Source organism: Vitis vinifera, chromosome 1 (assembly GCF_030704535.1).
Source record: "Vitis vinifera cultivar Pinot Noir 40024 chromosome 1, ASM3070453v1".
In the NCBI taxonomy this organism is placed as follows: Eukaryota; Viridiplantae; Streptophyta; class Magnoliopsida; order Vitales; family Vitaceae; genus Vitis; species Vitis vinifera.
Genome location: NC_081805.1, coordinates 3,513,683 through 3,585,294, shown reverse-complemented (window position 1 = coordinate 3,585,294; position 71,612 = coordinate 3,513,683). Strand labels below are relative to the sequence as shown.

General features: G+C 34.9%; 6 protein-coding genes across 14 annotated transcripts; 5 read left to right on the top strand and 1 right to left on the bottom strand.

Moving 5' to 3' along the window:
• The first annotated feature begins 17,605 nt into the window (after positions 1-17,605).
• On the top strand, positions 17,606-20,759 carry LOC100259351 (LEAF RUST 10 DISEASE-RESISTANCE LOCUS RECEPTOR-LIKE PROTEIN KINASE-like 1.1). Its single transcript, XM_019218930.2, has 4 exons — positions 17,606-18,468; positions 18,797-18,832; positions 19,168-19,419; positions 19,559-20,759. The coding sequence occupies exons 1-4, from the start codon at positions 17,655-17,657 to the stop codon at positions 20,530-20,532; spliced, it is 2,076 nt and encodes a 691-aa protein (XP_019074475.1). The 5' UTR covers positions 17,606-17,654; the 3' UTR covers positions 20,533-20,759.
• A 7,994-nt stretch (positions 20,760-28,753) lies between these two features.
• On the top strand, positions 28,754-31,891 carry LOC132252549 (uncharacterized LOC116803646). The gene is made up of 5 exons (XM_059738457.1): positions 28,754-28,866; positions 28,971-29,603; positions 29,928-29,963; positions 30,309-30,557; positions 30,691-31,891. Exons 2-5 carry the CDS (start codon positions 29,450-29,452, stop codon positions 31,659-31,661), a joined length of 1,410 nt encoding a protein of 469 aa, XP_059594440.1. The 5' UTR covers positions 28,754-28,866; positions 28,971-29,449; the 3' UTR covers positions 31,662-31,891.
• A 7,531-nt stretch (positions 31,892-39,422) lies between these two features.
• Positions 39,423-40,382, top strand: LOC100256104 (uncharacterized). The gene has a single exon (XM_002283728.4). It carries the CDS (start codon positions 39,714-39,716, stop codon positions 40,146-40,148), a length of 435 nt encoding a protein of 144 aa, XP_002283764.1. The 5' UTR covers positions 39,423-39,713; the 3' UTR covers positions 40,149-40,382.
• A 1,382-nt stretch (positions 40,383-41,764) lies between these two features.
• Positions 41,765-49,041, bottom strand: LOC100264527 (nicotinamide adenine dinucleotide transporter 1, chloroplastic). The gene is made up of 9 exons (XM_010645902.3): positions 48,683-49,041; positions 48,247-48,342; positions 47,146-47,252; positions 45,326-45,374; positions 45,034-45,146; positions 42,975-43,069; positions 42,567-42,655; positions 42,393-42,487; positions 41,765-42,276 (listed from the first exon to the last, which is right to left on the bottom strand). Exons 1-9 carry the CDS (start codon positions 48,759-48,761, stop codon positions 41,878-41,880), a joined length of 1,122 nt encoding a protein of 373 aa, XP_010644204.1. The 5' UTR covers positions 48,762-49,041; the 3' UTR covers positions 41,765-41,877.
• Positions 49,042-56,981: 7,940 nt separating this feature from the next.
• On the top strand, positions 56,982-62,006 carry LOC100242244 (probable protein phosphatase 2C 15). Of its 9 annotated transcripts, none has more exons than XM_019218946.2 (10): positions 56,982-57,227; positions 57,372-57,470; positions 58,286-58,754; positions 58,936-59,107; positions 59,216-59,369; positions 59,451-59,514; positions 59,641-59,748; positions 59,934-60,059; positions 60,259-60,491; positions 61,639-62,006. In XM_019218946.2, the coding sequence occupies exons 3-10, from the start codon at positions 58,548-58,550 to the stop codon at positions 61,856-61,858; spliced, it is 1,284 nt and encodes a 427-aa protein (XP_019074491.1). In that variant the 5' UTR covers positions 56,982-57,227; positions 57,372-57,470; positions 58,286-58,547; the 3' UTR covers positions 61,859-62,006. The 9 variants fall into 9 exon arrangements, with proteins under 9 accessions (XP_019074491.1, XP_010644423.1, XP_059594473.1 ...); XM_059738490.1 differs by lacking the exon at positions 56,982-57,227 and adding an exon at positions 58,021-58,062 and having other exon boundaries at positions 57,337-57,470; XM_059738471.1 differs by lacking the exon at positions 56,982-57,227 and adding an exon at positions 58,025-58,062 and having other exon boundaries at positions 57,337-57,850.
• Positions 62,007-66,549: 4,543 nt separating this feature from the next.
• LOC132252502 (rust resistance kinase Lr10-like) lies at positions 66,550-69,982 on the top strand. The gene is made up of 3 exons (XM_002279616.5): positions 66,550-67,377; positions 67,702-67,737; positions 68,689-69,982. Exons 1-3 carry the CDS (start codon positions 66,600-66,602, stop codon positions 69,786-69,788), a joined length of 1,914 nt encoding a protein of 637 aa, XP_002279652.2. The 5' UTR covers positions 66,550-66,599; the 3' UTR covers positions 69,789-69,982.
• The last annotated feature ends 1,630 nt before the right edge of the window (positions 69,983-71,612 follow it).

Here is a 71,612-nt window from a genome sequence, read left to right as displayed (position 1 = left end):
GTAGATTCTGTAGAATATTTGAAGTCTAGATGAAGCATTGCAAATCCAGTCAAATTAAACACCCAATGGAGAGAGATTTATGAATCATTGAAGGTGACTTGTAAATGTCACTCTGGGTTACTCTTCACGTGGCACGCCTTCATAGTTCCTTTTTCTCTAGGTTCCTTGTTCTCCAACAATCTCCATCCATATGTGTCTATACTACTTGTTCTATGTGAGGAACAGTATCCTCATTAGCACCTTTGTAGCGGAGTCATATGCACCGGTTGACCACAATCATGAAGCTTGCAAACCTAAGAACTGTGGGAGTGGTCCAAACATAAGCTACCCGTTTTATATCTATGATACTGAAATAGACTTCTGTGGCTACCCAAGCTTTGGAATTTTTGTGAAGAAAATAAACTTCTCTTTAGAATATCCAGAAGTGATTACTTCATTGAAACTATCTCTTATGAGATCCAATCATTTCGGTTGGTCAACGTGGAAGTGGTTAACACCCTCTGTGTTGCTCCTCAACGTTATTTTGCTTTTGATAGTTCTTCCTTCAAATTTGCCACCAAGTTTGCTGATCTTATTTTATTTTATAATTGCACCAAACGGGTACCTCTTCTTTACGCACATTCTGTAGGGAATTAAACCGAATTCCCAACCCGTGAGAAACAAAAATTAGAGAAAAAACACACGCCAAAGAAAAACAATCACACGCACAAGACAGTATTTACGTGGTTCGGCAATTTGCCTACGTCCATGGAGTTGCAGGGATATCACTATTATCAGGGAAGAATACAGAGTACAACTAGGCGGCTACAATATTCTCTATATATATATAGCACGGCAACCCTACCATACTAAAAAAAACCCTAATTACAAAAGGTGGTTCCACAATGGGCTAAACGGGCCCAACATGCCTCAATAAATCTCCCATTAAAAAGGCCATGCAATATTATTCGGGTCGGGTCGCCAAACCGGATCAAACAAAACTAGGCTCCACAAAGCCCAACAAATCTCCCACTTGGAGACTAGTCCAATCACAAACATCAAACCGCTATCCTCCAAGAAACGATCCCTCATCCCTACAACTCATCCTCCTGTCCTCAAGCTAGAAGACCAATTGAAGCTGCGCACAGCTTCAACCTCTCAATAGTGACACCCTTAGTCAACATGTCTGCAGGGTTCTTAGATCCACAAATCTTCTCAAGTATTACCAGTTTATCCTCAACAAGATAACGGATAAAGTGGTATTTTGTTTGTATATGTTTCGACTTTGAATGAAAAGCCGAATTTTTGGCAAGAAAAATTGCACTCTGACTGTCACTGTGTAGAATGCCCATCTCCTGCTTCTTACCCAATTCATCTAAGAAACCATGTAGCCAAATCATCTCCTTTCCAGCTTCAGTTGCTGCAACATACTCAGCTTCTGTAGTAGACAAAGTAACAATCTTCTGTAGATTTGAAGTCCATGATATAGCTGTACCACCTAGAGTAAAAACAAACCCAGTAGTACTCTTTCTACTATCAATATCACCAGCAAAATCAGCATCTACATAACCCTACAGTTTCAAACTTGCACTTGTGAAGCAAAGACATGTATCTAATGAACCCTTCAGATATCTTAAAATCCACTTGACTGCCTCCCAATGCTGCTTTCCAGGCCTACTCATGAATCTGCTCACAACTCCCACTGCATGTGCAATGTCTGACCTTGTACACACCATAGCATACATCAAGCTGCCAATAGCTGAGGCATAGGGCACCTTGCTCATATGGTCCCTTTCTTCTTCTGTCTTCGATGACTGTTCTTTGCTTAGTTTGAAATGACTACCCAAGGGTGTGCTCACTGGTTTAGCTTCATTCATGTTGAACCTGCTGAGAACTTTCTTCACATACTCTGACTGTGAAAGTTTCAATGTACCATTAGCCTTGTCTCTAATGATTCTCATACCAAGGATTTGCTTTGCAGCTCCCAAATCCTTCATTGCAAACTGTTTGGACAATTGCTTCTTCAGATTATTAATCTTCTCAATGTCAGACCCTGCAATAAGCATATCATCCACATACAACAGTAATATGATGTAAGAATTGTCAAAGGACTTAACATAGCAACAATGATCAGCTTCACATCTCTTGAACCCAATTCTATGCATAAAATTGTCAAACTTCTTGTACCACTGTCTAGGAGCTTGTTTAAGGCCATACAAGCTCTTTCTCAGTTTGCAGACTAGATTCTCTTGTCCCTGAACAATGAACCCTTCTGGCTGAATCATGTAAAGGTCTTCCTCCAAGTCACCATGAAGGAATGCTGTCTTCACATCTAACTGCTCAAGATGTAAGTTTTCTACAGCCACCATTCCAAGTACAAGTCTAATTGTTGACATCTTCACAACTGGAGAAAATATCTCTGTGTAGTCAATGCCCTCCTTCTGTTGGAACCCTTTAACCACTAATCTGGCCTTGTAACGTTTGCTACCATCATACTCATTCTTTATTCTGTATACCCACTTGTTGTGCAAAGCCTTCTTTCCTACTGGCAATTCAGTCAGTTCCCATGTCTGATTCCCCAGCAGGGAATCCATCTCATCCTTCATGGCTAACTCCCACTTGCTTGAATTCTCATCTTGCAAGGCTTCATTATAACACTCTGGCTCACCACCATCAGTCAACAGGAGATAATTTAAAACAGGTGAATAACGCTGTGGAGGTCTAATGTTCCTGGAAGATCTGCGAACTTCAACTACAGGTGTCCTCAAATCTACCTTTGAATTTACATTCTCCTTATCTTCTTCACCCCTTTTTTGGACAGTACTTTCAGTCAATTCATCTAAGTTGACAAACTCAGATTTCTTTTGATCTATCTCTGTAACATCTAACGTTACAGTTAACCTGTCCTTGTACATAACCTGTTCATTAAATATCACATTTCTACTTCTGATAATTTTCCTGTTTTGTTCATCCCAAAACCTATAGCCAAATTTCTCATCACCATAGCCGATGAAAAAACATATTTTTGATTTTGCATCAAGTTTACTACGAGCATCAGAATCAATATGAACATAAGAAACACAACCAAAAACTTTTAAATGTGAAAACTTCACCTCTTTACCGCTCCAAACCTCCTCAGGAAGTCTGAACTCCATGGGAACTGATGGTCATCGGTTTATCAGGTAAGCAGCAGTGCTAACAGCATCAGCCCAAAAAGTTTTTGGTAGTCCAGTATGCAACCTCATACTTCTAGCACGCTCATTGAGAGTTCTGTTCATGCGCTCAGCCACACCATTCTGCTGTGGTGTCCTAGGAATGGTCTTCTCCATCCTAATTCCCTGTGCAGCACAGTACTCACTGAATCCTCCATCTATGTACTCTCCTCCATTATCTGACCTCAAACATTTTACTTTCAAACCTGTTTCTGTCTCAACCATGGCCTTCCACTTCTTAAAAGTTACAAATACATCAGATTTATTTTTCAGAAAATAAACCCATACCTTTCTACTTGAGTCATCAATAAAGGTGATGTAGTACCTTGAACCTCCTAGGGATGCAACCGGAGAAGGCCCCCACAAATCAGTGTGTACTAGTTCCAATTTTTCAGCCTTCGGTGTCCTGCCAGTTTTCAAGAAGCTCACCTTTTTTTTGCTTTCCTAAGATGCAACTTTCACACATGTCAAAATCAATGGACTTCAATTCTGGTAGTTTTCCTTTTGACAGCAACATCTTCATCCCTTTCTCACTCATGTGACCAAGTCTGCGGTGCCATAGGCTTGTATCAGTACTTGCATCAGCAACTGCAATTGTGTCTCTTGGACATGAGGTCATATACAGAGTGCCAGTCTTCTTTCCACGAGCCAATACCCTAGCTCCCTTTGTAACCTTCCAAGTACCACCAACAAATAGTATTGCATGTCCTTCATCATCAAGTTGTCCAACAGAAATCAGATTCCTCCTCAGGTCAGGAATATGTCGAACCTTCTCCAGTAACCAAACAGACCCATTGGGCAACGATATCCGGACATCTCCCAGACCCACAACATCCAAGGTTGAACCATCAGCCAAATATACCTTACCAAAATCACCTGCAACATAATTCTGTATGATTTCTCGGTGTGGAGTGGTATGAAACGAAGCTCCTGAATCCAAAACCCAATCATCAAGTGGACTGTCTACTGCAAGAAGTAATGCATCCTGTACCTCTTCTGTTACAGCATCAGCAGAATTATCTTCATTCTTCTTCTTAGGGCTTTTGCATTGCCTTTTAAAGTGACCTGTTTTCCCACAATTCCAGCATTGTACTTGTTGGCCTGATCTAGATTTGCTTCTGTTCCGATTAGAATTTCTGGAATTTGATCTACCTTGATTTGAATTTCTGTTATTACCTCTACTTCTTGTCTCAAGGTTTAGGGCAGAACCAGATCCTGAGGTTTCACCTGCATCTCTTCGGCGAATCTCCTCAGCCAGAATTAAATCTCGTATATCATTGTACTTGAGTTTTTCCTTTCCCGTAGAATTGCTTACTGCCATCCTCATTGCCTCCCAACTGTTTGGCAAAGAAGCCAAGACAATCAGAGCACGAATCTCATCATCAAAATCAATTTCTACAGACGACAATTGATTTGTGATTGTATTAAATTCATTCAGATGTTGTGCTACTGATGCATTCTCTGCCATCTTCAAATTGAACAATTTCTTCATCAGATGCACCTTATTGTTTGCGGACGGCTTTTCATACATACCGGACAAAGCCTTCATCAGATCTGCTGTGGTCTTCTCCTTTACAACATTGTGTGCAACAGACCTAGACAGAGTTAACCTAATAACTCCTAGAACCTGTCTGTCAAGAAGCGCCCATTCCTCAGCCTTTATAATCTCAGGTTTTGTCCCCAAAAGAGGCAGATGTAATTTCCTCCCATAGAGATAATCTTCAATCTGCATCCTCCAATACGCAAAGTCTGTGCCATCAAACTTTTCTATTCCAGACGCCTTTCCTGCTTCCTCTGCCATTGCTCCCACTCAAACCTAACCCTAGGCTCTGATACCAGTTGTAGGGAATTAAACCGAATTCCCAACCCGTGAGAAACAAAAATTAGAGAAAAAACACACGCCAAAGAAAAACAATCACACGCACAAGACGGTATTTACGTGGTTCGGCAATTTGCTTACGTCCACGGAGTTGCAGGGATATCACTATTATCAGGGAAGAATACAGAGTACAACTAGGCGGCTACAATATTCTCTATATATATATAGCACGACAACCCTACCATACTAAAAAAAACCCTAATTACAAAAGGTGGTTCCACAATGGGCTAAACGGGCCCAACATGCCTCAATAAATCTCCCATTAAAAAGGTCATGCAATATTATTCGGGTCGGATCGCCAAACCGGATCAAACAAAACTAGGCTCCACAAAGCCCAACACATTCTCCAGTCACTTGTGCTTCCACTGCCACAAATTATTCTGTTGCCGTTTTGAACACTGGGTATCAGAATTGGAACTCCATAAAAATGGCTGACGAGATGGCCTGTGAGAGGTACGTGCGCACACCAGTGGATTGGGAGGGAAGGCAGTATAATCAAACGGTGGAGGCTATGGACTACATAGAGTTATTGAAGAATGGATTTAGTCTTGAATGGACTGGTATTAACTGCGTTGAGTGTCAATCAAGTGGTGGTCCTTGCTGATTTGATGAAAATAATGATGCCGTATGTTTTTGTCCTGATCGACCTCATACCACACATTGCAATGATGGCGAGGCAAAGAATGACTGATAGCCTTTTCTAACTTTTATTTTCTGTCTGGTTCTTTTACTAAGTTTTTGCAAATTATGTGCTCTACGAAATGAGGAGAACCGGAAGGTTTCTTCATTCCTTGTAGGCTGGTTTGGTTTTAGTTCTCATGTCTTATGGCTTATTTTAACCCTTTCCTTGTTCTGGGGTAATAAGCAAGCGGACCAACCTGACATTGGACCGTATGCTATCTTTTAGCTTTATTTTGATCCATAGAAAAGGGCGGTGTGAATCCCTGAAACTAAGGAAAAGCCGTAGCCAGTGTCAAACATATGAAGACTAGAATTCCTCTCACAACGCACCTACCCTTGACCAAGGAAAGGGTCCCTGATATCGAGGGACTACCAAAGTACCCATTAATCTATGACCCATCATGTCTTCTCTTTTCCCTTTACCCCGTCTCCTACTTTTGCTCCACAAGACCGATATTTTTTTATGTCCTCGTGACTTTGTTAAATACTGTCATGATTTTGAACATTAAGCGCTGTACGAAGTCAAGTCTTTCTAAGCAATGGAGAAGGTGAGTTGGAAACTCCTTTCACATGGGCTAGCAGAGACTCTTGGCCCATCCTATAGAAAGTCTCTTTCCCAAGTCTTCTTGTATCTTATTTCCAAGTCAACTGCCGTGCTAAGCAGATAAAAGAGAGAAAACATGGTTTAAAGAAGCTGCCATTAATATGCCCAGTTTTTATTTTGCTAGTTTTGTTCTCTCTTGTGATTGTGATTAGAATACGGAATCATCGATCTAGTTATATAATTAAAAATTTAGTTTTTAAATCCTTTCTTATAATTTAGATGATGTTTGGATATGTCCTTTTTTTAACTTAAAATAATAATAACAATAATTTTTATATAAAATATAGTGATATTTATCTTACAAGTAAATATCACAAGTTAAAGTACTAAGAAATTTATATTACCTTAAATTTTAAAAATAATTTTTAATAACACAAAATATTTAAGTTCATATGTTTTTTAAATATATAAATAATATGAAGTGAAGCAACAAAAAGAATATAATTACGACTTTAAAATTCTTCTATATTGTTTAGAAGAGTCTATACATATATAAAATTAGAAATTTTTTCCCTATCCAGGGTAGGATATTATAATCATCCTCTTTATAAATATGACGTTGCATTGTGTCTCATAAGATTACTGAATCAAATAACTAGGTACCCTTTTGAGCTTAAAGTGGATAATATTTATGTAAAAGGGAACAAAGTGTTACAAATAGTATTAAAATTGATTCAAAACCTCAATGTGTAAGTTTGTTTAGCTACGCAAGTGATATTCATTTGTTTGACCTCATAATTTTGTGAGATACAACAACAATGTTATGCTTGAAAGAAGATAATTATGATATCTCCCATAAATTAGAAAAAAAAAGTTCATGTCATATATACATGGAGGAAAATATCGTGTATCGAAGGGTTTCGACATGATATTTCATGAAGAAATATCGGTCCGGCGATCTTAAATTTTAAAAATAATTTTTAATAACACAAAATATTTAAGTTCATATGTTTTTTAAATATATAAATAATATGAAGTGAAGCAACAAAAAGAATATAATTACGACTTTAAAATTCTTCTATATTGTTTAGAAGAGTCTATACATATATAAAATTAGAAATTTTTTCCCTATCCAGGGTAGGATATTATAATCATCCTCTTTATAAATATGACGTTGCATTGTGTCTCATAAGATTACTGAATCAAATAACTAGGTACCCTTTTGAGCTTAAAGTGGATAATATTTATGTAAAAGGGAACAAAGTGTTACAAATAGTATTAAAATTGATTCAAAACCTCAATGTGTAAGTTTGTTTAGCTACGCAAGTGATATTCATTTGTTTGACCTCATAATTTTGTGAGATACAACAACAATGTTATGCTTGAAAGAAGATAATTATGATATCTCCCATAAATTAGAAAAAAAAAGTTCATGTCATATATACATGGAGGAAAATATCGTGTATCGAAGGGTTTCGACATGATATTTCATGAAGAAATATCGGTCCGGCGATATTTTGGTATTTCTCGTGAGAAATCGCAGATTTCTCGCGATATATCGGTGATTATCGTGTGGTCAACGCGGGTCAGACCCGCTACAGTGCCCGCCAACGCGCTACAGTGGCTCCATTTTCTTGCTGCTGAGAGGATTTGAACCCCAAACCAAAAGGTTTGGGGTTCATCCGCTTACCACCTGGGCTAAGTTGCCCTTTGATACATAATATGCAACAACTATATATATACTTAAATTCATTATATAAAGATAATATAAGAATATTTTAAATAGCAAATTAATTATAATTACTTTATAATTAAATGCAAAGTCTTTTAATTAATTACCAAAAATATAAAAATTATATAATTTTCTTCATAATGTTTTTAATATCATTAATAATTAATTAAATATTAAAAAATTATATATATATATCATTATTTATTTTATATTGTTTAATTAGTATGTTTGCAATATGGATGATTTAATGTTATTTTTACATTCAATTGTAATTAATTTTTATATTTTTATTGAATTAACTTAGGTTAATTTGATTATTTAATTATAAATTGATATGTTTATTTTAGATGATTATTTGTGATTTATTTTCACATTTAGAATTAAATTAAACTAGTTAACTTAGCTAAATTATTTAATTAATTTAATTAACATGCTAAATTATTTAATTAATTTAATTAACATGAAATAGTATATTTTGAATATGAAATATGTTTATTTAATGAATTTAATGTGTACAAATTATTGATATTTAATGAAATAAAATATTTTATGTGACTGAGAACAATTACAAAATTAACATTTCTTATAGATCGACATGATGTAATTACATCTATTATCGCAAATTATATCATATATATATATCAAATTTTTCAATAAAACAACTTTAAAATGTCAATTATACTTCTAATTATATTATTATGAGGTTTTTCTTGCATTTCCATGAGTTTTTAACAATTTTAAGTCTACTGATATTTTTTTCCAGAATATCCGCCGATATATCTCCGATATATTCGATATATCCGTAAAATCGAAGTACCGATATATCCGTGATTACCGATATTTTCTTCCATGCATATATATATATATATATATATATATATATATATATATAAATTTCTCTTAATCACGTTTGAGGCACTTTAAAATTATGGGACCTTATAAGAATAGACAATATTTACGAGATAGGGAATTGATCATTCTGCATACTTTCATGGATGGCTTTACTGGCTGAACTATATCATTCAAAGGTGTGCCTCTAAGTTATCAACCTCGATTCACCTTGACTATATAATTGTCTTTGACCTTTTAATTTATCGTCATGTATATTGCCACCTTGACTGTCTTGGATTACTTGGATATCCTTAACTCCCTCAAGAGGGAAGCAGTGACCAAGACACTAGAGAATAAATGATGGATATTTGTGGAGGTAGCATCAATAGTTGGCTAATATATCCGGTGCTACCTACAACTTTTTCATAGCTACCCGTTTTGTATCTATGACACTGAAACAGACTTCTGTGGCTACCCAGGCTTTGGAATTTTTTGTGAAGAAAATAAGCCTCTTTTTTGGACATTCAGAAGTGATTACTTCATTGAAGATATCTCTTGTGAGACCCAATCACTTCGGTTAGTCAACAAGCTGGAAGTGGTTAACACCGCCTGCGTTGCCCCTCAACATTTTTTTTTTTTTGTGTTTGATTTTTCTTCCATTCAATTTACCATCAAGTTTGCTGATCTTATTTTATTTTATAATTGCACAAAAGCAATACCTCTAATTTACGCACATTCTCCAGTAACTTGTGCTTCCACTGCCACAATTTATTCTGTTGTTGTTTTGAACACTGGGTATATGAATTGGAACTTTGAAAAAATGCTTGAAGAGATGGCTTGTGAGAGATACGTGGGTGCACCGGTGGATTGGGAGAGAAGGCAATATAGTCAAACAGTGGAGAGTATGGACTATATAGAGTTACTGAAGAATAGATTTAGTCTTGAATGGACTGGTATCTATTGACGTGAGTTGTTGAAGGAGCAATTATAGAAATAAAAATATTCTAGTTACCAAGTTAGTTTTATTTGATTGTAAATCATCCAAGATTGTAGCCTAGATTAGTGTGATTAGTTTCTTCCAAATTAACTTTATGTACAGGTTATATATAACCCTCATCTGTTGTATCTTTTATATATAGAAAAATACGATTTTTCTTCTCCTCAACATGGTATTAGAGCAGAGATTCTAGGGCCATAGAATTTCTGAAAAAAAAAAAAAAACAGAAAGAGGAAAATGGAAACACCTCCTACTGGGGTGGAAAAACACGAATGGGAGAATTCAATTCTCGCAGATCTTACGACAAGAATGACACAAGTACTAAACCACAACCAAACTCAGAACCAGATCACAAGTCATGAACCTACTACACAGATTGGAATCAAGTTAGATGGTACCAATTATGCACTATGGTCTCAAATTGTCGAGATGTATATCTCAGGTAAAGACAAGTTGGGATACATAAATGGAGATCTTCCACAGCCTCTGCAAACAGATCCTGCATTCAAAAAATGGAGAACTGAAAACGCAATGGTGAAGGGATGGCTAATCAATTCTATGGATCCAAAGTTAGTTAGTAACTTTATCAGATTCTCAATGGCTAAGGCTGTTTGGGATAATATTGTTATTACGTACTTTGATGGCACTGATACATCACAAGTATATGATCTCAAAAGAAGAGTAACCAGACTCAAACAAGAAGGAGGATCTATCAAGACATACTACAATAATCTGCAAGGCTTGTGGAGAGAAATCGACTTTCGTCGATCAAATCCTATGGAATATGATATTGATATACAAAAATATAACTCTGTTTTGCAGGAGGATAGAGTCTACACCTTCTTAGACGAACTTGATGATCGGCTTGACAAGATCCGAGCAGATGTGCTACAGATACAACCATTCCCAACAGTGGAACAAGCTTATGCACAAGTTTGAAGAGAGGATTTGAGGCAATCCGTAATGATGATGAATAAAGATACCATATCTGGTGGTGCTATGCTTTCAAGAGGAGGACATAAACCTCAACACCAATTATCTTTTCAAACGTCATCAAATGGAAATCCTAACACAACCACAAAACCAAAGTCACAAGGGGAAGGAGGAGGTTGCACACATTGTGGGAATACAAAACACACCAAAGAAACATGCTTCAAACTACATGGTTATCCAGATTGGTGGCATGAACTCAAGGCAAAGAAAAAATGTGAAGCAAGTGGAGGCGACAATCCTGGTCGTGCAGCTCTTATGAGCGTAGAGCCTCAACTATCTCTCGTACCACAACAAGAATCTTCTATCTCCACTAGTGAACAGATTGCTCAGAATGACTCAGGTAACCAAGGTTATGTTTTTTCTTGCTTGAAAACGGGGAACCATGATGGTTGGATCATTGACTCTGGGGCAATAGACCACATGACCTTTGACCTTTGTGACTTCTCTAAAGCCACCCAACCAAAACGAATATGCATTACCAATGCTAATGGAGTAACATATCTAGTAACAGGGGTTGGAACAGTGGCTCTTTCTCCTTCTTTTTCATTACCAAATACCTTACTAGTTCCATCACTTTCCAATAAATTGTTATCTATTGGACAAGTGACTGAGGAATTGAATTGTTGTGCTTTAATGTATCCTAACTTCTGTTTGTTTCAGGATATTCTCACCAAGGAGATTATTGGTCGTGGTACTAAAAGGGAAGGGTTGTATTACATGGATGATTTCAGTTATGATCGAGCAAATAATATGCATTCTACTGGAGTTAAGGAAAGACAGATTTGGTTATGGCATAATCAGTTGGGGCATCCCTTATTTCAGTATTTGAGATGTTTATTTCCAGATTTATTTATGAAGTTTAATGACTCAGATTTTAAGTGTGAAGCTTGTATTCAAGCTAAGAGTCATTGGGTACCTTATTCAATTAGTTTGAATAAATGTGACACTCCTTTTTTTATTGTTCATTCTGACATTTGGGGTCCTACTCCTATTACTATTTCTTTTGGTGTTCGCTGGTTTGTAACCTTTGTCGATGATTGTACACGAATGACTTGGCTTTATGTGATGAAAAATAAACATGAAGTGTTTGAAATATTTCGATCATTTCATAATATGATTCGAACACAATTTTTTGCTAAAATTCAAATTCTTTGATCTGATAATGGTGGGGAATATGATAATGCACAATTTCACAGATACTTTCAGGAACATGGTTTGCATCATGAGGCATCTTGTTCTCAAACACCGCAACAGAACGGTGTTGCAGAGCGCAAGAATAGACACATCTTGGAAATCACTCGAGCTCTCTTGACTGCTGCTTATGTCCTTAAACGATTTTGGCCAGATGCAGTAATGACTACTGTATACTTAATGAACCAACTGCCATCACAAGTTTTGCACTACAAAACCCCTCTTCAAGTTCTCGCACAACATATGACATTACCATCAGTTCTAATGCTTCCTCTAAGAAAGTTTGGTTGTGTTACATATGTTCATATACACAAGAATCAACGGACAAAGCTTGATCCATGTGTTGTCCGTTGTGTTTTTCTTGGCTATGTAGCTCACAAGAAAGGATACCGATGTTACGATCCAACTATAAGGCGACTCTAGACCACCATGGATGTCACCTTTATTAAATCGGAGAATTTCTTCACTTCTCAATCTTCCTGCTCCTCTCTTCAGGGGGAGATGATGAGTGAAGAGCAAAATTGGGAAAATTGACCAGGTTTCGAAGAAACTTCAAATGATATAAGGGAAGTTCAGCCAAGAGAACCAATGGCAATACTGATAGATCAAAGAGGAGAAGTTGAAAATGCCGAGCATGTCGAAGCAGAGATCGAACAACAACCAACAAAAGTAGATCAAAATGAAGAAGTTACGGAAATTGAAAGTGAACAACCCTTCCATGACTTGACAGTACCACAATTAGACCAATCTCCTGAGAATATTCCTAAGGTATAAGTTCTAAACTCTCCTCACAATATTTCTGTTGTCTATAAACTACCTTTCAGGCATAACCGCAAGTAACCACCAAACCGCTATTCACCCGATCATGGAACGAACAAGTCAAAGTACCCAATTGCCAACCATATCTCAACTCAAAAATTGTCTGAACCTCTCAAGGCATTGGTTCATAAATTATCTACAAATGGTGTTCCTGATACAGTGAGTGAAGCCATGAATAATACCAAATGGATCCAAGTGATAGAGGAATAGATGAAAGCATTACAGAAAAATGATACTTGGGCGCTTGTGCCATTGCCTGAGGGAAAGAAAACTGTGGGATGTCGATGGGTGTTCTCTATCAAACACAAAACAGATGGATCAGTTGAAAGATATAAAGTAAGGCTCATTGCGAAGGGATATACTCAGACATATGGGGTAGATTATCAAGAAACTTTATCACCTATAGTAAAATTAAATACTGTGAGAGTACTAATCTCTCTTGCTGCAAACTTGGACTGGCCGTTGCACCAATTTGATGTCAAAAATGTCTTTTTCCATGGGGATCTTGAAGATGAGGTGTACATGGACATTCCACAGGGTTTTGTTTCTTCGACACAGGGGAAGGTAGTTTGCAAGTTACAAAAGACTTTTTACAGATTGAAACAGTCTCCTAGAGCATGGTTTGGACAATTTAGCCTTGCCATGAGAAAACACGGTTTCAAGCAAAGTAATTCAGATCATACTCTCTTCTTGAAGCACCAACGAGGGAAGGTAACGACTCTAATAATCTATGTTGATGATATGATAATTATAGGAAATGACGAGGAAGAAATCTCTAAATTACAAGAACATTTAGCAACTAAATTTGAGATGAAAAATCTTGGAGGGTTGAAGTATTTTTTGGGGATTGAAGTAACTCGATCAAAATGAGGCATATTTCTATCCCAATGAAAGTACGTACTTGACTTGTTGTCTGAAACAGGAATGCTTGATTGTAGACCTGCTGATACACCAATTGTTCAAAACCATGGCTTGGGAGAATTTCCTAACCAGACCCTTACCAATAAAGAAAGGTATCAACGCCTTGTGGGAAAGCTGATATACTTATCTCATACACAGCCTGATATTGCTTATGCGGTGAGCTTGGTGAGTCAATTCATGCATTGTCCTAGCAAAGATCATATGAGTGCAGTGGTTCGTATTTTACGGTACTTGAAGTCTTCTCCAGGAAGAGGATTGATGTTCACGAAAAGCCAACATCTGCACATTGACGGCTATATGGACGCAGACTGGGCAGGGAACATTACTGACAGAAAATCTACATCGGGCTACTTCACATTTGTGGAAGGCAATCTGGTCACTTGAAGGAGTAAAAAACAGAAGGTAGTTGCTTTATTTAGTGCAGAGGTTGAGTTTAGAGGCATGACTAAAGGATTGTGTAAGCTACTTTGGTTAAAAAGATTATTAGAGGAAATTGAGTGTTCATCTCAGGATACAATGAACCTGTTTTGTGATAATAAGGCAGCCATAGCAATTGCGCACAACCCAGTTCAACATGACCGCACCAAACATGTTGAAGTGGATCGGCATTTTATCAAGCAGAAGCTCGAAGACAAGGTCATTCAGTTTCCTTTTGTGAAGTCAGAAGATCAACTAGCAGATATTCTTACAAAGGTTGTCTCTAGCAAAATATTTCACAACTCGCTTGACAAATTGGGCATTGATGATATCTATGCATCAACTTGAGGGGGAGTATTGACGTGAGTTGTTGAAGGAGCAATTACAGAAATAAAAATATTCTAGTTACCAAGTTAGTTTTATTTGATTGTAAATCATCCAAGATTGTAGCCTAGATTAGTGCGATTAGTTTCTTCCAAATTAACTTCATGTACAAAATTATATATAACCCTCATCTGTTGTATCTTTTATACATAGAAGAATACCATTTTTCTTCTCCTCAACAGTATTAACTACGTTGAGTGCCAACTAAGCGGTGGTCATTGCGGGTTTGATGAAAATAATGATGCGATATGTTTTTGCCCTGATCGACCTCATACCACACATTGCAATGATAGCGAGGCAAAGAATAACTGACTACTTTTTCTAACTTTTATTTTCTGTTTGGTTCTTTTACTAAATTTTTGCAAATTATGCACTGCTTTCTAGGAAATGAGGAGAACAAGAAGGTTTCTTCATTCTTTCCAGACTGGTTTCTTTTTAGTTTTCGTGTCTTATGCCTTATTTTAACCATTTCCTTGTTCTGGGGAAATAAGCAAGCGGACCAACCTAATGTTGGACCGTATGGTATTATTGAGCTTTATTTTGATCCATAGAACAGTGAGGTGTGAATCCCTGAAATTAAGGAAATGCTTAGCCAGAGTGTCAAACATAAGAAGACTGGTATTCCTTTCACACCAAGGATTTTTTATAGGGATAATTGTGTTTTGCACTTAGTTGGACCCAAAAATTAAGCTTTGATCCTCATAAGTACACCATTTAAACCCAAAACCTAAAAAAAATGTGAAAATTGAGAAGAAGGATATGAATTTTTTATCTTTCCAAAAATAACCTTTATTGACTGTGAAAAAAAAGAGTAGAAAAACATTAATTTAAATTTTATTCCTTTTGTAAACCTCAATAAAATTTAATTTAATTTAGTGATTTGGAAAAAAATACATCATTTTCCAAAAAAAAAAATTTATTTATTATTATTATTATTATTTAAAAATCAAACATCTTGAAAAATATATATATTTAAAATTGTGTATATAAAAAATAACTAAAAATATGTCAAAATTATTTTTTTTAAATGATATATTTTTAGAATATATTTTTTTTAAAAAAAATAGTTTTCTAAAAATAATAAATTTTTAGAATAATTATTAAAAAAAATTAAGATAAAAAAGTTTGTTAAACATTGTGATAGAAAATACTCAAAATAGTTTTAAAGGGTATATTGGTCTCTTCACAATTTATATCATTCTCATCAATTATGCAACTTTTATGGGCTAAATATTAATTTTTGGGCTCAACTTAATCCAAAACACAATTTTTCCTTTTTTATGAAAGTATGGTAGATTTAAAATTAAATTTAAAAAATGCAGTACGTTGGAAAATATTTCCAAATCTACATACTTTTTGTTATGTCAAAAAATGTATTTTGAAGAGACATTTTCCACAATTTTTATATCAATGATATAAGTTTAAAAAAAAATTAAATTTAAATTAAAGATATCTCTTGAAGATACAATTTTCACAATTATCATATCTATGGTACACTTTAAAAAAATTGAATTTAAACTAAATGTGTTTTTTCAAGAGACACATTTCACATTTCCAAAAAAATTAAATTTATATTAAAAGTATTTTTTCAAAAGACATTTTTATAATTCAATAAAATCAAATTTATATTAAAAGTGTTTCTTAAAAAGACACATTTAATATACATATTTTTATTGTGTGATGGATATGAAAATTGTGAAAGATGTCTTTTGAAAAGACATTTAGTATAAATTCAATTGTGTGAAATTCTTGAAGGTGTCTTTTCAAAATACACCTTTAATATAAATTCAATTTTTTAATGGATTGATAAAAAAAATTGTGAAAAAGTGTCTCTTGAAAAGATACCTTTAATATAAATTTAATTCACTTAGGAATTGTAAAAGATGTTAATTCAAAAGACAACTTTAATTTAAATTCACTTTTTTATAATGTATATCATTGATATAAAAATTGTGGAAAATGTCTTTTAAAGAGACACCTTTTGACGTGGTAAAAAATGTCATAAATTTGTCAATATTTTTGTAACTACCATTTTTTAAGATTTTTTTTTTTTTAAAAAAAAAAAAAACCACATGCACCTACCCTTGCCCTAGGAAAAGGTTCCCTGATATCTAGGGACAGATTTTAGATCAAAATATTAGGAATATAAAATTAATTTTTTAAAATGCAGCATATTGGAAAATATTTTCAAATCTATGACACTTTTTACTAGGTTGGAAAGTGTTTACTCGAGATACCTTTCAAAATTCTAAAAAAAAAAAAATTGAATTTATAATAATAAAAAAATATCTTTTCAAGAGACACTTTTAATATATATTGAATTTTATGAAATTGTGGAAAGTATCTAAGAATTTAAATATAAATCCAAATTTTTAGAATTATAAAAGCTGTCTAAACACCTTTAGTTTAAATTAAAATATTTTAAGTGTATATTATGAATTTAAAAATTATAAAAGTTGTTTTTTAAAGAGACATCTTTATTATATATTGAATTTTTTAAAATTATAAAAAATTTCTTCAAAAAACACTTCAATATAAATTCATTTTTTTGAAACTGTAAATGGTCACCTTTAATTTAAATTCAGTTTTTCTAAGCGGATTTGAAAATTGTAAAGCTGTCTTTACACCTTTGACGTGGTAAAGAGTACTATAAATTTTTTAATTACCATTTTTTAAGAATTTTTCTTGAAACTTGTAGAAACTAAAAAAAACCCATGTCTTCTCTTTTTCCTTTACCTAGTCTCCTACTTTTTCTCCACAGGACCAATATTTTTTTATGCCTTTACTTTGTTAAATACTGTCGTGATTTTGAACATTAAGCGCTGTATGAAGTCAAGTCATTCTAAGCAAAGGAGAAGGTGAGTTGGAAACTCCCTTTCTGGGGTGTCTATTGGTCGGCCAAAGGAAAACAATGGCCTATTTCACCTACCAGAGACTCTTGCCCATCCTGTAGAAATTCTCTTTCCCAAGTCTTCTTGTCTCTTATTTCCAAGTCAACTGCCGTGCTAAGCAGATAAAAGAGAGAAAACATTGTTTAAATAAAGGGAGAGGAGGATTACCTTGTATCTGTCGGTATGGAGGGAGAGGAGGATTACCTTGTTTCTGTCTGTATGGTGCCAATGCTTTTGTTGTTGAATTGGGGATTTCGCATGGGTTCTGTTTCTTTTCTTGTTCTATTTCTTCTCTCTCATTCTGTGCTTCTTTCCTCTGCTGAAGAAGAAAGGAAACAGCCTCCAACTTGTCCACCCTTTCACTGTGAAAAACTGGGCTGGCTTCACTTTCCCTTCAACAACGAAACAAACCCAGAATGCGGTTTTTGCACAGTAACAAGATGTACTGAAGGGCTTCCACGGATCCAACTGGAAAGGGAAGGAAGATATTTTGGGGTGAAAAACATCTCTCAGGCTGATACCATAGTAATTCAAGATAAGCGGCTTCAAGAGAACTTGCAACGCGGCATATGTGAATTCATTGATAACTTAACTCGTTTCCGTTCTCCTTCTGTTTCTTTCAAACCAGTACCCCCTCTAGCCGAACTAACCCTGTTCAAATGCCACCGTAATCTCAATATTGATCTTACTACAGATCATAATTATACCGATTGTCAAGACTACATCATCCACTATAATCATCCAAATCATACTTCCATTCCTCCACCTCTACCTCATAATCAACCAAACCATACTCCCACTCTTCCACCTCCAGCTCCACTGGACTGTTCTATTATTCAGTATCCAATAAACATGAGTTTAGGAATGGACAACCTGGTTGCCCTGTTGACTTCTGATATCACTCTTGAAGTGCATCTGTCCCGTGAATGTCGGAAGTGTCACTCTAGTGGAGGCCAATGTCGAGATGACGAGGGAAAATTCCGGTGTGCACATACAGGTGCACAACATATATAACAATCTCTTTTCTTATTCCTTTCCTCTGTTCTTTTTCATTTTTTTGCCCTTTTATTTTCCTCGTTTGCATTTAAGTACATAACCCGCTGCTAGGTATGTAGCATGAATTCCTCTCTTCTAACTGTAGGGCTCTGGTATGAGAAAATTGATGTTTGTGCAATGTAATCTATATTAGATTTGCAGAAGCAGGCTTTGACTCTTCTTTTTATGAGTGTACTCTTTAATGTTCTGGAGAATACCAATATGATGTAGATTAATACAATGTTTACTGTTTAAACTAACATTGTTGCTATTTGTTACTTGTCTTGCAGGGAATGACAAGCGACTGAAGCTAGCCCTAGGATTAGGTAATATACTTCTTTAGCAATGTTCTTGTAGATAAAAAATATTTGTTCTCTGCATGTGTTTGGACACCAACTGAATCCAATTAAGCCTTAATCTATTGCACTTTATAGCATTTAAAATGAGTTTATCTGTCAACTATAAGGAATTTTTTCTTTAATTGGGGATTTCAGTAATGATCAAATTTCAATTTCTCACCATCTTCTTTGTGGTTAAACAATACAGAAGTGATTTCCACTAAGATCTTTATACATCATCTTCCTTATGTCTGTAGTGAAAAACTCTTTTAGCATTAATGTAGTTGACATCAAGTTTGACCAGCCTTTTTTGCCCACTGCAGGTATCAGTGCCGGAAGCATTACCATCTTAATAATTTGTTTCTTTATCATCTGGCAGAGCCATAAGAGGAAGTACGCTCCAACTTTCCTCTCAAGAAACACTTGTTCAGATCCCTCTTCAAAATCAGAGTTGGAAATAACGGGGGCGTATTTTGGCATCCCCATTTTTCCCTACACTGAACTTGAAGAAGCCACTAATTATTTTGACCCTGATAGAGAAATTGGAGATGGAGGTTTTGGAACTGTATACCATGGTAAGGTGATGGACAACTGTGATTCTGTTAATACTTCACCTAATCACTAGGAAAATGCTTAGCAAAAAAAAAAAAAAACTCTTAAACGACAAATTTGTCACCCTTTTAAAGAGGCTATTCTTTGATCTTTGTCAAATAGGACAACTGCGAGATGGGCGAGAGGTTGCTGTCAAGCGCCTATACGAGAACAATCACAGGCGGGTTGAACAGTTCATGAATGAAGTTCAAATCCTCACTCGTTTGCGCCACCGGAATCTTGTCTCCCTTTACGGCTGCACCTCACGCCACAGCCGTGAACTCCTTCTGGTTTACGAATTTATTCCCAATGGCACAGTCGCTGATCATCTCCACGGGGATCGAGCAGATTCAGGCTTACTCACATGGCCTATCCGATTGAGTATTGCCATAGAAACTGCCACTGCATTATGTTATCTCCATGCTTCTGATGTTGTACACCGGGACGTGAAAACTAAGAACATTCTCCTGGACGATAGTTTCTGTGTTAAAGTCGCAGATTTCGGGCTTTCACGACTCTTCCCGACCGATGTTACCCATGTCTCAACCGCTCCACAAGGGACTCCCGGCTATGTTGATCCAGAATATCACCAATGTTACCAGCTTACAGATAAGAGCGATGTTTACAGCTTTGGGGTTGTCCTTATTGAGCTCATATCATCACTGCCTGCTGTAGACATTAATAGGCATAGGCATGAGATCAATTTGTCTAACTACGCTATAAACAAGATACAAAAATGCGCATTTCACGAGCTGATAGACCCACGTCTTGGATTTGATTCAGATCTTGCGGTTAATAGGATGACTACTCTGGTGGCAGAATTGGCCTTTCGCTGTCTGCAACCTGATAAGGAAATGAGGCCTTCCATGGATGAAGTCTTGGAGATTTTGAAGGAAATTGAGAGTGACAAGCATGAATCGGAGAACATGGACATAGCAACCGACAGTGTTGGATCGTCGATGCATGAGCCACCGCTTCCACCTTCACCAGATTGTGATGAAGTGGGGTTGTTGAAAAGTGTCCAGCTGATGCCATCACTAGATACTGTGACCGCTCAATGGCCCAGTAGGTCTACTACACCAAGCGCCAGTGCTTAACTTTTCCTTGTATTTTGCCTTTTTTTCGCAGGAGATGCTAAAAATATGTGAAACATGTAACCAGATGTAAATGAAAGGGTTAATGTTCTTTCTCATCTTCATATCTTTGTTTTGTTGTCCATGTAGCAGAGATGAATCTCAGATTCATTGTCTGCTGGATTTAAGGTCCGACGGGAATGACAAGGTTGAAGAAGGTGCCATTGATATGCCCAGTTTTGATTTTGCTAGTTTTGGTCTCTCTTGTGATTGTGATTAGAATACGGAATCATCTATCTTGTTATATAATTAAAAATTTAGTTTTTAGATCCTTTCTTATAATTTAGATGATGTTTGGATATGTCTTTTTTTTTTTTAACTTAAAATAATAATAACAATAATTTTTATATAAAATATAGTGACACTTATCTTACAAGTTAAAGTACTAAGAAATTTATATTACCTTAAATTTCAAAAATGATTTTTATGTTTTTTAAATAAATAAATAATATGAAGTGAAACAACAAAAAAAATATAACCACAACTTTAAAATTCATATATATGGTTTAGAAGAGTTTATACATATATAAAATTAGAAACTTTTTCCCCGTGTGAGTTATTAAAATCATTCCCTCTGCAAATATGACGTTCCATTGTGTCTCATAAGATTGTTGGATCAAATAGCGAGATACCCTTTTGGGTTTAGAGTGGATAATATTTATGTAAAAGGGAACAAACTATTACAAATAGTATTAAAGTTGCACTCATAACCTCAGTGTGTAAGTTTGTTTACCTATGCAATGGATATCCATTTGTTTGACCTCACAATTATGTCAAAGATGTTATGTTTGAAAGAAGGTGATTGTGATATCTCACATAAGTTAGGAAAAAAGTTCATGTCATTATATATATATTTCTCTTAATCATGTTTGACGCACTTTAAAACTATGGGACCTTAATGGGCTTAGAATAGACAATATTTACGTGAGAATGAATTGATCATTCCACATACTTTCACGGATGACTCTACTGGCTGAACTATATCATTCAAAGGCGTGCCTCTAAGTTATCAACCTCGATCCACCTTGACTATATAGTTGTCTTTGAACTTTGAATTTATCCCTAGATATATTGGCCACCTTGACTGTCTTAGATTACTTGGATATCCTTAACTTCCTCAAGAGAGAAATATTGATCAAGACACTAGAGAATAAATGATGGAAATTTGTGGAGGTAGCATCAACAGTTTGCTAATATATTCGGTGCTACCTACAACTTTTTCATAGCTACCCATTTTGTATCTATGACACCGAAACATACTTCTTTGGCTACCCAGGCTTTGGAATTTTTTGTGAAGAAAATAAGCCTCTCTTTTGGACATTCAGAAGTGATTATTTCATTAAAGATATCTCTTATGAGACCCAATCACTTTGGTTAGTCAACAAGCTGGAAATGGTTAACACCTCATGCGTTGCCCTTCAACAATTTTTTTTGTGTTTGATTTTTCTTCCATTCAATGTACCATCAAGTTTGTTGATCTTATTTTATTTTATAATTGCATAGAAGGAATACCTCTAATTTACGCACATTCTCCAATAACTTGTGTTTCCACTACCACAAATTATTCTGTTGCTGTTTTGAACACTAGGTATATGAATTGGAACTTTGAAAAAAATGCTTGAAATTATGGCTTGTGAGAGGTACGTGGGTGCACCGATGGATTGGGAGAGAAGGTAATATAATCAAATAGTGGAGAGTGTGGAAAGCTTCACTTCACGTGTCTTTCTTAAGCTCAAGACCCTTTGGTCGTCTAAGGTAAGTAGATAATCCATCTAGTATCAATCCGTCTGAACCAAGATAAGCTCTGTCTAGCACAAGAGGAAAGATAAATTTCTTTTTTCCCCAATGCCATATGGAATGTCGATCGGGGCTTCCAGATAGACAAACCAACCCAGTCGAAAATTTCAAGCATTAGACAGATGATTAATCACACTCAATGCCTGAGCGACAATTTAAATGTCATTTACACCCAAAAATCAATGTCAATCAGTCGTTACATGCAATCAGCAACATTGATAAACGTAAATGCATAGTCAGCGATATGGTCCGAGATTCTTACATGACAGCCAACAAATGACACCAATTAGCAGCTCTTGTTTGGTATGATTGCCTAGTCCACATTGAGATGATGACGTTGATTACCTTATTAAGGCTTAGCATTCTCCACGATGGCGATCATTAGTACAAGAAAGACATGAATGCACAATCAACGTTGTGAAGATGGTGCCATATGTTTTATAAAAACCCCTCGAGAAGCATGAAAAAAGGACACTCACACATAGCCATTCAAAATAGTTGAATTCACTTTTGCTAGATTGTGACTTAAGCTTTGAAGGGGCGTACCCGGACCACTTGTTCAGACATAATTTTGTGTAGGGAAGAAGTTCATCTGACTTTAGTGAAGCTAGACAGACCTGTATTCAGTTGGCACAAGACCAACATTGGCGTCATTTGTGGAAACCGACTAAAGATATCAACACCCTCAAGAAACCCATTATTAGTTATGGGTGACGAATACTATTTTGTCTGGTGTGAAAAGATGGAGAGATGCCAATGAGAAAATGAACGGCAGATGCAAACTCTACTCCTCCAAATGAAACGACTAAGAGAAGAGAACGAAGAATTGCAGACTCAAATGTCAACAGTGGGCCCCTCTCAAAGTCGGCACACTCAAAGCTGACAAACAACCTTAAGATGAATTGTTGAGGTATCTTTCCTCTGGGGCACAGATTTCTCATCTGGTAACTGCTCGAGACGATTTGAGGAGTAGCATTCGCCAACTCGTCAAACATAGTTGGACGAAAACACTAACTCCACTCGGGCATCAAGGAAAATGAGGTGTAGCAGAATGTCACATTTATCTGACGCGATGCGAGCCCAACTATGACTTCAAGCACAGGCATGAAGGAGCAACCATGTATGTTAGAAACACTAAGGGCACGTCTAGGTCAGCCAATCCTAGCAACTACATCTGAATGATCTTCTCAACTACCAAGGCAGCAGTAGGCGAAAGTATTGGCAACTCGAGCCCCACTTGACTCTATCAACTGACGGTTGGATGACATGTTTTTCACGTCTTTCGATCCCCATATCATTAACTACGAGTTGCCCAGAGGGTTCGTAGTGCCCAAGTTCACAATATATGATGGAACGAGCGACCCGTTTGACCACATCAAGCATTTCAGATAGCTCATAACCCTCGACATAGGGAATGGTGCACTGATATGTAAGGTTTTTTTGGCCAGGCTACATGGTTAAGCTCTCTCCTGGTTCCATTGCTTCTCGCAAAATTTCGTGAACACTTTTCGAGACGTCTCAGAAGCCTTTGTAGGCCACTACCTATGTTTCTCTCGCTAAAAGCAAAACATGTTGCAACCTGATAAGTAAATGAGTCCTTCATGGATGAAGTTTTGGAGATTTTGAAGGAAATTGAGAGTGACAAGCATGAATTGGAGAACATGGACACAATAGTCGATAGTGTTGGATCGTCGATGAGTAAGCCGCCATCTTCACCGGATTGTGATAAAGTGGGGTTGTTAAAAAGTGTCTAGCTGATGCCATCACTAGATGTAGTGACTGCTCAATGGGACAGTAGGTCTACTACACCAAGCACCAATGCTTAACTTTCCCTTGTATTTTGCTTATTTTTCAAAGAATATGCTAAAAATATGTGAAACATATAACCAGATGTAAATGAAAGGGTTAATGTTCTTTCTCATTTACGTATCTTTGTTTTGTTGTCCATATACCAAAGATAAACCTTAGATCCATTGTCTACTGGATTTAAGGTCTGAAGGGAATGTACAAAGTTAAAAAGTTGTCATTGATAACCTAGTTTTGATTTTGCTAGTTTTGGTCTCTCTTGTGACTATGATTAGAATACGAAATCATTGATCTTATTTAAAAAACTAGTTGTTAGATCATTTCTTATTATTTAGATGATGTTTGGATATGTTTTCTTTACTTAAAATAATAATAACAATAATTTTTATATAAAATATAGTGACATTTATCCTACAAGTTAAAAGTACAAAGGAATTTATATTACTTTAAATTTTAAAAACAATTTTTTAATAACACAAAATATTTAAGTTCATATTTTTTTAAAATATATAAATAATATGAAGTGAAACAACAAAAAGAATATAATCTCGACTTTAAAATATGTCTACATGATTTAGAAAAATTTATACATATATAATGTCAAAAAAAATTTCCTCATCCAATGTAGGATATTACAATCATCCCCTTTGTAGATATAATGTCGCGTTGTGTCCCACAAGATTGTGAGATCAAATAGCAAGATGCCCCTTTGGGTCTAGAGTAGACAATATCAATGTGAGGGAGAGCATATTGTTACAAATGATCTCAAAGTTAATTCATAATATCAGTGTAAGTGTTTGTTTAGCCCCCCAAGGGACATCTTTTTATTTGATCTCATAATCCTATGAGATACAATGAGGACGTTATGTCTATAAGAGAAGTAATTGTGATATCTTGCATTAGTTAGGAAAAAAAGTTTTTGTCATTATAATTCCTCTTAACTATGTAGACATGCTTTAAAGTTAAGAGATCTTGTTGGACTTAGAATAAACAATATTTGTATGAGAGTGAATGGATTATTACACATACTTTCATGGATGCTCTATTGATTGAACTATATCATTTAAAGGCATGCCTCTAAGTTAACAATCTCACCTTTATTGTTTTACCTCTTCCATGATGAAAAAGTTGTAGGTGGCACTAGTATTTATCACTAGATATATTGGCCACTTGTTGATGCTACCTCCACAAATATTCGCCATTTATTCTCTAGTGTCTTGATCATACCTCCACAAATGTCTATCATTTTTTCTCTAGTGTCTTGATCATTGCTTCCACCTTGAGGGAGTTTACTAGTTAAGGATATCCAAGTTATCCAACATGTTTTCTACTTTGTTTTCTACTACTCTTTCTATATCACTCAAGGTGTTGAGGGCTTTTTTGGGAACAGTCTCATGCCTAATATGAATCATACCATAGGAAAGATTTGTTTATGGGTATGAACTTTTCCTTTATATCCTTATCCTTACCCTCACCCTCTCTCCACTTAGGATTTGTGAAGCATTGAGTATGAATAATTAAAATTGTTAAAACAAATACCCTAATTTTAAAATATTATAAGATGTAGAAAATGGCTTACAACTAACACAACATTGGAAACAATTACCTTAAATCTTATGATCAATTTAATAACTAAAACAATGATTCAAAATTTTATACTAGTTGTGAAGTTCATGTGGATATTTTTAATAACCTATATACACTAAAATAAAGCTAAGCATTCTGGGACTAAAACATATTCCCATGCATAAGGAAGTATTATATGCAACCTTATCATATGATCATTCAATTAGTCTTAACGTTATTATTCAATTAAAATATTTACTAAACCATTTTTTTGTTAGGGAGATATCATAGACTTGAGTTAATTTACGGTTAAATTTTGTTAATTAAACACTGTTAATTGAAAGATTGTCTTAATCTCACTATCAAATATAAGTTGTCTTACTCGAAAAGAAAAAAATTAATATTAGAAGTTAGTAAATTTTGAACAAAAATTAATGATTGTCCTAGTAAAATGATTTGAAGAATGTGATTTAGTAACGCAATTATTGAATACCAAACCTCTCACGAAAATCTTGAAAATTATTTTGCATTTGTACTGTTATATGTTTATCATGCTCAAGTTGGCATGAGATGATGGTCGTAGGGACCCAGGGCGATGATTCTATTCGTTGGTGTAATATTTAAAAAGAAACTGTGATTTGGAATGTAAAGAGCCTGGGAGCACGATCAGAATAAAATAGGTCCTGCAATACAAGGTTCACCTGGGAGATTCCCAGGGAGACCCTTAGATGATAAAGTCAATTCCATACTTTTTCAAAGAAAATACCAATGAATCCTTTTTTCCCTATATACCTCTTACGTTTTTCTCTTCTTACTTCCACCTTTTTTATAGCTCTTTAATCTGAATGGAAAAACCTTCCCACGTTCTATTTTTCACACGATCCTCCCCAGGCTCATTTCTGAAGGGCGGTTAATTCCCACCTTGCTTCATCGTGCTTGGACATGTTTCCTGTGGGCCAAACATCTTGACCAAGTTCTTAGGATGGGCCTATTTCTTCTATGGGCCCAATTATGCAGCCCATAGAACATGGTGCTTAGCCCAAAACTCCCACAAGGAGTAAGAGCATTTTGTTGAAATCTAGAAACGCCCTCCTTAATTTTAAGTGTTAATAATTAAATTAAAAAAAAGAATCACGATATTTCCATCCCAGGGCCAAAGTCCAAATCCATCCATTAACCTAAAAGGGGGTGTATTTTCTCATAACCAGCTAGGCAGGGGAAGACCTTGACCAAAAGTCAGTTCTGCAACTCAAAGGCATGCAATGAGTTATGGAAACTTCTACTTGGACCCTTCTCCTCCACAGTCCTCCCAAGAAATTTCGAGTCATATATAAATTCCATAGTTTTTGTCATTATTGTTTGTTGTTTCGGAAGAGTACAAGTTACATAAGAGCCTAATGTTTGCAGTCCAACTAAGGAAGGGCTTTTCCGGACGAAGACATCTTGTATTTTACATATTTAGTTTGCAGTATAATACATATTGTAAATCCTCTTTGAAAAGAGAGGGTTTATGGCCGGTAGATGCTGTGGAATATTTGAAGTCTAGAAGAAGCATTGCAAATCCAGTCAAATTAAACACCCAATGTCAGTCTGGGTTCCCTTTTTCTCCAACAATGTCCATCCAAATGTGTCCACACTACTTGTTCTATGTTGGGATCAGTATCCTCGTTTGCCCCTTGGCTGCGGAGTCATATGCACTGGTTGACCACAAGTATGGACCTTGCAAGCCTAAGAACTGTGGGAGTGGCCCAAACATAAGCTACCCGTTTTATATCTATGACACTGAAATAGACTTCTGTGGTCACCCAGGCTTTGGAATTTTTTGTGAAGAAAATAAGCCTCTCTTTAGAACATCCAGAAATTACTTCATTGAAGATATCTCTTATGAGACCCAATCATTTCGGTTGGTCAACAAGGAAGTGGTTAACACCTCCTGTGTTGCCCCTTAACATTGTTTTGTGTTTGATTTTTCTTCCATTGAATTCACCACCAAGTTTGTTGATCTTATTTCCTTTTATTTTATAATTGCACAAAACGAGTACCTCTTATTTACGCACATTCTCCAGTAACTTGTGCTTCCACTGCCACAAATTATTCTGTTGCTCTTTTGAACACTGGGTATATGAATTGAAACTCTGAAAAACTGGTTGAAGAGATGGCCCGTGAGAGGTACGTCGGCGCACCGGTGGATTTGGAGGGAAGGCAGTATAATCAAACAGTGGAGACTATGGACTACATACAGTTACTGAAGAATGGATTTAGTCTTCGATGGACTGGTATTAACTGCATTGAGTGCCAATTAAGTGGTGGTCGTTGTGTGTTTGATGAAAATAATGATGCAGCAAGTCTTTGCCCAGATCGATCATACCACACATTGCAATGACGGTGAGGCAAAGAATGACTGGCTGCCTTTTCTTTTATTTTCTGTTTGGTTCTTTTACTAAATTTTTGCAAATTATGCACTCCTTTCTACGAAATGAGGAGAATAGGAAGGTTTCTTCATTCCTTCCAGGCCTGTTTGTTTTTAGTTCTCATGTCTTATGGCTTATTTTAACCCTTAATTTCCTTGTTCTGGCGAAATAAGCAAGCACACCAACCTGCCGTTGGACCGTATGCTATCTTTGAGCTTTATTTTGATCGGGTGAATCCCTGAAACTAAGGAAATGTCGTAGCCAGAGTCAAACATATGAAAACTTGTATTCCTCTCACACGCACCTACCCTTGCCCCAGGAAAGGGTTCCCTGATATCAAGGGACTAACAAAGTACCCATTAATCTATGACCTGTCGTGTTTTCTCCTTTCCGTTTACCCCGTCTTCTACTTTTGCTCCACAAGACCACTCTGTTTTTATGTCCTGATTTTGAAAATTGAGAGCTGCAGCAAGTCGAGTCTTTCTATGCAATGTAGAAGGTGAGTTGGAAACTCCCATTGTGGATTGGGTGTCTATTTGTTGGCCAATGGAAAATGATGGCCTATTTCACATGGGCTACCAAAGACTCTTGGCCCACCAGTAGAAAGTCTCTTTCCCAAGTCTTCTTGTATCTCATTTCCAAGTCAACTGCCGTGCTAAGCAGATACAGAAGAGAAAACATGGCTTAAAGGGAGAGGAAGATTACCCTGTTGCCGTCGGTTTGGTGCCATGCTTTTGTTGTTGAATTGGGGATTTCGCATGGGATCTGTTTCTTTTCTTGTTCTAGTTATTCTCTCTCATTCTGTGCTTCTTTCTTCTTCAGGAAAAGAAGGGAAACACCCTCCAAATTGTTCATTCTTCCAATGTGGAAAACTGGGCTGGCTTAAATTTCCCTTCAACAATGAAACAAATCCAGAATGCGGATTGCGTACAATAGTAAATTGCACTGAAGAGGCTCCGAAGATCCAACTGGAAAGGGGAGGAAGACATTTTGAGGTGAAAAACATCCAGGGTGATACCATAATAATTCAAGATGAGCAGCTTCAAGAGCACTTGAAACATGGCAGATGTGACTTCATCGACAACTTAACTTCTTCCCCTTCTCCTTCTGTTTTTTTCACACCAGTACCCACCCTAACCGAACTAACCCTGTTTAAATGCCACCGTAGTCACAATATTGATCTTATTACAGAGTATAATTATACCAGATGTCAAGACTACATTATCCACTATAATCATTCAAATCATATTCCTCCAACTCCACCTCCACCTGGCTGTTCAATTATTCAGTATCCAGTAAACATGAGTACTGTAGGTATCGCTAAACTGGATTCCCTGTTGACTCCTGATATCACTCTTGAAGTGAATGTGTTCTCACACTGTTGGAATTGTCTCAATAGAGGAGGCCAATGCCAAGATGATGAAAAGGGAAAATTCCAGTGTGCACATGTGAAAGGTGCACAACACATAACAATCTCTCCTCTTTTCTCTTCCCTTCCTTTATTCTTGGTTTTTTTTTTCCTTCTCTTTTTTTCTTTTGCATTTACAAAACCTGTTGCTATGTATGTAGCATGAATTCCTCTCTTCTAACTGTAGGGCTCTGGTATGAGAAAATTGTTGTTTGTGCAATGTAATCTATATTAGATTTGCAGAAGCAAGTTTTGACTCTTATTTTTATGAGTGTACTCTTTAATGTTCTGGAGAATACCAATTTGATGTAGATTAATACAATGTTTACTGTTTAAACTATTATCGTTGCTATTTGTTATTTGTCTTGCAGGGAATGACAATCGATTGAAGCTAGCCCTAGGATCAGGTAATATACTTCTTTAGCAAGATTCTTGTAAATAAAAATATTTGCTCTCTGCATGTGTTTGGACACCAACTGAATCCAATTAATCCATAATCTTGCACTTTTTAGCATTTGAAATGAGTTTATCTGTAATAGATGTAAGGAAAATTTTCTTTTATTGGGGATTTTGGTAATGATCAAATTTCAATTTCTCACCATCTTCTTTGTGGGTTAAGAATCCAAAATCGATTTCCACTAAGATCTTTAAATTCTTCTATGCATATGTTTCCATATGTCCTTGGTAGAAAACTCTCTTAGCATTAACGTAGTTGGCATTAAGTTTGACTATTGTCTTTTTTCCCACTACAGGTATCAGCGCCGGAGGCATTACCATCTTAATAATTTGTTTCATCATCCGACAGCGCCATAAAAGGAAGTATGCTTCAACTTTCCTCTCAAGGAACACTTCTTCAGATCCCTCTTCACAACCAGGATTGGAAACAACGGGGACGTATTTTGGCATCCCCATTTTCCCCTACAGTGAACTTGAAGAAGCCACTTATCATTTTGTCCCTGATAGAGAAATTGGAGATGGAGGTTTTGGAACTGTATACCATGGTAAGGTGATGGACAACTGTGATTCTGTTAATAGTTCACCTAATCACTAGGAAAATACTTAGCAAAAAAAAAACTTAAAACGACAAATTTGTCACCCTTTTGAAGAGGCTATTCTTTGATATTTGTCAAATAGGACAACTGCGAGATGGGCGAGAGGTTGCCGTCAAGCGCCTATACGAGAACAATTACAGGCGGGTTGAACAGTTCATGAATGAAGTTCAAATCCTCACTCGTTTGCGCCACCGGAATCTTGTCTCCCTTTACGGCTGCACCTCACGCCACAGCCGTGAACTCCTTCTGGTTTACGAATTTATTCCCAATGGAACAGTCGCTGATCATCTCCACGGGAATCGAGCAGATTCAGGCTTACTCACATGGCCTATCCGATTGAGTATTGCCATAGAAACTGCCAGCGCATTATGTTATCTCCATGCTTCTGATGTTGTACACCGGGACGTGAAAACTAAGAACATTCTCCTGGATAATAGTTTCTGCGTTAAAGTCGCAGATTTCGGGCTTTCACGACTCTTCCCCACTGATGTTACCCATGTCTCAACCGCTCCACAGGGAACTCCCGGCTATGTTGATCCAGAATATCACCTATGTCACCAGCTTACCGACAAGAGCGATGTTTACAGCTTCGGGGTTGTCCTTATTGAACTCATATCATCACTGCCTGCTGTAGACTTTAGTAGGCTTAAGCATGAGATCAATTTGTCTAACTACGCTATAAACAAGATACAAAAATGTGCATTTCACGAGCTGATTGACCCACATCTTGGATTCAATTCAGATCTTGCGGTTAATAGGATGACTACTCTGGTAGCAGAATTAGCCTTTCGCTGTCTGCAACCTGACAAGGAAATGAGGCCTTCCATGGATGAAGTTTTGGAGATTTTGAAGGAAATTGAGAGTAACAGGCATGAATTGGAGAACATGGACGCAGCAGCGGACAGTGTTGGATCATCGATGCGTGAGCCGCCGCCACCTTCACCAGATTGTGATGAAGTGGGGTTGTTGAAAAGCGTCCAGCTGATGCCATCACCAGATAGTACGACCGCTCAATGGGCCAGTAGGTCTACTACACCAAGCGCCAGTGCTTAGCTTTTCCCTTGTATTTTGCTTATTTTTCAAAGGAGATGCTAAAAATATGTGAAACATTTAACTCACATAACTGAAAGGGTTAATGTTCTTTCTCATCTTCGTAGCTTTGTTTTGTTGTCCATGTACCAGAGATGAATCTCAGATTCATTGTCTACTGGATTTAAGGCCTGAAGGGAGAATGTGCAAAGTAAAAGAAGCTGTCGTTGATATGCCCAGCTTTGATTTTGTAAGCTTTGGTGTCTCTTGTGATTATGATTAGAATACGAAATCTTTGATCTAGTTATATGATTAAAAGTTCCGTTATGTCTCAACAGGGAAGCATTGATTAGCTCTTAAAAGCCCTTTAATCGGGTCATGTTTTCAATCGAGAAAGGGAAAATAGATCAATTAAATCGTTCCATTAATTCAAATAAAACGTAAAAAGTCACCTCATCCGATGAGTTAATGCTCTTTTTCTCACTAAATTCTTTTCAATGATAATACTTGATTACTTTTTTTATTTGATCATTTTTCTGATTATTGATACCAAATGATTACGTGGCAGTAATCAAATCAAATTGATGTAATGCTCCATTGGTGATGTGGCAGGGGAAAGTGCATCCTAATTCCATGTTGCATAGTGTGTCTTTGAACACGTTATCCCTGTCTAGGAAAAAATGGAAAATTATGTAAGACCCAAAAAAACCTCCAAATTTTCAAACTATAAAACATTAGACAGTCTAATTTTTTACACAATGCGGACCAAAAGTTCATTGGCAACAATAACCCCCACCAACAATCTAAATATAGTGATTCTTCAGTATTTCTGTTTTTGCTCTTTAACATATACCACACCACCTCCTCCGATAACAACAGTTGAGAAGACGAACTTGGGCCATTGAGTCTGAAATTTGGCTAAGATGCATTGCCATCAATGATGTAAATGTTAAGACAATCCTTCTAAAAGTAAGATATAATATAATAATTAAAGTTAAATTTTACTATCTATCTTTATCTGTATTGATATTTATTTGAGCTTTCGAGTCTAAATCATTTGCATTATATATTATTTGGATACATTAAGAGTTGTATGAAAAATTCAAGTCATGAGTTCTTTGCAAATTGATGAGTAATTCATAGTCAGTTTCTAGACATAAATAATCTATTTAAGGTTATAGCGCATTAGGAAGAATGTCTTGTCTTAATTATTAGGATGAATTTCTCATAGTGAGTGTACTAGTATGCATTGTTATGCATTGAACAAAATTTATGTTAAATCATGACATTGGTTATTAAGGAATTATAATTCACCAAACTACTATACTGCATAAAATCTCAACATTGAGAGGATATTGAGTTAGTACTAAAGTTTTCAATAGTTTTGACTTATGAGTAAAACCCTAAGGTGGTCGTATATTCCCTATCGATTAGATCATTATTAATTAAAACAAATAGTAACATGTATTCTTAATAGAGACACTATGATATCTCATAAGATTAAAACAACGTGTCCCCTTGAGTGGTCATTAGGACTTGTGATTATAAAATTTATGATGTCACAATAATTCCTTTAGTGGAATTGGACATATGTTCCTCATAAGCTGAAATATGTTAGTTGATTACATAATAAAGGGATTTGAGACTCAAGGATTGTAGAGGTAATATTGAAAGGTTGATAGCATTTACCTCATAATTAGATTATAGACATCTGTTCATGGAGAATCTACATATAGTGGATTGTATGTTAAGGACTAGAAGAATTGATTAAATTGGATTTAATCAATTCATAGCTTGATATAATAACATAGGATACTAGAGTGCAATTAACTTTCTTTAATAGAGTGTTGAATCAACTTCAAAATTATATTTTAAGAGAGTCAATATTTTCCTACTAGTATCAATGGTCCTCATTTGAGCTCATAGTCTTTTTTGGCATAAAATTTTGAGGAAAATTAGAGATTTAATCATATGTGTACATAAAGAGTGTTTTAGTAAAATGGTACAATTGCACAAGCACTTATGATTATTTATTTTAAGGCTTTATGAAGAATTAATCATTTATATTATAAGGGCATTTTGGTTAAAATATCAAGTTGCATATGATTTTATGATTAATTAATTTTGTTTATCTAGATTCAGTTAATTAATTAATTAGAACATATTAAAGTCAATTAATTAATTAATTAAAATTCAGTGAATTAGATTAAATGACTTAAGTTTAAGTTAAACCAAAGTCACTTAAGCCCACATGAGAGTCTATATAAACTTTATAGGTTTTAGGGTTGACTCTAATTTTTCTAATTTTTTAAAGACTTGGTCTTCTAGATACCTAGCCTTCATTTCTCTCCCTAAAGAAATATGTAGACACTAGTCATCGATATAAGAAGTCATCGAGTAAAAGATCATGAGATTTTGAGACATCTTCTACAAAATAAATAAATAAATAAAAAGATTTGGGTTTAGGGACATTCAAACACTTGGTATGTTTTCTAACACATGCACCTTATAGGACCAAAGTTTTAATTTTTAATTACCTCCATTATGCCTAGGATCTTACATGCATGCACCTCAAAAGCCCTAATAGATATCAAATCCCTTAGTAGTAAGCTCTCATTTTTATGAACTTCTCAATTGGAACCTTGAATGAAACTAAAGATCCAAAGAAAACCCTAGATCACCACTCATTGAAGAAAAAGCCCTAGAACTTTGAGAGCCTCCATGATTCACCACCTGAACCTCCACCCCCCAACACTACTACCATCTTCGTTGTTGTAACTCGTCAAATTCCCTTTGTTGTCTCTACATGTGGAAGATTCTGGGTGGGAATTGGATGTAATGGTTTGTGTGAGGAGAACTCATGATGAAGTTACTTAGGTTCTGTTTTATAAGGGTTTGATGTTGTTAGGTATCATGAAGTTACTTAGATTGATGTTTTCAAAAACCATTTCTTAAAATGATCTTTGAAATTTTTCAGAACAAAATTTATTTACAAACTTAGAATATTCCCAACTTAATTTTTATATTTCTAAATATTTATTAAAAATAAAGTTATATATAACACTCTATTTTCAATCATTTTTGTATTTATTTTTTAAAACAAATAAAAATAACTAAAAAGTAATCAAAATATGTTATCAGAAAATACTTTATTTTTAGAGCAATTTTCAAAAACCCATGTTATAAGGAACAATTGACAACTAAACATGGTTTTATTTTTATTTTTATGTTTTGTTCTTAAAAACAAAAAAAAATTGTTCCATAATTCTCAAACATAATCTAATCCTTCAACCTAATTTTAGATTTTTAAAACTAAGACTATTAATAATATTAGAATGATTTGGGTAAGATAATTTTTAAATTAATTTTATTTTCTTATATGGAGAATCTCATTAATTCACTCAATGGAGTAGGTGAAAAATTTTCATATCATATATGTACATAGAATAAATCAAAATATGAGAGAAAGGTGTAAAAAAAAAAAAAAACTAATAATAAAAAAAATTTGATTCCAATAAAATTTAACAAAATTTTCATTTTCTAAAAAAAATAAGTTATCAAATATATAAAATTATTTTAATAATAAAAAATAGATTTTAAAATATAAAAATTTATTTCATACATCTAAGTCTTCCATTTTTACAATACATGTTTCTCAAAAAAAAACTTCAAATATATTATTGTATTATTTTTTAGATTTCTTTATGTTTTTACTTCTTTTTATTTATTTTTTCTATTAGAGCTAATAATAAAATAATTTTTATATTTGGTGTTCAAATTCGCAAGATAGATGAGAGAGAGAGAGCGCGCGGTTAGAGAAATGACTTGATGTCAAGATATATTTTATTTTTGTTTTCTCAATTTTCATATTTGATGTAAAGATGTATTTGGATATTATGGATGTCACATATTTTTCCACTCAATTATATATCAATTGCTAGGCTTAAGGATAATTTTGCAACCATTTATATCATTTGGGGTCATTACTAGGATTCTCAAAAATACAATTCTCCTATAACAAAAAGGATCCCCACCAACAACTCAAAAACAACAATTCTTCAATATTTTTATTTTTGCCATACACCACATTGTCCATCATCAATCATAGGGATTGAGAAGATGAAATTGAGCTCATTAAGCTTAAAATTCGACCAAGAAGCAATGTCACATATTACAGCAGTGTTTAATCCAATTAACTCTTTTATCAAAACCTTGAATAAAATTAAATATCCGCCAAAACCCTAGATCGCCACACATTGAGGAAAAACTCATAAAATTATGAGACTTTCTCACAATTCACCACCTGAAACCTCCATCGCATCCCCTAACATTGCCACCTCCACTATTGTGGCCCACTGAATTACCTCCATTACCGTCAACATGTGGAAGATCATACTAGATTGGAGAAGTGCAAAAAAGAGATTATGGGTAGAAATCATAAGTAACGATTAGTTTGAAGAGAGCTCATGAATGATGGTTTCAACATTGTGGATGGAGGTAGGACAATAATTATGGTCATATGAGGCCACTCTCTCTCATTGATGCTAGTAACATCAAGGATGGTGTCACCCACTTAAATGTTGACACACCTTTTGTCCATCGACACACCTCGTGCACTTCACCACCACAGCCATGGTCATGACCTTATTGTCTCATTTGTGGTCGTGGGATTTTTTTTTTTTTTTTTTGGATGGGAGATGAGCAGAGGCATTACATGGGTAGATGATGTCAAGAAAGGTGAGTTCCAATGATGCTACAAAGTAAGTGGCGGGGTTCTATTCATCAAATGAAAAAAATAGAAATATTTATGAAATGTTTAGGAATGTTTTAGAAAACAGTTATCAAAAAACAATTTTTAAAATCAATTTTATGAAGTTTTATAAAACAAAAGTCTATTCGAGAACTTGAAATATTCTCTAGATATTTTTCTATGTTTTCAAATATTTCTTAAAAATAACTCTTATTCATAATACTTTATTTTTATACAATTTTTTTTAAATAATATTTAGAAAATATATGAGAACAACTTTGAACAATAAAAATATGTTCTCATAAAACATTTGTGAAACCAAGGTTTAGTTAATCTCAGTTTTGATGATAACAAAACAAAGTTTAAAACTAATGATTATATTTCAAGTGTGATTAGGCAAGAAGATTTCCAAAGTAGTAATCACAAAGACAAAATCAAGTTAAAGAGAAATCAATAAAAAGAAGAAAACCTAAAAAAAAAGTGTTTTTCAAGACCTAAACTTCATAGGATCTCTTTGTAAAGTTGTTAATGCACTAGGTTTTTCCTACATTACATTTTTTATTTATGCACCAAAATCTTTTAAGAGTTATTTTGTTTTAAATCTTTTAAAATTAGATGATTTCATATTTTCAACTAAAACTTTGTGTCAAATGTTTTTCAATCTTATTTAAAAGGTTTTAAGTTGAAAATTATGGTTGTTTAGCCAAAAACAACTCAATCGGTTGAACAGGATGAGGAACTGGTTGACACATTTAGCTTAATCAGTCGAATGGTGCAAAAATCTTATCTCTTTTCCAGAATGTCTGTTCAATCTGTCAAGGTTGAACCTTAACCGGTTGAGGGGCGGCTGAGGTCCAATGGTCATCTGTCATACATTAAATGCTAGTTGAACCAAAGCTCGACCGGATGAACTCACAACAACTAATTTCGTTTTTTTTCCTCTATAAAAAGGTTCCAATCTTCATTATTTAAAGAGTTTAACATTTCTAAAAATTTCTTGAATATATTTGAGCCTTGCGACAGTGTTTTTTAGTGCATCATTGTTCTTAAACTTGTATATCATTAGTACACCATTCAATCCTGAGGTATCTCTTAAGGATTATAAATGGTGTTTTAAGCCAAAAGTCTAAGAGAGTTGATTGAAAACATAATCAATTATATTGCTTGAAGGCTTGATTTGGAAGTTTTGAATTAGTGGAACCTCAAGTTTGGGATTGAAGTTAGAGGAAAATGGATGTAGGTCGGGTTGTGTCGAACCACTATAAAAATCTTGTATTTGCATTTTCTTTCCTATTTTTTTACTTTATACGTAATTGTTTTTATATTGTTTTATTATATATTTGCATATAATTGTCTCTTGCATTTATATAATTTAAACTTTCAAAAAGATACTATCACCCTATTCACTCACTAGGGTGATTACTTTAAGTTGGATTAACCTAATTTTTCTAACAACATTCTTGTGAGTGATTTAGTTAGGTTAGAAATTTCGGGTCAAAAAAGTGTTCTCCCAACTCAGTCTACCAAATCCTCTCTCGAACTACTTACCTAATGAAGAACTTCAAGGTGTTGAAAGTGCTTGAAAGTGCTTGAAAGTGAAGGCATGTAATTGAAGTACTGGATGGATGAAATCAAATCAATTAGCTTTTTCAAATTAATGAAAATCTTTTTAAAAAGGTTTAGGAGACTTGGGTGCCTTTTTTTTTTTTTTGATAAGTATTTTTGTGCCTTGTTTCAACGTTGATCCATAACAAGTTGGATAAAGGGTTTTTCTTCCAATTTAAACCCAAAATTTTTATTTTAGGATTGGAGAATGCTAGCAACTATCACACACTTCCATAATGCTCATCTCCCATTCTAAGTGTGAGTATACTTATTTCCTAAGAAAATCTAACCCATTATGAAGTTCAAAACAATTTTTGAGTGAGTTTTAAAGTATGAACTAACTTATTTGGTTCTTCCATCCATTTCCTCTTTGTGGTTATTGGGTTTAGGTAAAATCCATTTTGTTCTTATGTGGATTTAAAAGAAATCAAGATTGAGCTTAATGTGGATTCCAAGTGTACTCTAACAAAAAAAGGGTAGTTGAAGTTGAAAAGTGCTAGTCAAATGGTATAGGAAGAATTAGTAGGCTTGAGTTGCATATGTTTGGTAAAAAGAATAATCTTCTCCTTTGATTTGAGAATAATAAAAAATGGAAAGTGTTCAATTGGAACACGAAAACGTGACTGAATTGGTCCTAGTTACTCTTCGAGACGGAGTGGAAGAGGGGAAGAGATTCTCGAACGAGGAAAATGATCCAATGACTTCAAAAGAATTGAACGAGGAGTTGTATGAGGTGAAAATCTCATGTACGATTCTATAGAGTGACAATAAGGGGAAGGAAAACCCTTTACTTAATTGTTGTTTTTCATAGCAAATATCTTTGATTGCTTGTGGACCCATGGTTTTTTATCTCTTCAAATATTTTCCATATTAAATCACGATGTCATTGCATTATTCTCTCTATCTCTTCATTAGTTATTTTTCTTTGTGTTTATCTTGGCTAAAAAAAATAACTTATTTTAAAGAATATATTAGTAGAGAATTTGAGCTCAAGTTTGATTGTGTAATCTTAAAATGATTCAATGATTTTTGGGTTGGTTTTTATTTAAAGTAAAAGACATTTAGATTTGTATTTAGAGTAGTTGAAACTCGACGAAAACTAAATAAGATAATATCATTACATTAGCATGTTAATTGTGTTATTTTACTTATTGGAAGAGTATTGATGCGCCATATTTTGCCTTTGAATCAATCTTAGGGAACCTTAAAAATACTAATTAAAATCTCCATTTTAGGTGTAATTTATAATTTAGATTCATCCAAAACCTTATTCTTAGGTTTAATGCATAGTTGAGATTCATCCACAACTCTATTTTTAAAATAAATTTTTAATATATAAAAATAGTTTTCAACTATGCTATTAGGGGTTACTCTTTTCATATTGTTGGGCGAATTATTTTTGCCATTGGGCTTTCCGATTTGTGTAGAAATTGGGCCACGGAATATTCAATGGATTCAGAATTAGACCTATTTGTATAATTTTCACTTTGAAAAAAAGGCATTCACGTTCAGCTTGAAGTTCAAGCACCCCTCGAAGTCTACAAAAAGGAGAGAAAATCGAACCAGCGAGACAGACTCTTAACAGTAGATAGATAATACAATGCAACCCAGTGCCAGAAAACCCTTTCCCTCTCAGCCAATCCATCAAAATCGCCGCCCTCGTTTATGATTCCCTGATATTCAAATTCCGATCTTGAGCTTAGTCACAAACGAATCCAATAATGGTGATGTTACAGAAATTCAAGCTCATGGCCACTCAGTGTGGCGCTCCTGCCCCAAGCCCCACCTCCAGTCCTCTCATCCAACTCCGCCGCCGCAAAACACTCCGCACGCTGCTCGGCCGCACGCCACGGCGGCGGGACTTCTCCGATCGACAAATTGCTGAAAAGAAAAAGAACAAGAAGAGCAAGGACTCGAGCAGCCGCACTCTGAAGGACCTGTTTGTGTCTTCGCCGCCGCTGGACGAAGATACCAAGAAGGTAGCGGAGAAGATGAAGAACAAAAGCGAAGCGTTTCCGTCAGCAATGAATGGAGAAGATATCAGCGGCGACGGTTTAGGAGCTGCTCCGCTTTCTCCGAGGCCGGTCTGGTTGGGGTTTCGGCATCGATTCATCAAGAGGGCGTGGCGTCCTGTTCTCGTCACTATTCCAGAGTAAATTATCGAAAACACAGAAAATAAAAAAAAAATAAATAAATAAACTTTTTGTCAATACTCGTTAATGTCTTCCTTTGAAAGAAAAATTGTGAATGATGTGCTTTCAAATGTAATATAATGATGGTGGTTAACTCGAGTCGCCGGAAAAGAAAGTCTCCGGCAATCCAGTACGGCTCTGAAATTGTTGTAGATTGGAGTGTTTGTTTATTTAATTGTTTATTTTTAATGTTTGAAATTGAAGTTGGGAAAGAATGGGGGTGATGGGTAAAGAATAGCACGTGGATGGGCGTGAACTTTAATCAGAAATCGCGGGAGGATGATGCTTTGGGTGGGTATTTTGTTGGGATGGCTGCAATTCACCGGCGCAACTTAGTGGGAAAAGTGGTAAAGTGGTGAGGGAGTTGATGCGACCATTCAATGGTTCTGGATGATTCAACACACCATTAGACCATGACCCCACTTTTCTCCAGGGACCAGAGGAGGAAGACATAAGCTACTTCTTTTCTTTTGGTTTCTGGGAAAAGTGATTTAGGGCTGATTTTCCCAGATATTTCCATTGAAAGTGGAAGAAAGAAAGAAAGAAAGCCACCCCAGAAATCAAAATAAGATAATAATGATTGCACCCCATTGGGCTTAAAGGTGTGGTATCTTCTCTGATTGAATAGCATCAAGAATTTACATGGGTTTCCTCTTCCTTCACGCCCTCAAAAGAATGAATTTTGTTGATGGCTTTTTGGGTAAGTGATTCCCCCCATAAATGATAATCTTTAAGATATGATCTAAATTTTAAATTCTAAAACCCCTCTCCCCTTATGCCCAATCCCATAAAAGTGAAGGTCAGAGTATATTCAAACCTTTGTTTTAATTTTTATTTTTTAAAAATTTATAATCTTTTTACTCATATTTTATAATTAACCTAAAATAATTGCAAAACAATAATTAATTTTATTATTATAATTAACTTCTTCATTTAAAATTATTTTTCATACATGCCGTTAAAACAATAGCCTATCTATGTATAAATATTTTACCTTTTATACAAACTTTCTCAAAATTTGTAAATTCATTATCTAAATATTAGAATTATATTTGTTTTCGATAGAAATAAATAATGATATTTTTAAAAATTAAACATTGAATTATAATGTTTAAAAAATTCATAGAAATTTTGATTTACTCTAAAATAAATATTAAATTATAAAAAATAAATAAAAATAGATAATAATTTCTAAAATGAACAATGTAAATTTTGTAAACAATAATATTAATAATAAATAAATATGTAAAATATGTTTTCTATATTAAAAAGAAAGCTAATATTTTAATAGAAATTATAAAACATTCATATTAACATTTTAATAAATCGATAAATTGTATTTTTTTTTTTAGAAAAATAAATAATAATATTTTATAAAATTATAATAGTTAATCCAACAACATTGTTTTCTTTATGGTCGTCAAGAAATGAACAATACTAAGTGTCTAGACCTCAAAAGAAAGCAAAATAAAATTGAAAATAAGCAGAGAACTTGCAGCAAAATGGATGAATGTCACAAAATAAATTGGAAAGAAAAAAAAAAAAAAAAAGCTACATAAATATACAATTCTCACGCCAAATAAAAAAATTGATCTCATTTTATTCAGCTTCACACTGGAGTGGCTTAACCTAATCAGTTTTGCAGAAAATTTCTGTAATGGGGTAAATAAGGTTGACAAGAAACACTAATCAATCAGTGGCTTGCAGGTAGCTGCTCCTTGTTTCCAATAGGAATTGGAGTTCTGTTACTAGTAGATTGAGCTTGTGACTGCCTTACACTGGAGTCATTTTGTTCTACTACGGTTCTCCCATTTTCACGCTGAGGTTTAATATGGCCATCAGAATTAGGGTTGGCTGATGAATGCTTTGCATCCGGATGTAGAAGTCGCTGTAAAAACCTATGAATCATCTCAAAACTGGTGAAAGTTATAACAGCAGATGGAGTTGTCCGCAATAGATTAGTTGCACAGCCACGATAGAAACCAGGAAGACCTTCCTTTCTGTACACTTTCTCAATGCAATCAATAACACCTGAATAGTGCTTCTCTGAATTCCGGACCTGCCCTTGCTCTTGCAGCCTTGAACGAATAACCTGGTGATGTGAAAGTCAAACATTATGGTAGAAACAACAGTATAAAAGATCCAATCTTTTGGGTGATTAGACCTTCTCCTTCATCAGTTTATTATGGTATTCCAGCACAAACGAACCTCATGGGGATAAGTCATCACGGAGGCAAGTACTTTAGAGAAGGATGAGGCAATTGCAAAATTCCCAGGACCTAGTTCATCAACTGTGGTATCACCTGAACTTCAGCAAAACAAAAAATTACACAAGATTCTTCTACCCGTGATTAAGAAGTAAGAAAAAATCAAACATATTACCCATTTTAGCTAAATAGGACTTCATCTGCTCGTATGCTGGAAATTGGATGGCAACATGAGTTATTCCAGCCAATGAAGGCAAAAGGCCACTGTTGAAAGCATCACAATGGCATTATGACACCAAAACTACTAAACAAAATATTTCTACCAAAATTCAAAAAAAATAAAAAGTATGGACCTTTTGCACGCCAACATTTCCAACAAGAATGGGCTATTCTTGGTATTTGTAAATTTATATTCAGGTTAAGTCTAAAAAGGCAGAGGAAGAAAAAAATAATAAAGAAAGAAAAGAGAATGACAAGTTGCATCAATTTGCAGTTTCATTTTTTAGGGTTTCAGATTATGGATACCAAAGGCTCAATTAATCTCCACAATTACATTTTGAACATTAAACAAAGAGACACTGACCTATACAATCCTCGAATGCCTTCCTCTTGTGCAATCCTTTTCAAAGCAGAAAATATGCCTTTGTAAGGAACCACATTTGGCCTCATTGTCTGTGTCTAAACAAGGATAAAACAAATGAATATCCAAAACAAAATCAAAATGATATGATAAAGCATTAAGATATGTTGGTTTGGTAGGGTTATTGTCACTGATTCACAATCTTTATCAAAGTATCGCATAAAAAAAGTTCTTTTGAGACATCCTTTTTATAAACCATGTCCAAGCTTTTCAGAGAATATCTAGGACAGTTTACTCTTATACCATCATGCAGCAGCAAAGCTTCAAACATCCAAACAGAAAAAAAAAATGTTTAGCAATGGTTTTGGGAACAAAAGGGGATAAATAACCAAAAATGTTATGAAAGCAATAGTACAACAGGTTCAGAATTGAGGTAAAGGTGCAATAAATGAATAATATCAACTATTCTACTGTTTCAACCCAGTTTTCCCACCCTACCCTTTCTGCTTAGGTAGCACTCTTTCTTACTAGGGTTTTGGGTTCAAAGACTGAAGGGCATGAATTTATCAGCAAAACAATAGGGCATCAAACTTCAAAATCTTGTTGCCTCCATTCCTAGTGCCCACAAAAAATGGAAAAGTAAGGATGAGGAATTAGAGAAGCAAATATCAGAGAGGGATTTTAATGAGGGAATGGTTGATTGTTACATAGTTAACAAATGCTTAGGTCTTATCACTCTGATGGTTAACATTCGCACCCCACATTAAATGATGGAAGTTTAACCTCTTTTTACCCCTAGCCTTCCAACACAAGAATTCTTGTTTGGTAAAAATACTAGATCTTCTTAAGGATCACATGAAAGTGGCCTGGAGAGATATACCTCCTATTTAATTTGATTGATTAAGCATCAACCATAGTTCATGTATTGCCCAAATTAGTCAATTCTGATAACTAGATAAGAAAGATGAACCTTAGAGATTTTTAGTGTAACTATCAGATTACTGCCTATCTAGAGAGATTTAATTTGTGCACTTTTTCTGGGGATTCCATTTTCTAGTAGCTTGTTCAGGCATTGTTCTGTGGAAGAGATTCCATCTAACAAGCAGTTGTACATTAGTTAATAGGAAATGCATTTCAAGCCAATAGATAAGATAGTTTTATGACTCAGATGATACAGACTAAATTTACAAAATGATTAGGCGGATGGAGGATAAACCAAAGGCCAAAGGATAGAAAGTAGGAAGGTGTATTTTTAAGTAAGGTGTCCCAAAAATACAAGAAATAACACAACATGCACCCCAATATGAATATCCTATTATAGAGAATTATTTACAACAAATTGGCGTTCCAGCATAATTCCGTTGAAAGGAACCTCTAACTCTCTGATTGGGTTTAACAAGGAAAATGCAAAAGACAATAAAATATAATGAAAATTATTTTATAATTAAAATATTTTCAAATTATTCATTCTCCATAAAATATTTTATAATTATTCATTAGCTTGGACTTTTTTTCCCTTACCTTTTCCCTCCTTATCGTTTTTTTTACTCATAATTAGCTCAAACTTCCCATGATCCAAACACAACTTACTTACATCTTCCAAGAGATGCCTCAAAACAACATTTTAGACCTGTTGCATGTGTCTGAAACTAATGTAACAGCAAGCATAATCTTATGTTGATAGGTTATAGTATTCCATTTTGTTTAATATTTCAATATTCTAATACAATACTAAGCTCAGGAGCATATTACTATTAAGCAATTAAGGCAACAAAATACAAAGATTAACAAAATTAATCTTATCCTGTTCAAAGAGTAGCAAGCATCATATTTATAGGATCTCCTGAGTGTGTATATCCTTCATTCCCGCTTATCTCACAAAACATTTGTTCTCTTCAATATTAAAATGCTGGAAGTTTAGTAATATGTGGTCTAACTTCTAAGTTATATTATGTGCATACCAATGGAAGGGACCACAGAGATGAGCAAAATATGAGAAACATCTTACGATGTTCTTCTATAGGTATCAGAAGGAATCAGAACACAGTGATGCATAACTTACTTGGAGTCTGGTCTTAACAACCCACAATGGATTCGTTGTAATTGCTGTGGCAGCCCCAGCTCCTGAAGCAGCTATCACATTTGCACCAATTGTAAGTTGACTGCTGCTATCCACTGCAGCATTGCAATAGAAATGTTTGAAGCAATCAAACCAACCAACCAACACAACAAACTTCACCAATCTCAATAGGTTGTAGGATATCAAAGCTTAGAAAATGAAGTAATGTGTCTGACATAAGCCCAAGAAAAACAAAACCGCATTTTTCAAGGTAGGAACATCTTAAGAAACAAACCATGGGAATGCAGTACGTCTTTTAATTTCTGATACACTGTGAAGTACACCTACATGAGAAATGAGCACTTCTGTCACTTGGAGAATATAAAGAAAATAGGATGATATTCTGCATATCTTTGTTGAAGGCAGATGAAAGAAGAAAAGTTGTGTATAAATGAGTCAAATCTATAGCCTGAATATCAACGTTGATTTTGAGGAAACAAATAGAATAAATATGTTCAAGTGGCAGATTAGGCTCACAAATTTGTAGGAAAAAAACAGATAACAGTATGCTCTAAAGGGGAAAAAGGAGCAAAACAAGGAAAAAAAACTGTAACCCACAAAAAGCATCATAAAAGTAATCTTGAATCAGTTGCAGTACATCCATGAGAACAAGTGATAGACAAAGAGGTTAGCTTCATAGTGGTCATTGAGCACCCATGAAAATGTATTTGACAACATTGTATGCAACACCCATAAGGAAGCACCAGATCCCAATGCACCAGATTATCAATGGTTAAAATCTTGTTTGAAGATGCCATCCAAACAACTAAATGAACCTTAGCAGGTATCCAGCTATTTCAGACCACACTGGAGATCAAAGGGGTAAAAACACACACACACCCCCACTAAACCCCACCACCCCAATCCCTTCCAAAGCAACATAGAATGACTATTTCCTCTCACTCATAGAGAATCACAAAGCAAACATTCACCTACTCCATCTTTCAATCCTTCAAATGTTCAATAAAACATGGATTCCAACTAGGCTATTCTCATTCCAATCTGACAGATTCCCAGCAACAGATTAGAAAAAAAGTGCCCGTAGTGTGAGTTCCAATACTGAGCGCATACCCCTAATTTAATTCAAGTTGTGTCCCAGCAAAAAAAGAAAAGAATAGAAAAAAAACACACCGGTGTACACTTGGAAAAATCTTAAAAGTGGGGAGATCAATTGAAGAAAAGAGGGGGTGGCCTTTCCCAAACTGGTGTTGCTTGTGTAAGAATGAGGAAGAGTTAGCCAACGATGTTCTGATCCACTAGCATATTGGCACTCTTTGGGGTTTTCTGCTCTCTTTGTTTGGTCTTTCTTGGGTTCTTCCTGGGTCAGTCAAAGAGGTCTTATTAGGGTGTCATGGGAGCTTGGTTGGGAAAGATCATAGAAAAGTTGGTTAGCAGCTCTCCTTTTCTTGTTTTAGACATTATGGAGGAAGCAGAATTGGAGGACTTTTGAGAATTTGGAACAGTTGGTTCAAGCTTGAAAGGAGTCTTTTATTCGTTCTCCATTCTTATGAACTAAGAAGTCTTTGGATGTAGGCTTTGTGTCTCTGTTGGGTTTCATAGATAATCTGAATCCTCGCTAAATTTTTCAAGGTGTTGCGTTTCAGCCCCATTGGGCACTCAATGTATACCTCCAGTGCCTGTGGGTTTTGCCCCCTTTTCTTAGGCGCCTTTACTAATAAATTCCTTCTTACTTATTAAATAAAGCATCTTTTCAATTTCGCTAAGTATATTTAAACTTGTTACTCCTGTCTAACCAAATTAATAGGGAAAGCAAATCATTCCTCGACACAAGAATTCTCTTTAAAAGAGAAATATATAATAAGAAACAAATGATGGAGAAGGGACAATATAGCTTTGTGAAGCAAAATCTAGAATTCATTTTAGTTCACAAAATTCCTCTTAAGAATGCCAAAATTATTCTTAAGGGAAAACTAGCAACCACATGTTTATAACAAATCAAGAAAGAATTCAAAGATGAAATGCCTCCTTCAATGACAGAAGAGGTCCCAGTTACTGATTCTTTTTTGGAAGGAACTCAAGAAAAGTAATACTCACGGCCCAATTAGGAAGTAGTGCCAATATTGTTGGCGAAAGGCCACGATACATTCCCTTCAAACCCTCTGTCCTTATTATGTTTTCTAGGCTTGTAATAATGACGCTACCTGCTTTTTGCCAAAAAATAAGAGCATTAAAAAAATGTGGCATTTTGACCCATACAGAAACGAAGAAGAACAAAAGAAAAAGTTCAATCCACGTTTCACTTTTTGAACTAAAAATCAAATGAAAATAGTGAAAAGGAAAGTGTCTAAACTATTTTCATTAAATTCCTAATTTGGAACTACTGTAATAGGGTCAGCAAAGCAACCTACAGTCATCAAGCAATGCATGTGAAAGATAAACAAAAGCAGAGAACAGTTAGAAAATGCATGCATCGAGAAGAGGAGAGTAACAAAATCCACCAGTCCTATCACATAATCCTTCAGAGTAGGCATGTGGAAAGCAGCAGTATCTAGAAGATGAATAAGCACCAAGCTAGGGCAGTAAGGAGATGTTTTACAAATTATAATTCCTATAAGATTTGTCTACCTTATGATTTACTAGAAAAAAACAGGGGGAGCAGGGGAGAGAGAGGCAACGGTTAATGAGATCAGAGATAAAATAACTCAATGAATAAATAAAGCCTAATCTACTAAAAAAAGTCATTGTACACATGACTGTACTGCAATATGTTGTTACATTAGCTTCGCCAGCCTCTAGGCTAAGAATTGCATAGCTAGTGTTGGGTCTTGACGAAGTAATTTGGTATGGGTATGTCGTGATATAACCACAATTGTCAATGTGTCTTTCATATTTGTTAATGTTTTCCCCCCTTTTTCAAGAACTGAATCCATTCAAAATCACAAAAATGCATCTCTGAATAAGCAGAACACTGCTGATTATTGGAAACCAAGCTCCCATACCCAATTCTTCCACGTTCATTGGCATAAAATTCATATACTTGGTCAAGAGTCCAATTCCAAACTTGTACAAGTAACTTCAACCAAAAGCCTTTCAGAAAAATGAATTCATGAAAGGCTTCTTAATATCCAAAGCTAAATAGAACATCCTATTACCACTCAATAACAAAATCCAGGCAAAATACAAATTACAGCTTGCCTCGGACGCCAGAATGCCGAACTTCAGGTAGGCCATGGACCTGTAATCTTGTTTTGATCACATCCAATGGGCAGACAAAAGTGGCAGCAATTGCACCTACAAGGCAAACAAATCACACTTGTGAAGTTAGATCATCAACTGCGTTCCCGTTAAGGCTTCAATTTCACATGCTAAACAAGAAAAATTTTCACTCAGTTCATCAAATGAATTAAAATCACCCCAATTTTTCACAATTCACGGAATGAAATCGATGATACAATGTACCCAAGCAAGGAAAAAGAATGGAAAATACTTTCTGAGGAACCAAAAGGAGGGTAAATTTCACATTCTCGCATAAATTTAATCAACCCCCAGCTGAACCCACAAAACATATCACAAAATAGCTCGAAATTGAAACCAAAAAAAAAAGAACACACACAACTAAAAGTGAACGCACCTGCAGCAGCACCCGAAGCGGCGTAACAGATGGTATCCCTGATGCTGTGAGCGCCAGAAGATTGATGGGGTCCGGTCATATCGAAACTCTAGAGGTGGTGCAATTGGGATCTCCAACAAGAATCGAGATCTTGGCGTATTGGGTTTGGGAAATTGGTGAAGAAGCAGCAGGTTTTCGCATGGCAGATTTATAAGCCCTTACATTTGAAGGTGGAATCGTCGAGTCCTGGAACGTGTTGGACGCTCTGCTTGAACGCTCAAATATGGTATGGAGACCATCATTCTCTTCCACACTTGTGCTCTTCCGATCTCAATATCGGAATTTTCCTTCCCTCTTTCCGATGCTTTATGTAAAATTCGCTTTTAACTTTTTAAGTTTCGATTATCACCAAATATTATTAATTAATTACAAATTTAAAATAATATTTAATTAATTGCCTTTTGGTTAAAAATAAAATTTTAGATATAAAAATTAATTTAAAAATATTAAAAAATTATTAATAATATTTCAGATTTCAAATAGATTTTTTAATTTTTACTCTTATCCCGAAAAATAATCCAAGAATGAAATTGATTTCTTATTTTTTTTATTTCAACAATTTAAATATGAAATGTGTATATATTGATTTTCAAAAAAGAATGATTATTTAAATAGAAATTATTCCCCAATTTTGATGAAACGAAGAAAATTCAAAAATGGTCCATGGATGAAACCACTCGAGGGAGGTCAGGAAATAATGTAGAATTGACCCATGACGGGATAGACGGATTCCTTCTTTACCTTTTCAAAGTCCTCCCATGGTCTCATCCTTTATGAAACCAATTGGACCATTTACTTTGAATCTTTACAAACATCATGAAAAGAAAAGGAAATGACATAGAAATTTTCTTTTATAAACAACAAAAATATATAAAAAATATTTCTGGTAGTGTAGATTGATGAATTAATATGCACATTTTGTAGGAGCCCACAAATGAACAATCACTATAGAAGACACTTTTGTTGTTTAAGGCAATAAAGTGACGGAAGGGTTATGGGCATTGTAATAAAAGATTGGTTATTTAACTTCTATATATAGGAAGGTTAACTTCTTATGCGACTTTCTATCCAATGATTATCACCAAGCACATTTAATTAATGTGCCAGAAGCTGCATGTATTTTTTAGTATGCATGGCCATTGTTTAGTATATTGTAAGCCCAAGTGAATGTGACACAAACCTTTAGGAAATATTCATATTTATGATCCTTCTCCATCACCCTTTTTTTGAATGGTCCCTCCATGACCATCCCTTTCATTCATCATCCTTCATTTGTTGCTTATTTGTTTAGGTAGTCTTATGGTATTTTGTCACAAACGTATCTAATTTTTTAATAACTATTCTACATTGTGAAGGGAAAAAGTTATGAGATGAAGATGAGGATGTAGAGATTATACAAGGTAAATAGGGATGTGAGAAAAAACATAAGATACTCGATAAAACGAGAAGACTTGTGGTTCAATGTGTGAATATAAGAAGTAAGAAAACATGAAATGTTTTGGAACTTAATAGTTATGATTGGTCAAATTTTCTCCCATCCTTAGATGTAGACATAATTGGTCAAATCACATTAAAATCTTGTGTATCGTGTGTGTGATTGTTTTATCTTTAGTTCTTCAATTAGCAATATTTGTATGAAAGCTTCATGGATACAACATTTTTTTTTCTTAAATAAAGTCTAATCTTAATTCTTTCATTCTCCTTCTAAGTTTTAAATAAAGTCTCGCGAAGCTATAATATCCTTAAAACAAATTTATCTTCTCCGTTGGTACTTTGAGAATTACAAAACATCTATCTCCCAAGATAAAATGGTTTTCAAATGGCAATAACAACACCTTGTAACCACTTCTAACGAACTAAATTTTGTTTGATTCTATTACAACGAAAGAAGGAAAGAAATGTTTGATGATTTTGACAACAAAATTAAAAAACTTAACCTCTAAAGAGAGTCTAAGTCTTTCTTTATATAAACTCTAAAAGGGAGAAAAAGAATGTTCACCTTCAATAAGCCAAAACATTTTGGCTTCTTGAGACTTTTAGGTTTCAATAATGGGTTAAATTCATTCACCCATTCAAAGTACCTACACATCTTCCAACGGAAACTCCTAAAAAATAAAGTGGAGTTTTCTATATGCTTGAATACAATAGCCGGAGGTTGTTTACTTAGTCAAATTGAGACTTCTCAAAAGTAAGCAAAAAAAAATGAGATTGTTAGGCTACGGATTGGACTAAGTAAGATGAGATTGTCAAATGCAATATTTATGGGTTATTTGGAAATTGTTATTAAAGATAATGTTTTATTTTAAAAATAGGAAATAAATTTTAATTTAATAGCATACTAATCACTTTCACAAAGTTTTAATTAGAAATAATTTATTTTAAAAATATTATATTTTTAAAACAAATTTGAACTATTTTCAAGTATTTTTTTATTAAAATATTATAAAAAATAATTAAAAATATAAATAATACTTTTTATACATATAAATAATTAAAAATGATATTTTATTAAGTTTGTGAATAAAATTTTTATTTAAAATAATTAAAAATAATTTTTGAAAACATTATGGACATAAAAATTAAAGTGAAAATTGAAAAATAACTTCTAAATAGAAGTTTCTTGTTATTTTTAGAATAAAAGGAAAATATAAAAAGTTAGAAAATATAAAAATTTAAAAAATATATAAATTAATAAAATATAATATGATCTTTTTCTTCTTTCATTTTTTTTTTTCTAATAATATTTTTTAAAATAATAATTTTTTAAAAAAACATCCCTCAATGTGAACCGGAAAGGAGGAGATTGTGAATACAAAACATTAAAAATATAAATGATGATATAAGAACATCCCAGCAAAATAGCATATTTGGGAACGATTCCGTACAAGTCTCATGGTCCAGATGACCAGCTCTCCACTCTTTTAAGGCCCCTCTCTCACTTTGGGCCTCTGTCCAACCAGTCATTTTCTGAAGAACCACCTACTGGGCTGGCTCAGCTAGTGTGGGCTTTGTGTTGAGCTTCTGGTGTGCTTGTATTTCCCCACTATCCCACCAAAGGTGAAAAGCTTTTGGCGGAGGAAAAGAATTAATTATGGGTGTTTGTTAAGGTCCAAGTATATGGGATGTTTGTCTAAATCATGAGTCGTACTTAGTGATATAAACCTTCTAGAATATTCATTCTCACTTCTCTTAAACCCTTCCAATGAAACTTGTTTGCACAATGTGGTTGATATTGGACACATTCCTCCTCGCACAAAGATGGTCGAGTGTTGAGCACTCATCGCGCCCACCCCCACCAATGACACGTGGATCTAGAGAAGCAACCCCTGGCCACTCCAACCATCATTAGCCAATGAATCCGAAGTTATCCACAAATTTCATGGACTAATGCATCCATACTGCGAATGATAGCTAGTAGCATCCCAAATATGGTATCTTGGCCCTTCAATTGAATGAGGCATGAGAAGAAGATGGGCGTGCCCACCTTAATTGTGCAAATTATCTTATTTTCAAATTCAGTTTTTCAGTAAAAGTATGGATATTTTGAAATTTTTTTTCTAAAGTACAATTTTTCAAAAAATAATTTTAGATCTATGGAAGTTTCATCCATGTTGGACTTCTATATGGACAAAAATCCGTTTTCAACCCCAAATACCCCACAATATACTATCTCAAATTTCTTTTCAAATTAAAAAGAAAAAAAGAAAAAGAAAAATAAAAAAATAAAAAAAATCTAACCATCCATCTTTGTCTTCCTTCCTTTTACTCATCCTAGTGGACCATCGCTTCAAGGCCCAGAAACTTGAAGTCGGACCACCTCTTGGCTTGGTGACCTCTACAATGACCACTACAAAAAAGACTCAATCCATCGTTATCATTGCCCTTCTCTTTCTTATCACTATTTTGTGCCACTTCTAAAAAATCAAAGAAATCTTCATTGATCGTCATTTTGTTTTCTCAATTTCAAGTTTTGCCACAATTATTTGGAAATTTGCCCATATCTATTAAAAATTTTCCACTTTGCCCAACTAAGTTGTGTTGATATTTATTTATAATACAATTTAAGAATATGTCTACATGATTAAAAGAAGTTAATACTTATATAGAGTCAAAAATTGTCTTCCCTATCTGATATGAAACATCATAAACACCCCTCATGCAAGCATAATAGACTAAATAAACTCTCGTATCAGAGTTGAGAATAAGGTCTGATGTTATTTGTAACAACTCGTACCTAACTATGTAAATATTGTTTGCTATAGGCCTAAAAGGATCTTCACGACTTAAAAACATGTATGTATTATTAAGAGGAGTCTATATTTATATAGTATCAATAACTTTCTTCCCTATCAATATTCAATGTGAGACATCATATCTTGCATTACCGTGAATTTGTGTCTTCAAAAACACCATTTACTATATTCTTTTGAAATCTTCAAGAAAACATGATTATATTATTTTGAAGACACGATTTCAATGTATTATCATGGAATTGTGGATTCAAGACAAACTTTAGTTCATTTTTTTCTTTTATCTAATATATATATATATTTATTTAAATTAATTTATTATTATTGTTTTTTCTATTTTTTATTGAAATTATATATTACTATTATTATTATGTATTTTAATAAAGTCTTCAATATTGGAATCATATTTTAAAGACATGATTTTAATAAAATATGCTAAAATTATGTCTTCAAGCCACAACTTTAACTAAGTACATTAAAATCATGTCTTCAAGTTATGACTTCAACAAAATACATTAAAATCGTGTCTACTTTACCAAAATATAATAAAAATTATTTTGTTTGTGCAACATAATATATTTTGGGGTGGGGGGGAAGCCCTTTCAAATTCAAAAGCAATCCCCGTAGGTAGCTCCTCATGCAAGTTCAAAATCAATTTACCTACTACTTTACCAAAATATAATAAAAATAATTATTTTGTTTGTACAACATAATATATTTTTGGGGGGTGGGGGGGAGCCCTTTCAAATTCAAAAGCAATCCTCGTAGGTAGCTCCTCATGCAAGTTCAAAATCAATTTACCTAGGTGGCTCCACATGAAAGAATGAGATAGTTTTCCCACCCCATGGAAGCCTTAGGCACTAAAGAAAGAGGGGAATATGTGGGGACTTGTCGCCTGGGATGTCACATGAATCCAACGAGCAAGCTAATTAGAGTCCATTTGATAATATTTTTAAAAAACATTTTTATTTTAAAAATATGTTTTTTTTTTTAAAAAGTTGTTTCTAGCATAAAAAGTTTTTTTAAAGAAAAAAATATGTTTAAGTAAAATTTTAAAATAATTTTAAGAAATTAAAAAAAAAAATCACTTATAATTCTTCTTAAAAAAGTAGTTAACAAACAATTCTCCCAATAATACCAATTCTCCATAAGATACTTTCATAGAAAACAATTTCATTAAAAGCAATAGGCATTGAAATATTATGAAAGGCATTGTTAATCTCCCAGACCTAATTTATCAACAAAATTTGGAATGACTAGTGTTTAATGCCCCCATGCTCATGGACAGCCCCAACTGATCTCTAGAGGCCACATCTACAAAAGGAATCCCCGATATCACAAAGTGGTAGGACACACAAAACTCCTCTTTCTCAGTGTTGCTCCCCCTCCCACTTAAGTATCAGAGACCTTGTGGCTGCTGGGCACAACTTTTTTCTTTTTATAGGGAGGTTTGAAGCGAGTCTTCACTATCGGTAAACGTTCTCCATCTCTTCAAATCTGAAAATGAAATTCCCTAGAACCTTAAAAGATAAGCTTGCATGGTGTATTCGTTTATAGAGATCTCATCACGATGTTATGTTAGTACGTCAGTTGTGATATATTGGCAACATCCACACAGAATTGCAATGCAAAACAAGCAAAAGATAACAAATGGGGTGCCCAAAGAAATTGACTTGTGAACTAGTCCTTGACTATGACTGCCACCAAAGGCAACTGCCATGAGAGAATTGGAGATTTGATTGGTCTAACTCACCATGTTGGGAGAATTAGGGTAGATCTAATAGGTGCAATACAAGCCACCATCATCATGAAAAAAAGAAAAAAGGAAAAAAACTGGCCATGGAAATGTAAACAGAATCCAAATATTTTGTTACATATTCACAGTCATCCACCATGCTATGCATTGATTAATCCTCTTTCAACTTGGTGGGGTGTGCAAACAGCAGTGGCTCTGAAAGGCTGAAAATTATATATGTGTGCCATACGTGGATATGGGGTTTTGTTGCAGAGTTTTCTGAGTGATGGCGAGCGTGGAACTGGAAGCCTCAAAATCAGGCACCATGCAATGCACCCATCTCACCTGTAAATCTGAGTGGGCATTGTCGAGTAGGATGGGTATCTTGAACAGAGGGCCCAGGCTGGTGAGCAGTGGGTGGGTGTCCCTTTTAAGCGGACACAAAGGGCCCAGAAAGGGCCACTCTCACAGCCTGTTTAGATTAATGGCCTCAAATGAATACCCTTGTGTTGGAAGCATGGTGGAAGGAACAAATAAGATTGATTGATTCAAGGGATCTGCTTGGCTTCGAGATTCTCAAGAAAATTTCAGGTTGGTGGAAGCTTGATTCTTATACATACAAGTTGGAATTTGTGCCACTGGGATGCAATGGAATTGTCATTATGAGACTTCAATAATATGTCTCACCACCATTCTCATAATTAGCCTTCACCATGTAGCATGGTGATGTCCCTTCCTATAAAAAATTTTCTTCCTTTCTTCCTTCTTTTCATTCAAATAAGACCGACTCCCATCTGCAATCCTTGCATACGAAATAGGTACTGTTCAGAATTCATGTTGGTGTTTCCTACAGTGTTAAACTCAAACAATTGATATACATCGAATAATAAGAATAGGAATTATGTTATTTAATAATTAGGTTGAATTAGATTTTATTTGAATCAATACTATTAATCTTTTAATTTGACATACTTATTATTCAATTGACCTATAAAATATGTTAAATAAGTTATGTTTATAATTAGATTGGCTTATATCATTATTAAATAAGTCAGAGTCATATTAAATTCGAACTATGTTGATTAATCCAAAAATTACATATTTATTAAATGATTTATATAAATCGACATAGAATTTGATCCAAATATGTTTATATTTAATTTAAACTCATGAAAATGAATCATATCAAATGTTGTCCATTCTAAAAATTATATCAAGGCTTGAGATCCAATAAAATGATTTGAATATTTACAAAGGCCATAACATGAAGTAATAACATAAAAATGAACCAAAAAAACATAAGATGTTTTGAAGAATAAGGATAGTTTGTCACAAAAAGTAATTTTTCTTGAAAAAAAAATCTAAATTTAGATCCCTTTTCAAAATATTCATCATTAGTAACTAATGGTTCTCCATCACATCAACATCCACTTGTGTGCTTGTTTTTTTTGTTATATTAAAACCACAATCATCAATTATAGTTTTTAGCATAAAGTTAAAGCTATAGTCATGAGTCATAATTTAATCATAATAATATTGGAACTATAATCACTAATTATTGTTTTAACTTTAAATCTAAAATCAAAATTATGGTTTTGACCAAAACAAGAAAAAGAAAAAAGAAACAATTATGTCAATGAATTGTATCAAAATTTGTCTATCCTAAAAATTGCATCGAGTCTTGAGATCCAATAAAATGATTTGAATATTTACAAAGACCATAACATAAAGTAACAACACAAAAATGAATTGAAAGAGCATAGATTGTTTTTGAAGAATAGGAAAAGTTTGTCACAAAAGTAATGTTCCTTGAAAAGAAAATTCTAAATTTACATCCCTTTTCAAAAAAATTATCATTAATAACTAATGGTTCTCTACCATATTAACATCCATGTGTGTATGCATGTATTATTATTATTATTATTATTATTATTTATGTTAAAACCGCAACCATCACTTATAATTTTAACATAAAGTTAAAACCATAATCAAGAGTCATGTTTTTATCATAATATTGAAACTACAATCACCCATTGTTGTCTTAACTTTAAATCCCAAATCCAAATTATGGTTTTGACAAAAAAAAAAAAAAAGGATATAAGGGAGTACTAATTTGGTGGGTATTTTGAAAAAGTATAGATTTATTTTTATTTTTCATAAAACATTATTTTTATTGCAAACCCAACTCAATTATAGAGGTTGAGTCAGCATGGAAGGATGCAGGCAACTCCCAACCACACCGATATTCCTCTCATCTGCACTTCATTATCAAACTGGTGAGCTCCAATTTAATGCTACTGCCGATATGCTTCACCCAATTTACTAGCATTTCTATAGCCACTTATTGAGGAAGAGCATTGATTTATGGGACCTCTTTACATCAATTTTTTTATATTACTAGTCTTCCACCATAAGGGTGCCCTATTTGCCATTAATAATGGACCCTAAATCAATGGCATATCTGGCTAGAGAGTCGGTGGACACCTTGACAATGGAAACACAACCAATGGTGCTGTATATGGTATAGACTATTCAAATACTTCTCTATCCTCTAAGGAACAGAATAAAATAAAATTATAAAAATTAGGAATATTATTCAACTCAATGAAGCTTTTTAATTTATGATCAACTTTTTTTGAACATGTATGTATGTGGATGTTTGAAGTCTCCAGTTCAATGGAGGGTAGCGTACTGTTGGTGAACCCAAGTAGATGCCCAAATCATTACTGCCACTGTGCCACAGAAACACTTGCAATGCCGTTGGGTAGGTGTCAGCTTTTATCTGCAATTTCCTTTTTTTTTTTCTCTTTTTTTCTTGGCTCTTCCTTTCAGGTAAGGAAAACCATCTTTAGGAGGATCTGGGGGTGTGGTAAAACAGGAACAGAAAGTGAAAACCCTAGCCATCATTCCTTTTTTCCTGTCAAAAATCTTTTCTGAGCTTGGGGGTAACCGACTTTTAACAGAAGCGGCAATATGAGTCGTGGGCAAATTGCTTTAAGTCAGCAAAGCTACTTTATTGCTCACTTTCCATCTTTCAATTGAAAAGAAAGTGAAGCTATCTTCGCTACCACTCAAAAATATTTTAAAAATCTTTATTTTGGACTGTGGGGTGGAGGTGGAGGTGGAGGTTCTGAAGCTGACCCGGTTAGTTCTTAAAAATTCTTGCTTTCTTTCTTTCTTTATTTGTTTTTTTTTTTTGGGTTGATTGAAGATTGGGCGTTTTACAGTTCATATCTTGTCATCAATCCGCGTTTCTTTTACGTGTTGTTTTCTTCTTCCCTTTCTGCTTTGCTTATCGCGGGCTGTTTTCGCAGTCAGATCTACTGGCTTGTCGCCGAAGGCATTGAGGCAATATCGTGGTAGTTTGGTTTACTTTTGTTTTTCTGTTGGGACTTGGTTTCTGAGCAAATGTAGGAAAAGGGAAAAAAAAAATATTTAGTGTGAAGTTTGTTTGTCTTTTCTTGACTTTTCTGAGGAAACGAGCAGGGGGTGGTGTTTAATTGTTGAATGATAAATTCTGCCACAGATCCTTGAACTTAACTGTGACATTGGTCTGTGTTTTGTTGATGATGAATGCAGATCAAGTCTGATAGTTTGGAGTTGATCTAGAGGATATTCGAGATTTGTGGTTGAATAGGGAGTTGTGATTATTGAACCAACGCGGTTTGTGGGTTTGTGATATTTACGAGAATTGCTGATTCGGAAGCTTAAAAAGACATTTCAGGGTTTATTGAATATGAATTTGGATTTTGATTGAGACGTGGGAATTGATGCCGCTGATATAAAGAATTTGGTGCTTTGGAGGTGTTGGGTCTGCATTGAAGAGATAGGTGTGCTGGAAATGGCGTCGGGAGAAGGGAGACGACATCGGAATCTTGTGCCTCTTGCTGCATTGATCAACAGAGAGATGAGGAGTGAAAAGATGGAGAAGCCGACTGTGAGATACGGGTGTGCTGCTCAGTCTAGGAAAGGAGAGGATTACTTCCTGATGAAGACAGATTGCCAGAGAATCCCTGGGAATTCTTCTTCAACCTTTTCTGTATTTGCGGTAATGTACTCTTTGTCACTATAATGATCTCTACCATGAATGCAACAACATAAAGAATTTTAGAATTTCCTTTCCGTGTTTGATTTTACTGAAACTTGATAAGTTGCATTTAATTTGATGCGACATGGTTGGTTTATCTTTGTTCTCTTATGGGATGGGCACTGTTCTTTCTGATTGTCAGATCTTAGATGGACACAATGGGAATGCCGCAGCCATTTTTACGAGGGAAAATTTGTTGAATCATGTATTGGGTGCTATGCCTCGTGGGCTTGGACGGGAGGAGTGGCTTCAAGCTTTGCCTCGGGCTTTAGTTGCTGGGTTTGTAAAGACGGACAAAGAATTCCAGAGCAGAGGCACGGAATTTGGAGAACTCACCTTTTCTTCTTTTTTCTTTTTATCTTTCAACCATATTTGTTATGCCTTGAAACTAATGCACTATATCCCCATCTTAATAACTTCAGGAGAAACTTCTGGAACCACTGCTACATTTGTAATAGTTGATGGATGGACTGTGACAGTTGCATCTGTTGGCGACTCTCGATGCATATTAGATACTCAGGGTGGTGCTGTCTCTACCTTAACTGTCGATCATAGGCTTGAAGAAAATGTGGAGGAGTGAGTGTCCATCTCTCAGAGCCTCTTGTTTTGTTTGGCTGTTTCTATATACTTATGAAGTGGGTTGTTCTTCAATTGCAGGAGGGAACGTGTGACAGCAAGTGGAGGTGAAGTAGGAAGACTTAGCATTGTTGGTGGTGCTGAAGTAAGTTGTTTTTAGTTCTCACATCCTTTTTTTTTTCCGGGTAACAAACGCAGTAGTCTCTTTGGTAGTTTTAAAATAAAAAGTATCATTTTATGTTGTGTGATATATATTGGTCAAATTTTGCAGATTGGTCCGCTCCGTTGTTGGCCAGGGGGTTTATGTCTTTCTAGGTCAATAGGAGATATGGATGTTGGAGAGTTCATAGTTCCAATACCATATGTTAAACAAGTAAAGGTATTTATCATTTTATTTGGCTTGTTCTACTTGCTCATGAAACGTGAATCCTTTTAGGCAGTTCTAAAGCTGATAGGCTGCCAACTCACCACTGTACCTCTTTTGACTGTGAAACACATCTTGTGAGCTGGACATTGTTAGGTTTTCATCAACTTGAATCCTAACACCCTTCATTGGTACAAAAGCTATCAAATGTAGGTGGGAGACTTATAATTGCTTCTGATGGCATTTGGGATGCTCTGTGCTCAGAAATGGCTGCAAAATCTTGCCGTGGGTTGCCTGCTGAACTTGCTGCTAGGCAAGTTGTGAAGGTGATTGAACTCATTACCAAGCTATTTCTCCTTACTAGTCCTGGATGAACTTTCCATCACCTTCTTACATGTGGCTAAGCATAGCCTCTGTTCAGTGATATAGGAATGAGATAAAGTCAAATTTTTATTTTATGGTATGTGTACTTTCCAATGGATTCTTAGAATTCTTTCTTATTTCATTTGACATTGCAATGTACAGGAAGCATTGAGGACAAGGGGCCTAAAGGATGACACTACCTGCATAGTTGTAGACATAATTCCTCCTGATAATTCAATACAGCCTTCAACTCCTCCAAAAAAGCAAAACAAGCTCAGAGCTCTATTATTCAGGAAGAGGTCACGTGATTCTGTGAATAAACTATCAAAGAAGCTATCAGCTATAGGTATAGTGGAAGAACTGTTTGAAGAAGGCTCAGCAATGCTTGCTGAGAGGTTAGTAGAGTCTTTTTTTATTTGCACATACAGATTTTGATTTCTAGAGCAATCTGAGATACTCACTACCTTGCACTGCAGGCTATCTTTCTTTTTTAATTGTTCCTTTATCTGCTAGAGCTTCTTTCTCATAGAACTTTGGCCTTTTTTTTTCTCTTTTTGCATAAGTAACTTATTCTGTCGGTTAAAGACAAGCAGAAAGAAATAAGAGAAAGTATTCCAAGGTGTGTAGGTTAAAAGGAAAGGAAAAGGATAAAGAAGAATGATAGAAGGAGAAAGAAAGATGGTGGATCTTGTATTTTCTCCTGTCTAATTATTTATTTGTAATTTATGATGTTAAGTTGCATAGATACCCTCTAATAAAGCAATATTGACTACTTTGTTTATTAACTGATTGACATTACCATTGAAGTTGGAGTATAGAATGTTGGCAATGCCAACAGGTTAAGATTAATATGGAGCAGAGGAATGCTCACTCCTTTAATTAAAATATCTGTTTATTGCTGTACAGCCTCAAATAATGCGTCCGAATGGGATTGCTTTTAAGCTTCTCTCTAGTTAAGTGAGTCAGTTTTAATGTATTTTGCTTCATTAGATTGAATCAGGTTATGTCCAATGCTTGTTGCTTCAGTGGTTGTCACACTAGAAGGTGAAGACAAATCGTGACTTGATTGTTAATGTGCCATGGATTAGTTTTTTTTTTCTTTGTACCAGATCTAGCTATAGCAGACTGTATTTTACCTTTCCAATGGGCCAGTGTCCCACCACATCATAGGTTTTCTGGAAGAAGATTTTCAGTCAGTATAGGAACCAACATGTGTTTCATATAAGCCAATATCTGATATCCAAGAGTTCATGGTCAGAGAATAGCATGAATAGTTTGAAGATTACCATTAATAAGACCATTTTCTTTAGTGAGACTGCAATATTACAGATTTTCATCTTAATTCTCACTGGAGTTTGCTCCATGATATACCTTTCTTTGCAGTTTCACAATATGGGAATTCATGTTCTTGTTTGCTCCTCTGTAAAATTTAATTATCTTATTCATTTGGTCTTTCATTTGGATATTGTTTTTCCATTCTTTTGTTTCTTGTGGTGTAAAATACTGAAGGGAAATTTCTCCCCTCCATTGCATGCTTTGCAGACTGGGAAGTGAGGAGTGCCCAGGGCAGCCTACATCTGGTCTTTTCATGTGTGCTGTTTGCCAAGTTGATCTTGCTCCAAGCGAGGGCATTTCTGTTCATGCTGGTTCCATCTTCTCCACCAGCTCAAAGCCCTGGCAGGGGCCATTTCTTTGTGCTGATTGCCGTAATAAGAAGGATGCCATGGAAGGAAAACGTCCCAGTGGAATTAAAGTTGTATAACTCTGTTATTGTTTTGCCTCATTTTTTCCCCTTCAGTCTATTCTTTTAATCCCATTTTCCTCAACTGGGGCAATTGTTTGAATCTCACTACAATGTTGTGTCAAATGTATATGTAATCTCTCCAAATAATGCAAAATTAGTTTCATTATCTGAAGAAGAGTTAGTTTTAGGAACTCCTAAATTGTGTTTTGGGATGTGTCTTCCGAGATCTGAAGCTACCCTCAACTCTGCTGGTATACAAATGGTGGTTGAAGTGAATGCTTATATCAATTTAACTTATGGCATAGATTCTTTGGTAGTACCTGCTTAAGATGCTTTACAAAACCTGGATGGTGTGTGCCTAGTTTCCAAGTGCAAAGCAAGACTCAATGCATTTAAATTACACGGGGACGTAAAAAAGGGATCCTATCAATTTGTTCCAACCTAGGATATTAAGCTTATGCAAGGGTATGCTCCATATGACTGTTTTGAAGTTCATGTAGATGAATTTAATGTTTATTAAAATTTGACACAGAAAGTACACATGAAAAACAAGTAGTCTGGTCTGCAGTAGGAGACCTAAGTTGGAGGCATTATAAAAGAGTCGTATTTGGAACGAGATCACATTTTCAGATATCCAGAAGTTCCATTCATAGTGGCAGGACCCAACCCAAGGCTATATTGGAGAGGGTGATGAATACGATATGATGTTCTAGTCCTAAACTAATATCCACGCTTGACGCTACAAGGCAACAAATGGCCTGCCAAAGGAGGAGCTCAAACTGAATCAGAGAGCAGAGAGGCAGGAGATGCTAGGTGAGAATTTCTCATCTTGACGTTTCAAACTTCCACAAAAGGCTTGTGCTTATCTATTTGTGGCTTGCAAAATACTAAAGGAGTCGAGTCTTTCCATAGGGGGAGGTGAGTCGGATACTACCCCAGTGGAGACTTTGGCCAGCAATTAGAAAAAAGATCAGTATTTCTAGAAAATCCACGTACCAGTTGAAAGAACCGAAAATAAGAGAACGGCAACAGGAGTCCCGTGCTTGTTCATCTTCTTGCCCAAATTCTTTGGAAGGGCGAATTATGAAAAAAAAAAAATGGTGAAGTGACACGTGACACAAGGCAAGGCTGTATGATCTCTGGCCCATTCAGTATGCGGGATTTTTTTTTTTTCCCCAACACCAACCAGTCAGTTTCCACTAGTCTTTGATGAAATTCTAATAAAAAGTTGGGAGAAGTCAATTCTTCTGCTTCTTGGTGTTCACTTTGAGTGGCCACTGCTTCCTTTCTCATCTTGTTTCTCTCCCATCCTGTGTTTCTTTCCCCTGCGGGAGAAGAAAGGAAATACCCTCCAAATTGTCCACCCTTCCACTGTGAAAAACTAAAAGATATTGTACAATATTTGAACTCTAGATGAAGCATTTCAAATCCAGTCAAATTAAACACTCGATGGTGAGAAAGATTTTGGAATCATTGACGGTGACTTATTTATGTCATTCTGAGTTACTCTTCACGCGGCATGCCTTCATAGGTCCTTTTTCTCTCGGCTCCTTGTTCTTCAACAATGGCCATCCAAATGGGTCTACACTACTTGTTCTATGTTGGGATCAGTATCCTCATTTGCACCTTTGTAGTGGAATTATATGCACCAGTTGTCCACAAGTGTGAAGCATGCAAGCCTAAGAACAGTTGGAGTGGCCCAAACTTAAGCTACCCGTTTGATATCTATAATACAGGAACAGGCTTCTGTGGCTACCAGGCTTTGGAATTTTTTATGAAGAAAATAAACCTCTCTTTACAACATCCAAAAGGCAGTATGATCAAACAGTGGAGAGTATGGACTACATAGAGTTACTGAAGAATGGATTTAGTCTTGAATGGACTGGTATCAACTGCATTGAGTGCCAACTAAGCATTGGTCGTGGGTCTGATGAAAATAATGATGCAGTGTGTTTTTGCCCTGATCGACCTCATACCAAACATTGCAATGACGGCGAGGCAAAGAATGACTAACTGCCTTTTCTAACTTTTATTTATTATTTGGTTCTTTTGGTAAATTTTTGAAAATTATGCACTCTACGAAATGAGAACAGGAAGGTTCCTTCATTCCTTCCAGACTGGTTTGGTTTTAGTTCTCATGTCTTATGGCTTATTTTAACCCTTTCCTTGTTATGGGTTAATAAGCAAGTCGACCAACCTGACGTTGGACCGTATACTATCTTTGAGTTTTATTTTTATCCACAGAAAAGGGAGGTGCGAATCCCTGAAACTAAGGAAAAGCCTTAGCCAGAGTGTCAAAACATATGAAGACTAGAATTCCTCTCACACGCACCTACCCTTGCCCCAGGAAAGGGTTCCTTGATATCGAGGGACTACCAAAGTACCCATTAATCTATGACCTATCATGTTTTATCTTTTCCCTTTACCCCGTCTTCTACTTTTGCTCCACAAGACCCCACTGTTTTTATGTCCTGATTTTGAGCATTAAGAACCGCAGCAAGTCAATTCTTTCTAAGCGATGAAGAAGGTGAGTTGGAAACTCCCATTGTGGATTGGGGTGTCTATTTGTTGGCCAATGGAAAATGATGGCCTATTTCACATGGGCTACTAAAGACTCTTGGCCCACCCGGAGAAAGTCTCTTTCCCAAGACTCTCGGCCCACCATGTTGCCGTCGGTATGGTGCCAGTGCTTTTGTTGTATTGGGGATTTCGCATGGGATTTGTTTCTTTTCTTGTTCTATTTATTCTCTCTCATTTCGTGCTTCTTTCTTCTGCTGAAAAAGAATGGAAACACCTTTCAAATTGTTCATTGTTCAAATGTGGAAAACTAGGTTGGCTTCGCTTTCCCTTCAACAATGAAACAAATCCAGAATGCGGATTGCGCACAGTAGTAAATTGCACTGAAGAGACTCCGCAGATCCAACTGGAAAGGGGAGGAAGACATTTTGAGGTGAAAAACATCCAGGGTGGTACCATAATAATTCAAGATGAGCAGCTTCAATAGAACTTGAAACATAGCGTATGTGACTTCATCGACAACTTAACTTCTTCCCCTTCTCCTTCTGTTTTTTTCACACCAGTACCCACCCTAACCGTTCTAACCCTGTTCAAATGCCACCGTAGTCACAATATTGATCTTATTACAGAGTATAATTATACCAGTTGTCAAGACTACACTATCCACTATAATCATTCAAATCATATTCCTCCAACTCCACCTCCACCTGGCTGTTCAATTATTCAGTATCCGGTAAACATGAGTACTGTAGGTATCGCTAACCTGTTTCCCCTGTTGATGGAATTGTCTCCGTAGATGAGGCCAATGCCAAGATGATGAAAAGGGAAAATTCCAGTGTCATGCACATGTAAAAGGAGCACAACACATTAACAATCTCTCCTCTTTTCTCTTCATTTCCTCTATTCTTGTTTTTTTTTCCCTCTTGTTTTCTTTTGCATAGACACTGAAGCTAGCCCTAGGATTAGGTGATATACTTCTTTACCAAGATTCTTGTGGATAAAAATATTTGTTTTCTGCATGTGTCTAAACACCAACATAATCTGTTGCACTTTTTAGCATTTGAAATTAGTTTATTTGTTATGCAAGTGGAAGCTTTCACGTAAACATTATTATATTAAAAACACAAAGATAAAACAATTAGACATGTACTCGAGGTTTCAACCATACCTACGTATGAAGACTAGAATTCCTCTCACAAGCACCTACCCTTGCCCCAGGAAAGGGTCCCTGATATCGAGAGGGACTACAAAAGTACCCATTAATCTATGACCTATCATGTTTTCTCTTTTCCCTTTACCCCGTCTCCTACTTTTGCTCCACAAGACCAATAATTTTTTAGGGGCAATTGTATTTTGGACCTAGTTGGGCCCAAAAATTAAGTTTTGATCCATATAAGTTCACTATTTAAATCCAAGACTTAGAGAAAGTGTGAAAATTGAGAAGAAATATATGAATTTTTTATCTTTCCAAAAATGACATTTATTGACTATGAAAAAAAGAGTAAAAAAATATTAATTTAAATTTTATTCCTTTTGCAAACTTCAATAAAATTTAATATAATTTAGTGATTTGAAAAAAAAAATTCTTTTCCAAAAAAAATAAAAATAAAATATTATTATTTAAAAATCAAACATCTTTGGAAAATATATATTTTAAAAATTATGTATATAAAAAATAACTAAAAATATGACAAATTTATTTTTTTTAAAATAATAAATTTTTATAATAATTTTTTTTTAAAGTTAGTTTTCTAAAAATAATAAAATTTCAAAATAATTATTAAAAAAAAATTTAAGATAAAAAAGTTTCTCAAACATATTGATAGAAAATAGTTTTAAATGGTATATTGGTCTCTTCATATTTTATATCATCCCCATCAATTATACAACTTTTATAAATCAAATCTTAATTTTTGAGTTCAATTGAGTCCAAAATACAATTGTCTCTCTTTTTTTTTTTTTTTTTTTTTTTTTTTTTTTTTTTTTTATGTCCTCGTGACTTTGTTAAATACTGTCAGTGATTTTGAACATTAACCGTTGTATCAAGTCAAGTCTTTCTAAGCAATGGAGAAGGAAACTCCTTTCACATGGGCTAGCAGAGACTCTTGGCCCATCCTGTAGAAAGTCTCTTTCCCAAGTATTCTTGTATCTTATTTCCAAGTCAACTGCCGTGCTAAGCAGATAAAAGAGAGAAAACATTGTTTAAATAAAGGGAGAGGAGGATTACCTTGTTTCTGTCGGTATGGTGCCAATGCTTTTGTTGTTGAATTGGGGATTTCGCATGGGTTCTGTTTCTTTTCTAGTTCTATTTCTTCTCTCTCACTCTGTGCTTCTTTCTTCTGCTGAAGAAGAAAGGAAACACCCTCCAACTTGTCCACCCTTTGACTGTGAAAAACTGGGCCGGCTTCACTTTCCCTTCAAAAATGAAACAAACTCAGAATGCGGATTGTGCACAATAGTACGATGTACTGAAGAGCTTCCACGGATCCAACTGGAAAGGGGCGGAAGATATTTTGGGTTGAAAAACATCTCTCAGGCTGATACCATAGTAATTCAAGATGAGCGGCTTCAAGAGCACTTGCAACGCGGCATATGTGAATTCATTGATAACTTAACTCGTTTCCGTTCTCCTTCTGTTTCTTTCAAACCAGTACCCCCTCTAGCCGAACTAACCCTGTTCAAATGCCACCGTAATCTCAATATTGATCTTACTACAGACCATACTTATACCGGTTGTCAAGACTACATTATCCACTATAATCATCCAAATCATACTTCCCTTCTTCCACCTCTACCTCATAATCAACCAAACCATACTCCCACTCTTCCAGCTCCACCTCCACTGGACTGTTCTATTATTCAGTATCCAATAAACATGAGTTTAGGAATGGACAACCTGGTTGCCCTGTTGACTTCTGATATCACTCTTGAAGTGCATCTGTCCCGCGAATGTCGGAAGTGTCACTTTAGTGGAGGCCAATGCCGAGATGACGAGGGAAAATTCCGGTGTGCACATACAGGTGCACAACATATATAACAATCTCTTTTCTTATTCCTTTCCTCTGTTCTTTTTCATTTTTTTTTCCTTTTTTTTTTCGTCGTTTGCATTTACATAACCTGCTGCTTGGTATGTAGCATGAATTCCTCTCTTCTAACTGTAGGGCTCTGGTATGAGAAAATTGATGTTTGTGCAATGTAATATATATTAGATTTGCGGAAGCAGGTTTTGACTCTTCTTTTTATGAGTGTACTCTTTAACGTTCTGGAGAATACGATATGATGTAGATTAATACAATGTTTACTGTTTAAACTAATATTGTTGCTATTTGTTACTTGTCTTGCAGGGAATGACAAGACACTGAAGCTAGCCCTAGGATTAGGTAATATATTTCTTTAGCAAGATTCTCGTGGATAAAAATATTTGTTCTCTGCATGTGTTTGGACACCAACTGAATCCAATTAATTCATAATCTATTGCACTTTTTAGCATTTGAAATGAGTTTATCTGTTATAAATATAAGGAAAATTTTCTTTTACTGGGGCTTTTGGTAATGATCGAATTTCAATTTCTCACCATCTTCTTTGTGGGTTAACAATACAAAATCGATTTCCACTAAGATCTTTAAACATGACCTTGTTAACATCCAATTCTTCTATGTATATGTTTCCATATGTCCTTAGTAGAAAACTCTCTTAGCATTAATGTAGTTGGCATTAAGTTTAACTATTGTCTTTTTGCCCACTATAGGTATCAATGTCGGAAGCATTACCCTCTTAATAATTTGTTTATTTATCATATGGCAGTGCTATAACTTGGTGTTCAGAAAAATAACAAGTTTTCGACCCTATGAAACTAGGGCTTTCTCAAGTGGTTTGTAAAACCTTAATATAAGACCACCTAAGAAAGAGATTTTTAAGATTCTGTTTGGTTCTAAAGAAGTGTTAAGGAAAGGAAAAAAAAAAATATTAAGGAAAATGATTTTTTTACATTTAATTTATAAAAGAATATAAAAAAAAATTAAATATAATTAAAATTATTTAAAATTTTACGTTTTTTTAAATTATTTAATCTTTATATAAAAAAGAATGAGAAGTGAAACAAGTTTAAAGAAACATGGAAAAATAATTTATTAATATTAAATTCTTATTTTCTTCTTTATTTTCATTCACTTGCATTTTCCCTCAATTTTTTCAAGAACCAAACATGTCTCATCCTATATGTGTAGCATAACGATGTTCTCTTTCTTGTGCAATAGTAATAGTTCATAATATCTTAATTAAATATCATGGTTATTTGTGTACCATGTGATATGCCTTTTCTCTTATTACAGCCATCTCAATTACTGGAATCGGAATCCCGTTAGCACTAACTTTCTACTTCAGCAAAAAATTCAGATCAATCTTCAAGGAGAAGCAAACAGGGAATCATCTAAATGTAGAGACCTTTTTAAGAAACCACGAATCCCTAGCTCCAAAGAGATATCGTTATTCAGAAGTTCAAAAAATGACAAGCTCATTCAAAGATAGAGTAGGAGAAGGAGGATATGGTGCAGTGTACAAAGGAAAGCTCCTCAACGGTGATCTAGTGGCTGTGAAGGTCTTGAGTGAAACAAAAGGCAATGGAGAAGAATTTATCAATGAGATTGCAAGCATTAGTAGGACTTCCCATGTCAACATCGTGAGTCTCCTAGGCTTCTGCTTTCAAGGTTCAAAAAGAGCTCTAATTTATGAGTTCATGCCTAATGGGTCTCTAGAGAAGTTCATATATGACAAAAATTCTTCAATGACATATGACAAATTAGGGTGGGAAACATTGTACAATATTGCCATTGGCATAGCTCGAGGCCTAGAGTACTTACACCGAGGTTGTAACACACGAATTTTACATTTGGACATAAAGCCTCATAACATTCTTTTAAATCAGGATTTTTGCCCAAAAATCTCTGATTTTGGTCTTTCAAAGCTATGTACTCGAAAAGAGAGCATCGTTTCCATGTCAGGTGCAAGAGGAACTGCCGGATATATTGCTCCTGAGGTATTCTGTAGGAATTTCGGAGATGTCTCCCCCAAGTCCGATGTTTACAGCTATGGAATGATGGTTTTAGAAATGGTTGGTGGAAGAAAGAATATTGATGATGGAATTAACCATACCAGTGAAATATATTTTCCTCATTGGATATACAAGCGCCTTGAATTAGATGAAGAACTTGGATTGCAGGGGTTTATGAATGAGGAGGAAAGAACGAGTGCAAGGAAGATGATAATAGTGAGCTTGTGGTGCATACAAACCAACCCCTCAAATCGGCCACCAATGAATGGAGTGGTAGATATGTTGGAAGGAAGCCTTGAATCATTGCAAATCCCACCAAAGCCTTTCTTGTATTCTCCTCCAAGATCAATGAGGGATTTATCGATTGCCTCTGTATCATGAAGTTGCTCATCTGTAATGTATATACATGTATGTCCTTTTTTTTTCCTGCAAGTTGATTTCAATTTATTCCAGATTTGAAGTTCTGAATGATGGATAACTAATGCTCTTTCAAGTCTAGACATTTTTACTACATGTCATTTCAAATTGTTAGTTGATGATAATCAAATTCCTCTATAAGTTAATTTTGTGGATCATTTGAAAATCACTTCTTATTGACTAACAAATCCTTACCCTCTCAAACAAAATTCTGACTCTACCACTACTTGCCTAATTCACTCTGAGGTTAAGGTACTGTTTGCTTGGAATACTATTTCCAACTAGATTGAATAACAAGCCTTATGATATAGTTTATTTTGTTTATATAAAGACAAACTACCTTGGTATAATTTAGCATGTGGAATCTCCAATCAGAATTTTGGATATATTCTCTCAAAGTTATTTTAGAGATTTTATATCCAATATTAAAATAATTTTGTTTGGATTTTGGATAAATCCCCATTGTTAATATAACATTTTTTTTCCTTCATTTGTTTTAATTTAGTATGAGTATGATGTTTATGAAGGTAGAATAGTGATTTAGAAATTAAAATAACTAAAGGAAAAAAAAATTATGTTAACATTGGAGTTTTTCTTATTAGGGAAATAATTATCATCAACTATTATAATTCCAGTTTGTAATCTTAGTATGTGTGAGGGAGTTTGTCAATGGGGATGCAAGTAGGAAACTCCTCAGAAGACTTGGGTCAAAAAGCTCATTATTTCATTAGGTAACCTATTTAATGCTCATTTTCCAAGTCCAATTCAATTATGATTTTGTAAAGCAATTCTTTCTAAGAATCAGTCTTAGTCAATAGGGATGCAAGTAGGAAACTCCTTAGAAAACTTGGGTCAAAAAGTTCATTACTTCATTAGGTAACCTATTTAATGCTCATTTACCAAGTCCAATTCAATTATTATTTTGTAAAGCAATTCTTTCTAAAAATCAGTTTTTTATTTAATATTATATTTCATTTCTTCTTATCATATTTCTTCTTTTGAGAGGTACATTGTCCATGACCTATGATTTTTGGATCCAACCTCAACCCTTTCAAATTTGAAAAGCAACTAGTTTCCAATGAAAGTGACATAAATCTTTTACGGCATACAACCATCATTATTTTAGTGACTTATTCTTAAATTATAGATTGACATTGATACATTTCAACAAAAACAAAATTATATTCGAATTTTGAATTTTTAAAAATACTTTTTTATTCTAAAAAATTATGTTCAATATACTAAATAAAGATAGTTCTATGATTTCTTTTTTTTATTATTTTCTTTCTTTTACAATTTTATAATTGCGTGTTTGATTTTTAAATATGTTTACTTGACTTAATAAAATCAGTTTTATAAAATGTTATTTTTATTGTTTTCATTTTTTTTTTATAATTTTATAATTGTGTATTTGATTTTTTTTTTTTTAACATAAAAATATAGAGATATCTTGCTTAGAAACCATGGATCTCTTGCTCCAAAGCAAGGTATATAATTATTTTGATGTTAAAAGAATGACCAAATGATTCAAAGATAAACTCGTGGAATGAGGATATGGTGGTATTTATGAAGGAAAGTTGCTTGATGGATAGAACTATAGTAGTGAAAGGTCTTGAGTGATACAAAAGATAATGGAGAAGAATTTATCAATGAGATTGCAAGTATTGGTAGGACTTGCCATGTCAATATATGGTAACTTATTGGCTTTTGCATTGAGTGACGAAGACAAGTTTTGATATAAATGAATTCATCCCTAATAGATCTCTTGAGAAGATCATATATGCATGA

Coding starts and splice junctions, on each gene's coding strand:
- LOC100259351 (XM_019218930.2), top strand. CDS start 17,655: ATGGAGGGAGAGGAGGATTACCTTGTTTCTGTCTGTATGGTGCCAATG. Junction 18,469..18,796: donor ATTCCGGTGTGCACATACAG/GTGCACAACATA, acceptor CTTGTCTTGCAG/GGAATGACAAGCGACTGAAG. Junction 18,833..19,167: donor GAAGCTAGCCCTAGGATTAG/GTAATATACTTC, acceptor TGCCCACTGCAG/GTATCAGTGCCGGAAGCATT.
- LOC132252549 (XM_059738457.1), top strand. CDS start 29,450: ATGAGTACTGTAGGTATCGCTAAACTGGATTCCCTGTTGACTCCTGAT. Junction 29,604..29,927: donor CCAGTGTGCACATGTGAAAG/GTGCACAACACA, acceptor TTTGTCTTGCAG/GGAATGACAATCGATTGAAG. Junction 29,964..30,308: donor GAAGCTAGCCCTAGGATCAG/GTAATATACTTC, acceptor TTCCCACTACAG/GTATCAGCGCCGGAGGCATT.
- LOC100256104 (XM_002283728.4), top strand. CDS start 39,714: ATGGTGATGTTACAGAAATTCAAGCTCATGGCCACTCAGTGTGGCGCT.
- LOC100264527 (XM_010645902.3), bottom strand. CDS start 48,761: ATGACCGGACCCCATCAATCTTCTGGCGCTCACAGCATCAGGGATACC. Junction 47,253..48,246: donor TCGGCATTCTGGCGTCCGAG/GCAAGCTGTAAT, acceptor GGCAAAAAGCAG/GTAGCGTCATTATTACAAGC. Junction 42,277..42,392: donor TGATGACTTATCCCCATGAG/GTTCGTTTGTGC, acceptor TCACATCACCAG/GTTATTCGTTCAAGGCTGCA.
- LOC100242244 (XM_019218946.2), top strand. CDS start 58,548: ATGGCGTCGGGAGAAGGGAGACGACATCGGAATCTTGTGCCTCTTGCT. Junction 59,370..59,450: donor CTTGAAGAAAATGTGGAGGA/GTGAGTGTCCAT, acceptor CTTCAATTGCAG/GAGGGAACGTGTGACAGCAA. Junction 59,515..59,640: donor GCATTGTTGGTGGTGCTGAA/GTAAGTTGTTTT, acceptor CAAATTTTGCAG/ATTGGTCCGCTCCGTTGTTG.
- LOC132252502 (XM_002279616.5), top strand. CDS start 66,600: ATGGTGCCAATGCTTTTGTTGTTGAATTGGGGATTTCGCATGGGTTCT. Junction 67,378..67,701: donor ATTCCGGTGTGCACATACAG/GTGCACAACATA, acceptor CTTGTCTTGCAG/GGAATGACAAGACACTGAAG. Junction 67,738..68,688: donor GAAGCTAGCCCTAGGATTAG/GTAATATATTTC, acceptor CTCTTATTACAG/CCATCTCAATTACTGGAATC.